Source organism: Sorghum bicolor, chromosome 8 (genome assembly GCF_000003195.3).
Source record: "Sorghum bicolor cultivar BTx623 chromosome 8, Sorghum_bicolor_NCBIv3, whole genome shotgun sequence".
Lineage (NCBI taxonomy): Eukaryota > Viridiplantae > Streptophyta > Magnoliopsida > Poales > Poaceae > Sorghum > Sorghum bicolor.
The window spans coordinates 19142728-19214816 of NC_012877.2; positions in this window are offsets into that span (position 1 = coordinate 19142728).

Consider the following 72089-nt stretch of genomic DNA (forward strand, 5'->3'; position numbering starts at 1 on the left):
AACTGGCTTCGCGTGACTGTTGGCCTCCAGAGCAGTTTCCAATAAACTGACCATAACTTTTTATTGGGAAGTCCAAATGACGAACCGTTTCTTGGGTGTGAAACTAGACTCGAAGAGCTTTCCAGCAATGTATGCCATGTACCTCGAAACATTGTAGATTGGTACAGTTTTGCACGGCAAGTTGCACCAACATTCTGTCACGGCAGACTGTTGACCTTCTGATCAGTCTGTACTAATTCTGGTCTGCAGGCAATATGGAGTATCAAACCTGGTCGCCACTAGATTCATTGGAAAGTAGACTCGACAAGCTTTCCAACAAGTCCTCATGGGCCTTCATAGCTTTTGTGATGAAAAAGTTATGAAGATTTCTTTGCACTGGTCCGTTTTTGACTTCCACTGGTCCGTTTTTGACGTGTCTTCTAGGACTTGCACTGGTTCGTTCTTCAGGGTCTGATTCATCCTTCTCTTCTTCTATATACCTGAGTACAATCAAGGTAGAACACTTAGGTAGTATATAATTTTCATTAATGTTAAAATGAATCTCACAAAGTAGCGCGTGGACCTCTTGTTGTAGCTTCTTTGCACGATTACGTGTAACCGGTCCATCGATGACTTTGGCTGGTGTCGGTGTAGGTAAAACTTGAGTGGTTGTAGCTTGACTTGGAGCTTGTGATATCTTGCTTGCTGGCATGGTCATATCACATACTCATTTCTTAAATTATGCATATATAATACCAATTTAGCTGGACTTGTCAATTTGATGAACTCTATGCTCAAACTCTTTATACATATACTATATGTCCATACTCATTAATTTAAGCTATGGATATTACTGCTTTAAGCTATGAATTCAAACTAACAAATAAATTTGAGCTCATAAATCACTACTAAACATATATTAATTTAAATACATCGTAAAAAGTCTTAAATAGTTAATTATTACATAATATCTTTACAACCCACTATCGAGTGGGCAGAACAGTGAACTGCTTTTTGATATGTCATTACAATTCTTTGAATATTACCTCACATGTCCTTAATTTTGGCGCCATTGGCATTGTTGATGTTTAGCAGCAGGAACAACTTCCTGATATTGTCATGCAACGCCAGCAGGAGAAACAGTGAGCTCCTTTGTAGGGTCATCGTGATGGCCTCGAGGTAGGCGACAGAGGAGACCTCATGGGCGTGCTCATCCATGACGTGCTCGTATAGACCCATGCTCATGCCACGGTAGCTGCAGCCATCGATGAGGCATCAATGACGACTACAGCTACCATGGCATGAACATGTGTCTATACGAGCACGTCATGGACGAGCACGCCTGTAACACCCTAGGTGTTAAGCATGCACTTAGCCTTACCAAAGCAATGCATAAGCATTCTCATCAAGCATAGCATCATGAGCATGTCATTCATCCCAAAATATGATTTTATGTGTTTTATTCCATGTGCTTTAAATATGTTAAAAATATGATGCTTGCTTCTAAAATTGTGGAATATCCAAACTAGGTTGATTTATGTGTAAGAAGGTTTAAAACTATTTTTGTGCAATTTTTGGAGCAATAGAATTTGAGAAATGGAATTTATACAAAATCCCCAAAATGAATTTATTTGAAAACCTAGAACTAGTTTTAATTGGTAATTAAAATTCTACTTGGAATTTGGCCTTGCTTATTAAAACAAAGTTGTAGGGTTTTTGTTTTGGAACAACTTTGCTTTAGGGAGAAAGAGGTGAAAATGATTTTAAATTGGTCCAAATGAATTTAGAAAATAATTTGAGAAAAGAAATTCAAAAAAAATGGAAAAGGGGCAGGCACTGCTGGGCCAACCCCGCCTCCCTTTCGGCCCAGACAGCGGTCCGGCCTGCCTCCCCCTACCCCTCTCTTCCGCGCGCGGACGCCCGCCTCGTCCCAGCCAGCGTCGGCCACGTGGCGGCCGTACGCCGGCGAGGAGCGCGCCGCGGCCGACCGGCTTCACCTGGTCGGGACGCCGGCCCGGGCTCCCAGGCCACTCCATTCGCTCTGTCGCCCGCGCCTCTCTCCCTCCTCCCTCTACTCGTGAGCGCAACCGCAGCCGTAGGAGCTCCGCCGCAGCGCCATCGCCGGAGCAGCTCCGCTGCTCACCGCCGGCCACTCCAGTGCCCCAATCTCGACGCCGAAACCACCGGTGCACTCGCCGTCGTCGCGGTAAGCTCCTGCGAACGCTCTACCGAGGTGAGAGCCCGTCGAACGCCGTGAATCGCTCGTCGGAGTTGCTCCGACCTCGCCGGAGAGCTCCGCCGCGTCGAACCTCGCTCGTTTCTGCCCCGTTTCGCTTGCTTCCTGGCACGTTAGATCCGTAGTGCGACGGGGAAGCTCGGAGGAGCCCTTGCGCATGTTCTACCGCACCGGAGCAGCCTGGCCACGGCGAGCAGCGCCACCGTGCCGCCATGCATGCTCGTTGGAGGTACTCCGGCCATCCTCCGGCCAACCCGAGGGTACCGCTGGGTGCGCCTCGCTGCGGGGAGCACGATGGTGCCCACCCCGTGGCCGGGAACCTCACCGCCGGCGAGATCTGCTCGTCGGAGGTGCTCTCCCTCTTGGTCTCGCTGACCAGTGGGGTCAGAGGCCCACTGTCAATCGCAGGGGGACCGCGTTGGGTGTAGATCTGGGTGTCTTTAAAGTTTTTTATCCCGTTTTCGAATTGATTTTCTGAAAAGGTTTTCCAGAAATCGATTTAAAACTTGTAAAATCCATATCTTGAGTTCTACAGCTCCAAATTTGATGAAATAAATTTTGGTGTGCTCTATATTTTCAGAACTACAGTTTGATGTAATTGCATGTCATGTTTGAACACTTTTTCTAGACAGAAATAATTAATCCATGCTTTTGCTAAACTTAGAAAATGCATAGTAATTAAAATATAGCTCAGAAAAATGTGAAACTTGATTTGTTGGCTCTACATGTATGTTAACTCACTGGGAAAATATTGCTACACATTATTTGGTGTATAAATGAATTTATAGTGATTTAAATGCTTGCATGGCAGTGGTTTATGATTTTTAATAAAGATTTGGATCATGCAATCAGTCGGGAAATTTTTGTGGATGTTTCATATGATATTAGACAAATTGTAAAAATATGAAATCTGCTGTTTGACACTTATACCACAGTAGAGTAATTGTACTTGCCTTTATGTAATAATCTTGTGATTTTTGTAGCTCAAAATAAGTATCCAAAAATTATGAAAAATTTATAGTAGACTTTATGCTTGACTGGAAGTCTCCTGTAATTTTTGTTGAAATTATAGATGAACAGAACTGCATGCAAATTTTGATGGGCCTAGAAATGAATAAAGAAAATTATGAATTGTTATATATGGGTTAAATAGAATAAAAAGGGGTTTGGTGTATTTTTGAAGCATCATGTGGGTTGCTGGTTACACTTGAAAACAATTGGTAGAAGAGAATGCAATAGATGTTTAATTCAATTGTCTGTTCCAGGATGATGTTGACTACCTTGTAATGAGCATGACCAAGTGAATCACCTATGCATCATGTCATGATCATTTGGTACCTTCTCATACAAGCATCCACTCGGGCATCTCGCACTCCACTCATGAGCACACATGCATCATACAGGCTCGCAGGAGAACGAGGTGGGACCCGAGGGGCCAGAGGAGATTCAGGAGCAGGAACCTCCGGAAGCACCGGAACCCGGAGAGGAGCTACAGGAGTGTCCGGATCACCGGCCCAGCACGTTTGAGAAAGGCAAGGCCCGGAGCATTCTAAGTCTCTCTATTCTCGCTAACTTACATGATATACTATGCTTGTTCTACTATACTGCATTTAAGTGATAGGAATTGCTTGATACCGTTGATGCATATGTACTCCTTGTTATCCCTACTCGTTTATCTACCTTGTCCTATGTAGATAGGCGCGGAGTTTATGCTTAGCTTGCTTAGTCTGCTAGAAGTCGGGTGATTCCCTGTCACCTGCGAGATATAGGTGGATACCTGCCTGATTAAGCAGTGGTTGCTTTGGGGAAAAGAATAACCAAGAGCGGAATAGAATTGGAGACCGGGCAGGGTCTTATGGTGGGTTGACCATAGTGCCCCTGCCTGTGTCGATTAAGGACCGATCGTTGACGGCCCTCTTGTCATGTTGAACGCATGCCCCACATTTAGCTGGAAGGATAAGTCGTTCCGATCGCGAAGCCTGAGCACTATCCGGGCCGGGAATCGGCCCGATGTACGCGCTGTATTGGTGATGGTTGAGGAGAACGACGAGGGCGCGGCGCGCAACCTTGGTAGACCTTGGATACCTCAGTCGCCGGAACGGTCCTCGGGTACGGGAGGTGCCTGTCGAACCCGCGAATTGGTCCTGGATAGTGCAATACAGTGATCTGTAGCTCACTTGATCAGTGAGTGTGGTTTGTGTGGGGAATAAACTCGCCAGCTGGTTAGAAATCGATTCGAATCGCCATCGCTCCTGGATAGTGAGCACTTGACATGAGCTTCGTCCTCGTAGTAAGGACTATGGAACACTTGGATTATAATGATAAATGGTTTTAAGAATGCTATGATGAGGTACTATCATATCACTATACTTGCTTGTAATAGTGCAGGGGCAAACCAAGATCGTAGGTAATGATACTTTCAACTTGAGCAAATTACAAGAAGAAAGATTTATGTAGGTTATGGTAATAAAATCCTGCGGTTATGCAAAATAGTTGTCAGCTACCCCAATATATAGCCTTCATGATCCTTGAAGAGTCTTTATTTTAAGTTTATGACGGGTAAGTCTAGCTGAGTACATTCTCGTACTCAGGGTTCTACTCCCATGTTGTTTTGCAGATGGTCAAATGTACTATGGTTATTGCATCCTCTGTCTGTTCCCAGCCATGGGTGATGACTAGACCAAGGGCGATGGTCACTCCATCTTCTCTTCTGCTTTTGTGGGAATGACCGAACTATGGCACTGTATCAGACTAAGTGTGTGTGTTGTATTTTCGAACTATGAAGCTTCCGCTACTTGAAGAACTTGGTTTGTAATAATTTTAAGAACTCCGATGTATTTTATGAATGTGGTAATCTGGATGTATTTGTGGATGGCGACCGCTAAACTTATTACGATCTTGGCTGTCTGTACGATATGTGGTTTGAAATCCTTCGAGATTTCACGGACTACCGGGATTATATGGGCTTAAGCTCGATGGTTTGACTATGCAAATGGTCACTGTTAGGCTTAATCTCTTATAATTTGGTCGGTTCTGTTACAGCTGGCATCGGAGCAAGGTTTAGCGAGTTACTGTTCATAAGTACGTTCTAAACTAAATCTAAACCGGTTTAATAAAAGATTTTTTTTTAATTAATAATGATCAAGGTGTTAAACTAAGTTTTGGAAAACTATCTAGTGTGCCATGGTCATATCCTTTATGCCCAGTTAAGGACTCTAAGGTGGCTAGTTAAGTACTGACTTGGGGGTTAATGCATCATATTTCTATTTCGTCGCTCATACGGCGTGCAATGGTATGAGTACCATTCATTTGAGTGGTAATGTATGGATCCATTTTTCCTCTACGCCACGGTAAGTGGGAGCTGTGAGAGCATGATCGGATACACTGCCGGTATAGGGGTGTTGTTAGGTGCTGTGTCATGCACACATGTTTCGGTGTGTTTTGGGAACAGTATCGCATGTTGGGAATTCCGTCCTGAGAGGAGATGCCATCATTAGGGCGATGATGTGCGTAGTGACACGTCATATGCATGGACGGGTGTCTGTGTATGTGGGGTGTATAGTTTTAAAATTCTTGTTCTGCATGAGCATACTGTGGGTGGGCTGAAATGAGTTTTCTGCAGGTACGCTAACCACGTTCTCGCTTAGAGTGCTAGTTACGTTATGAGAGAACGCTGTGTGCCACCGCATATATCGCTTAGTGCTAACTTCTGTTCCTTAAGTTTGTGAGATCGTAAGTTCGTGCATGCATCATGTTCATTTCATATCATTGCTCACTTTCCCCCTTAATTTAATCTGTCCCAATTCTAAATAAAATAATTAAAGATAATCCTCGCTCTTACCCAAGGTATTCCATTTGCAGCAGATGGCGCGCACTAGGCTCACCGCTCGCAAGTGCACTGGTGGGCGGGCCCCTCACCATCTGTTGGTAGCTAGGAGCTCGCGACATAAGAGCAAGTTCCTGGAGGAGTTTGGGATGCCCACTTTGCTTTGGAGAGTGCTCAGCTCGATGGGGTATCCTGAAGGAAGGGAGCCTCGCTACTATTGGGATAAGGAGCCGCTTGGTGACGAGACCCTGGTGGGGATCGAGGCAGTTGTTCCTACTAGTGGAGGTGACCCCGCCTGGGGCGGCTGGGTGTACGAGTCCCGAGGTGCCACGCCTTTCCACGGTGCCAGCAGGGCAGCTTTCGCAGTTCTGAGGGACCTCATGGAGAGGTTTCCACAGGAGCTGGCCCAGGCCTTCGCTGGAGTGTTTCCCCGGGGTGACCCCTACACTTCGGTGTGGGATCAGTCCGAGGTGAGCGCTCTAGAGAGGAGTGCGGATGAGGACCAGCACAGTGACAGCGCAACTATGAGTGCTATGTACGCTTTGATGAAGACCTATGGAGGCTTGGAGCGTTGTTTGGGTCACTTGTCCAGGTCTCTTCTCACCGTCCAGGATGAGAAGCGCCAGTTGCAGCGTGAGTTTGACTCTGAGGTTGAGAGGCTACAGGCGAAGTTGGCCCGCGTGACCCGAGAGAGAGACCAGGCAGTCCAGCAGAACAGTGAGCTGAGCCAGGACCTGCTTGCAGTGCGAGAGCAGAGAGATAGGGTGACCACTGCTCACAGGAACTGCGAGCGCATGCTAGTCCATGTGCTTGGTCAGAGGAATGAAGCCTGGCACGAGGAGGACACTCTGAGGGCCCGACAACTGGAGCTAGAGCAGCAGCTAGCTAATGCTGAGGAGTACAATGAGAACTTGCATGAGGAGATCCACCAGCTGCATAACCAGCTCCACCCTCACCACCTGCCTGGAGCAGCTGAGCTAGACTCTGAGGATGAGATGGATGAGGATCCCGAGATAGGAGCAGTTGCTAGTGGAGATGAGGACGAGGATGGCTCCGGCATGGACTGTGACCATAGCGAGTAGATGCTAGGGCTCTAGAGCTAGTCCTTCTTCTTTTGTGTTGTATGTTGCATGGCATGTCTTGTACTTTTGGATCTGGGCTATGTAAGACTTATGAGATGATGCTGAAAGTCCAGTGTATGTATGCTGGCAAATTTGGATGTACGCGAACCTTGTTGCTTGAATGTTAAGTAATCTGTTAGTGATGTTGTGCGTAGATGATGAATTGTTGTGCCTCTGTTTATTGTGCGAATTTATTCCCTCAGTAAATTCAGTACGACATGATTCTACACATTTCTACCGTTGATGGCAACTCCTAACGATTGCTTATCATTGACGTATGCAGATGGTGCAAACACGTGGCGGGGGTAACAGCAACCCGGGTCTTGGAGCAGGTACGTCTGGAGGTGGGGCTCAACGGGATGAGGACAGAGCACCAACACCACCACCACCGCCTCCTCCGTACACTGCGGACGTGTTTTTCGCGCAGTTTCTGGGGAGCCAACGCAACATGGAACAGATGCAGCGCAACATGGAAGAGGCTCTGCGTAAAATAGCTGACAACACCCGTCATGGGGATAACCAGGGCGGCCGTGAAGTCAATCAGTACAGCTCTTTCAAGGACTTCATGGATACCAAGCCACCAGTCTTCAAGGAGGCTTTGGAACTGCTTGAAGCTGATGAGTGGATTAACACTATGGAGCAGAAGTTTTGTCTTCTTCGGATGACAGAAGAACTCAAGGCTGAGTATACGGCACATCAGTTGCAAGGACCCGCTGGAATTTGGTGGAACCATCATCGTACTACCTACCCAGAGGGGACCCCAATCACCTGGAACCGCTTCACCACCGCTTTCCAGGGAAATTACATTCCTCCGGGTGTGGTTGAAATGAAGGTTGGGGAATTCATGAGGCTGTCCCAGGGGACGAAATCTGTGAAGGAGTATCTACACGCTTTCAACAATCTCGCTCGCTACGCCCCTGAGTTTGTGAACACGGAGGCCAAGAAGATTGCTAGTTTCCAGAGAGGATTGAATCCAAAGATGCTAAAGACCATGGGAACAGGAGCCAGGGCTACCTTCAATGCCTATATCAGTGACTGCCTGACCCAGGAGAACAATAACGACAACTACAGTGCATCCAAGTCACGTAAGAGGGCTTTTGAAGCCGGATCATCCCAGCCTAGGGCACCAGTGGCGGGGCGACAGCAGTATCGTCCTCCTGCCCCAGGTGCTAGGTTCCGACCGCCGCAGAGAAGGAACACCGGGCATCCAACGCAGCAGAAGCCGTACAAGGTGGCGATAGCTCCTGCCAAGCCAAAGGCAATTCAAGCTGCGGCACCTGCCGCCAACAATGCGCCCAAGGGTCCATGCTATAACTGCCACAAGATGGGGCACTTTGCTAAGGAATGTCCCTACCCCAAGAGGCAGCAGCCAACCTATCCAGCTCGTGTGCACCATACCTCGATCGAGGAGATCCCGGAAGGAGAATCGGTAACAGCTGGTATGTTTCCTGTCAACCAACATCTTGCAGTTGTTTTGTTTGATTCTGGATCATCGCATTCATTCATGAGCCAAGCATTTGCACAAAAGCATGACCAGCTAGTTACTGAGTTGGGTTATGGTATCGCATCAGCTCAGCCGGAGCTGATGTGTTGACTAATAAAACAGTAACAGGAGTTGCCTTGGATATCAGTGGCCGGAGGTTTCGCGTAAACCTTGTGGTCATGCCAGGGCTGGTTTTGGATGTCATCATTGGAATGAACAAGATGACTGATTGGGGCGCGGTTATAGATGTCGGGAATAGAACTCTTTCCCTCAGAGACCGGCAAGGGAAGGGTGTGCTTCAGGTCAAGCTACCCCGACGGTTAGACTTCGCCAGTCTTTCGTGTGCAGTACAGGTGGTTCCACTAGAACACATACCCATGGTATGTGAGTTCCCTGATGTTTTTCTCGAGGAATTGCCAGGACTTCCTCCGGATAGGGAAGTAGAGTTTGCAATCGAGTTGATACCAGGTACAACACCAATATCAAGAAGGCCGTACCGGATGCCACCAAACGAACTCGCTGAGTTGAAGAATCAACTAAAGGAGTTACTGGATAAAGGGTTCATCCGGCCAAGTTCGTCAGAATGGGGTTGTCCAGCGTTGTTCGTGAAAAAGAAGGATCAGTCTTTGCGCATGTGCGTGGACTATCGTCCGCTCAATGCAGTGACCATCAAAAATAAGTATCCTTTGGCGAGGATTGATATCTTGTTTGATCAGTTGTCCAAGGCAAAAGTGTTTTCCAAGACAGATTTGAGGTCTGGGTATCACCAAATCAAGATTCGTCCGCAGGATATCCCGAAGACTGCTTTTTCCACCAGATATGGGTTGTATGAGTATCTTGTCATGTCCTTTGGGTTGACAAATGCTCCTGCATACTTTATGTATCTGATGAATTCAGTCTTTATGCCAGAATTAGATAAGTTTGTTGTGGTGTTTATCGATGATATTCTGGTTTATTCAGAAAATGAGCAAGATCACGCCGAGCATCTGAGAATCGTGTTAACACGATTACGAGAGCATCAGTTATATGCCAAGTTCAGCAAGTGTGAGTTCTGGTTGAAGAAAGTTCCTTTCCTGAGGCACATTCTGTCTGAAGAAGGGATTGCTGTGGATCCGTCAAAAGTGCAGGAAGTCATGGACTGGAAGGCACCAACTTCTGTCTCGGAAGTTAGAAGTTTTCTTGGTCTGGCCGGGTATTATCGTCGTTTCATACCTGACTTCTCCAAGATTGCTAAGCCAATGACCAGTTTGCTACAAAAGGATCATAAGTTTGTCTGGACGGAGGGGTGTGAGCTAGCCTTCCGTGTTGGGTATTCTTAACATCATTACCAAAAGTAGACTAAGTTCTCTAAATCTAGTAATGGTGCCAAAAATGCCAAACCTATCCCTTACACCACTTAAGCCAAGTTGTCATCTCCAGCATGATATAAGACACGCGGTATTGAAATATGCAATTGCTCTTCTAAATAAATAATGAATGGGATCTGCAAGCGCACAGATTAATAACGATGCAGCATTTTAACCGGGAAGTATTCCAGGTATCGTTATTTATATTTTTACCACTAGGAAGGGATTAATCAATCATAAATATTGATTACAGAATAGCATATGAGATTGAGCATCTATCATTGCATGTATAATTGAGAACATTATATCTAACTCTTCATACAGGGATAAGTGTCACATAAAAGATATATGAAATAATAATAGTGACAAGGATAACTAATCTGATCTAGCCACATAATAAATATGATAAGCACCTCAATTAGATACTCTAGAAAGTCATTAGCATTGTATTAGAACGAACTACAAGAATATTCCCTAAGTTATTCTCAACTATATAGTCTAGCATTATCATAGTTAGTGCAAGCATACTTAGCAATCATTGCGAGACAAGACTACGCCCATGCATAGTGATATTAGCAAGGAATATGAGAAACATAGCAATCACTCCCCTGTAATAATGTTGCTCTGCTAGCCCAATACACGAGAGGGGGACTATATAAGAATCAATGAAGCTGTCACTATCACGAACTACCCCACGATTTGGCATATTGGGTACAATCGCAGATAAATACGGTATAAGCACCACGCCTACACAATATCTATCATTTACCCATGGATCCGATGGATAAATGCTATACGATCCTAAGCATGTATATAGATCCAATCTAACTAAGCCAAGTACATAACTATGATAAACTAAGAACAATATAATCTTGAATATAAGCAAGTAGAGCAAAGTCATAAGCAATATATTGAAGTAGAACAAAGTCATATTCATAATATTGAAGAACAAAGATAATTAGAAAGTAATTAGAAGCACAATTAGAAGATTACCAAGAATCCTCCTGACAGATCCGGAAACCAATCGAAGATTGACTCCTTCTAGTTCTAATCCTATGTAGCTATGCCAATCTAGATATCTAATTGATGTGGTGGCTCTAATCTTGATCAGAGGCTTCTTCTCCCTTGATGGAACAATGAATTAGGGTTGAGAGGCTCTCTCCTCCAGGGGCCAGGGGGTCTGGTTTTATAGTCCCTTCAAGTGAATATGGGCCCTTGGATCAAACCGACATAGATTGTATGGTTTAGATTCATCCTTTAGGTCGGTGGAGATCTCCCGCAAAGCAGAGTCCTGATTGGACTCAGGGGCAGGGCGGGCGCCCTGACCAACTGGGCGGCCGCCCAGGGTCTGGCCCCGTTTCGCCTCCGCTTCGGTCTCGTGGCTTCTGGAGTCTTCTAGATGTAAGATAATTGCGCAGCACGTTAATATCTTTACGTAATCCCGACATGTGGGCCTTTCTTCCATATTTTCTGATAACCCCCTGCAGAAATAGACAAACACCAAAACTCGTGGAATTCTGTCAGATAAAACCCTAAGTATGGATGTTGATTTCATTTGGATCCTTTTCTTTGTTGATTTGATAATTAAATTTGATACTTAAGGACCGTCAACAAACTCCCCCAAGCTTACCTCTTGCTCGTCCCTGAGCAAGGATAGACTCAGCTATGGATCAAAAGTTGTTGCAATATATTTTTAAAAATTGACGGTACACATGTTTTTTAAATAAGATCTCATCTCTGAGTTAGAGTAAACTGTCAAGACTTAAAACTTACTTTACCTTCACCATGGGACTTGTAACTGTCACTTCTGTCTTGAGTGGTTAAAAGATAGAACAGTCTAGCCAAGTGCTATGTCTCTTATTCTTGATCAGCTATAGCTCTGGGGTTTTTTGCAGATTTTCAAATAAAACTCAGAGATTTCTTGTATGATTCTCTCAGGTCTCTCTTTTGTGGTATTTCTGGATCCTTACCAAGGCAGTGATGGTATATGCCTTCTCTCAAGATATGTAGTATTTGTGGTATAAGGCATAGTAACATTGCCTTCTCTCTCACCCTACTCTAATAAGGCTTTAATATCTGGAGCTCATAGGTGGGAGATAAAGTATACATACTTACAAGACATTTATTGCATAGTCAAACCATGGATCCAAAGAAACAAATCAATAAGCCAAATCAAGATGTGCATGTGTGGCGGATGAATGATGTATGGTGATGATAGTGATAACAATGATGAAAACAATGGTGGTGGAAGTCTAATTCTACTTTTGCTCTTTGAGGGGATACATACCTTCCTTGCTTTTGAAACTTTATGAGGAGAATGAGATGCTCTTCTTTTTCTTTTCTCTCAGGTGGGTATCTTGTACCCCTAATTCTACTGTCGGACACTTGTCCATTTTTACCTCTCGTCTCACTTTTTCTTTTCTTTTGAGGTTCCGAGCACTTGCTCCTTTTTATTTCCTCGTATCTCTTTTTTTTTAATTAGAGCATTCATCTCTTGAGATAATATAGCAAGTGGTAGTAACAAGATAACTTGAGCATTTATTTCACAAGGGGAAACAGAAATATTTTTGGTTATTCTCTCCCGGATTAGGAGTAGAATATTTTTTAGGTGGCTCTGGAGATGGAATGGGTGGATGTATGTGGATGGTACTTCCGGAGTAGAAGTAGCATATATGAGTGAACGTGCAAGTGAAATCTTGATTTAACCACATGACAAGCTCCTAAGGGTCTACACAGCTTGACCACACTCAATGCTCATAAGCAGTAAATAGTAAATGTGTGGCTCAAAGTCTAGCAAGCATGTATATATGGCTATGGTAGGAATTTAAACTCTCAACATACAGGAACTCATCATGCAACATTTTAAAGATTTTCAAAGATAAAATTCTCCAGAATTCTAGCAACTCTAGGAACAGATAAACAGCAGCTCAACCTTCCCATATCATATCCGTTAACAACTTAGACTTTAGATCAAGTTTTCATCCCACAAGTTTAGGTCTAGAGCAAGCTTTAAATTATAACAGTTATATCTAAACTTGAGAGAGAACTTAAAATATGCACATTAGGCAGAGCAACTATTCATCATATCCATGCTTAAGTTTTATTTAGATACAGATTAGCATAGCCACTTTATTTATTTATTAGACACACTAAGAAAAAGATATATATATAAGCATAAAATCTTTATTTGGTTTTCCATAGTTTATGTGTATTTATATTCTAAAATAATATAAGTATAAAGATAGATAGAAATAATTATCGATATAAATGGGGGTGGTCTCCCCCAAGCTGAATTTTGACGTAATTTCCCTTGATGTAGCTAGCAGGTGGCAGAGGTGTATTTGAAAGTCAGCAGCATTCTGACAGCGATTAGAATGTCCTCCGTCTGCTAGTCTTCTTAAATTCTGTGGAGCTCAAATAGACAACAAAGCTTGTGGAACTGGTTAAGTGTTAGCATAAATATCTAGCCTTTATCATGTTGAGAGTCCTTAATAATTGTTACTCCCTGTTTTTATATTTTCATTGTTATAAAGCGGAAAAATATTTATTTTATTTTTATGCCACCACAGTGAATATACTTATGGGTTTTATGCCACTCGTCTACTCACATGGGGCTTACTATTTTTCACATTTTTATTTTCTTTTTAAGATAGTATGAATATGATTAACTAAGTAAAATAATTGAAATAATTGAAAGGGAAAGGATAACTACCAAGTTTACCTCTTGGCAAGGCGTTCGATGTTTTTAAGTCCTCCGAACGGGACTCTCCATCTTCTTAATCGTCCTGAGGTTTGTTGGGTGGCGTAGTCGGTACTTCCGGCAATGCCTCCTCTTCTTGTATAGTTATCTTCATTTTCCATACCTGACTCGGAGCTTCCGTCTCCTCTGGATAATTCTGTTTAAACTCAACGTCTTCTTATCTTACAACTTCTCCTTCATAGTCTGCCCATCCGTCCTTGATGATCTGCCTCCTCTGGTTGCGGTTGCGTCTCTTTCTGACCTGCTTAGATTCTTCAACGATATAGTTAGGGTCAGTAAAGTAACGGCGTACCTTCTCTAAGGGGAAGTGCATATGGACTTCTCCGGTTCCAATATAGATAATTGCTTTAACGGTGCTGAGGAACGGTCTTCCAATGATGATGGGTGGATCATATTCGTCTTCTCCCATGTCAACAACTTGAAAGTCTGAGTAGACAAAGTGATCATTTATTTTGGCTGGGACATCAGTTACTGTTCCTTTAACTTCTCGAAATGTCTGATCTGCCATCTGGAGCTGAATGTATGTTGGTCTTAGTGGCATGGTCCCGAACAAGAGCCGATAGGTGACTGCGGCCATTATGTTGACGCCTGATCCGGTGTCGCAAATTGTCTTGTAGAAGTTGTATCCATTTATTGAGCAATAGATGCTTGGCATTCCTGGGTCGTCCTTCTTGGTTAAAAATGGTGACTTAAGTTGATGATCTTGACCTCCATGAACTACAGTGACCATCTTCGCTGACTCGGTCCGCACTTGCTTGTTCCTGTTTCTCCTGTTGGTCCTCTTCCTTGATTCACGTCTGGATTGATCTTGAATTTGTGTAGTCTTGTTCTTGAAGAAAAATGTCTTCTTCTTCCCTTTGACGTAGAAACTGATCTTGGCAGCACTGGCGTAGATGATAGCTCCCGTGGTGTTCAAGAATGGCCTCCCTAGGATGATGGGTGCTCTCTCATCATTACCGGTCTCTACCACTACGAAGTCTGCTGGGGCATATAAGGTACCAACTCGGACACAAAGGTTCTTCACTATTCCTTTTGGGAAAGTTATCGTCTGATCTGCAAACTGCAAACACATGATTGTTTCTAATAAAGGATATGTAAAGAATTTTTCATAGAGTACCCTGGGTATAATGTTGACACTGGAGCCAAAGTCACAGAGTGCTTCTGGGACATCCACCATGCCGATGGAAATCGGGATGACGGGGCGTCCTGGATCTCCTCTCTTGACCGGCAGAAGGTCAGTAGAGAATTCATTGACAGGGTTACTCCAATTACCTGCATCAGACATGTCTACAAGATTTGCAGATTCTAATCCTTCCGGTTGTGATGGTATACCGGGGTTAGTAGTAGGAACAGCAGCAGCTATTTGATTTAACTGAGATTCAATCATTTTATTAAAGCTAATTTGATTCTTGATGGCAGTTGAGAAATTATCCATTCTATTATTTATATTTTCTAGCATTTTATCATTAGATGCCAATTTCTTAGATAGATTATCTATTAGCTTTCCTTGATTAGACACTAACTCTCTCAAAGGTGGAATATTATTATTATTGTTGTAAGAATTGTTACCTTGATAATTACCTGAGTAGTTAGGCCTCTGTTGATTCCAACCTTGATTTTGTTGAGGACGGTTGTAGTAGTTGTTGTTGTTGTTGTTGATGTAGTTCACATCCTCAAGTATCTCAGGGCAGTGGTTGCCTGAGTGTCCAGTGTCTCCACACTCCTCACAAGTCATGTGAGAGTCGTAGATGTGCATAACTTCTTTCTTATCTCCAGCTCTATCGTCTAGCTTCTTCATGAGCAGGTCTAGCTTTGCAGACAGCATGTCTACCTCTTTCAGCTGATGCATACCTCCACTTCTCTTGCGTGTCTGAGTCCGCTCTTCATTCCAGCTCTGATTGGACGCCATCTTCTCCACAAGAGCTGTGGCTTGTGGTATAGTAAGTGATAAGAATGCTCCTCCAGCTGCAGCATCCAAGGTCTCTCGGGCACTATTGCTGAGCCCATGATAGAATGTCTGCATCAATAGCCAACTCTCCATTCTATGATGGGGACATTCTAGGATGTAGTCTTGAAAGCGCTCCCATGCTTCTGGAACAGATTCATCATTTTGTTGCTGAAAACTTGTAATCTTCCCACGAAGAGCATTGGTCTTGCCCATGGGAAAGAACTTAGCCAGGAAGTTAGTTGAGCAGAGTGCCCACGTAGTATTCTTCTCCTTTGTAGCGTAAAACCACTGCTTCGCTCTTCCTAACAGTGAGAATGGGAAGAGGCGAAGTAGTATAGCATCTTTGGAAACTCCTGATATGGTGAATGTGTTGCAAATCTCCAGGAAGTGTTGTAAATGAGCACTAGCATCTTCGTGTGCCTTCCCACAGAACTGGTTGGATTGCACCATGTTGATAAGTCCAGGCTTGAGCTCAAAGTTGCCATCGATCTCTACAGCAGGTCCAGTGCGGATGTTGTCTGTAGTGGGGGCTGAGAACTCGCGGATTGATTTGTTCGCCATGGCTTCGAACTCTGAAGACAAGTTCCGGTGATCTTCTTGATTGGATGAAGCTTCTTCGTGAAGTGTTGATGATCTCTTCTTGAGCTTGGCTCTCGTCTTCTTGAATAATGCTTCGGGATTGTCAACAAAATTTCCTGGAAGATGTCTTCTATTCATACATTCCCCTGCATAAGATAAAATAGAAAAATATCGGGGTAAAACTGTATAAGAGAATAGATAAGCTCAATCATATTAGTGATGCGAATGATAACTCAAAATCTTTTATTCTATTCCTGATTGGTAATGAACCTTCCCCGGCAACGGCGCCAAAAATGCTTGTTGGGCATTCTTAACATCATTGCCAAAAGTAGACTAAGTTCTCTAAATCTAGTAATGGTGCCAAAAATGCCAAACCTATCCCTTACACCACTTAAGCCAAATTGTCATCCCCAGCATGATATAAGAGACGCGGTATTGAAATATGCAATTCCTCTTCTAAATAAATAATGAATGGGATCTGCAAGCGCACAGATTAATACCGATGCAGCATTTTAACCGGGAAGTATTCCAGGTATCGTTATTTATATTTTTACCACTAGGAAGGGATTAATCAATCATCAATATTGATTACAGAATAGCATATGAGATTGAGCATCTATCATTGCATGTATAATTGAGAACATTATATCTAACTCTTCATACAGGGATAAGTGTCACATAAAAGATATATGAAATAATAATAGTGACAAGGATAACTAATCTGATCTAGCCACATAATAAATATGATAAGCACCTCAATTAGATACTCTAGAAAGTCATTAGCATTGTATTAGAACGAACTACAAGAATATTCCCTAAGTTATTCTCAACTATATAGTCTAGCATTATCATAGTTAGTGCAAGCATACTTAGCAATCATTGCGAGACAAGACTACGCCCATGCATAGTGATATTAGCAAGGAATATGAGAAACATAGCAATCACTCCCCTGTAATAATGTTGCTCTGCCAGTCCAATACACGAGAGGGGGACTATATAAGAATCAATGAAGCTGTCACTATCACGAACTACCCCACGATTTGGCATATTGGGTACAATCGCAGATAAATACGGTATAAGCACCACGCCTACACAATATCTATCATTTACCCATGGATCCGATGGATAAATGCTATACGATCCTAAGCATGTATATAGATCCAATCTAACTAAGCCAAGTACATAACTATGATAAACTAAGAATAATATAATCTTGAATATAAGCAAGTAGAGCAAAGTCATAAGCAATATATTGAAGTAGAACAAAGTCATATTCATAATATTGAAGAACAAAGATAATTAGAAAGTAATTAGAAGCACAATTAGAAGATTACCAAGAATCCTCCTGACAGATCCGGAAACCAATCGAAGATTGACTCCTTCTAGTTCTAATCCTATGTAGCTATGCTAATCTAGATATCTAATTGATGTGGTGGCTCTAATCTTGATCAGAGGCTTCTTCTCCCTTGATGGAACAATGAATTAGGGTTGAGAGGCTCTCTCCTCCAGGGGCCAGGGGGTCTGGTTTTATAGTCCCTTCAAGTGAATATGGGCCCTTGGATCAAACCGACATAGATTGTATGGTTTAGATTCATCCTTTAGGTCGGTGGAGATCTCCCGCAAAGCAGAGTCCTGATTGGACTCAGGGGCAGGGCGGGCGCCCTGACCAACTGGGCGGCCGCCCAGGGTCTGGCCCCGTTTCACCTCCGCTTCGGTCTCGTGGCTTCTGGAGTCTTCTAGATGTAAGATAATTGCGCAGCACGTTAATATCTTTACGTAATCCCGACATGTGGGCCTTTCTTCCGTATTTCCTGATAACCCCCTGCAGAAATAGACAAACACCAAAACTCGTGGAATTCTGTCAGATAAAACCCTAAGTCTGGATGTTGATTTCATTTGGATCCTTTTCTTTGTTTATTTGATAATTAAATTTGATACTTAAGGACCGTCAACATTCCGCACCTTGCGAAAGTTGCTAACCACTGCTCCCGTTCTGGCGCAACCCAATATCAAGAAGCCTTTTGATGTGTTTTGCGACGCGTCGAAAAGTGGCTTAGGGTGTGTGTTGATGCAAGATGGCAGAGTTATAGCTTATGCTTCACGACAGTTGAGAAAGCACGAAGTCAACTACCCAACTCACGACCTCGAGTTAGCAGCAGTAGTGCACGCTTTGAAGATTTGGAGACACTATTTGCTGGGAAATAAGTGTCATATCTATACCGATCATAAGAGCTTGAAGTACATCTTCACTCAGTCCGAGCTGAATATGAGGCAACGACGATGGTTAGAGTTAATCAAGGACTATGATCTGGAAGTTCACTATCATCCAGGCAAAGCTAATGTAGTAGCAGACGCTTTGAGTCGTAAACCGCACTATCAGGTGGTTCAACCGTTGTTTGAAGATGGTTTTAACCTCATGCATCCTGAAGTCTTATGTCACATACAACATAGTTGTTCGCTCGAGAGTCAAGTCATTGAAGGTTAGAAAACAAACAAGGGTATTTTCCACATCAAAGAGAAGATCAAAGATGACCCAAAAACTCAGTTTCGAGTTGATGAAAAAGGGGTACTGTGGTTTCAACATCGGTTAGTAGTCCCGAAGGATCGGGAATTGATGAATCGTATCATGGATGAGGCCCATCTCTCTAAGCTTTCTATTCATCCTGGTAGTAGTAAAATGTATCAAGACCTAAGACCCCACTTTTGGTGGACCAAGATGAAGAAAGAAATAGCCGCATATGTGGCCCGTTGTGACACGTGTTGCATAGTTAAGGCCATCCATATGAAACCTGCAGGTCTGTTGCAACCGTTATCTGTTCCAGAGTGGAAATGGGAAGAGGTCAGCATGGACTTTAACACAGGTTTACCAACCACGAGGAAGGGGAATGACTCGATTTGGGTAATCATAGATCGATTAACCAAGTCGGCTCATTTCATCCCAGTTAAGAACACATACAGACCTCCCGAGTATGCCGATATATATATGGCTAAGATTGTCAAGTTGCATGGTATTCCCAAGACCATCATATCAGATAGAGGACCACAGTTCACCGCTCACTTTTGGGAGCGAATGCATAAGAGTTTGGGGACCAGTCTAATAAGAAGCATCGCGTATCATCCCCAAACCTCAGGTCAAACTGAGAGGCTAAATCAAGTGTTAGAAGATATGCTGAGGGCCTGTGTGCTATCGTCCAAGGGATCACGGGAGTCATGGTTACCTCTGGCTGAATTCTCATACAATAACAGCTACCAAGAGAGTTTCAAGATGGCTCCGTTCGAAGCTTTGTATGGTCGAAGGTGTAGAACTCCGTTAAATTGCGTTGAACCTGGTGAAAGGAGATACTACGGTATTGACTTCGTGAATGAAGCAGAGAAAAAGGTGTAAATCATACAGCAGCATATGCAAGCGGCACAATCGTGACAAAAGAGCTATGCTGATAAGAGGAGAAGGAGAAGGCCACTTGAATTCAAAGTAGGTGACTATGTGTACCTCAAGGTTACGCCAATGAAGAAAGTTCAACGTTTCCGAGTTCGAAGCAAGCTTGCACCCAGATATGTGGGACTGTATCAAATAATGGAGAGGAAAGGCCCCGTGGCCTACAAGGTTCAGTTGCCTAAAGAATTGAGTTCAATCTTTCCGGTCTTCCATGTGTCGCAACTACGGAAATGTTTGAAAGTGCCTGAACAGAGGATTGAACCTCGAGGGATCAAAATAAAAACAGACTTAGAGTATAAAGAGCAGCCAGTGGAAATTGTGGATACCAAAGAACGAGTAACCCGAAACAGAGTTGTCAGAACATACAAGGTGGAGTGGAGTCATCATGACGATCGGGATGCCACCTGGGAAACTGAGGATTATCTAAAAACAGTTTATCCAAAATTTCATAAGAAATGGTTAGTAACCCAAATCTCGGGACGAGATTTCCCTAAGGGGGAAGGGCTGTAACACCCTAGGTGTTAAGCATGCACTTAGCCTTACCAAAGCAATGCATAAGCATTCTCGTCAAGCATAGCATCATGAGCATGTCATTCATCCCAAAATATGATTTTATGTGTTTTATTCCATGTGCTTTAAATATGTTAAAAATATGATGCTTGCTTCTAAAATTGTGGAATATTCAAACTAGGTTGATTTATGTGTAAGAAGGTTTAAAAATATTTTTGTGCAATTTTTGGAGCAATAGAATTTGAGAAATGGAATTTATACAAAATCCCCAAAATGAATTTATTTGAAAACCTAGAACTAGTTTTAATTGGTAATTCAAATTCTACTTGGAATTTGGCCTTGCTTATTAAAATAAAGTTGTAGGGTTTTTATTTTGGAACAACTTTGCTTTAGGGAGAAAGAGGTGAAAATGATTTTAAATTGGTCCAAATGAATTTAGAAAAGAATTTGAGAAAAGAAATTCAAAAAAAATGGAAAAGGGGCAGGCGCTGCTGGGCCAACCCCGCCTCCCTTTCGGCCCAGACAGCGGCCCGGCCTACCTCCCCCTCCCCCTCTCTCCCACGCGCGGACGCCCGCCTCGTCCCAGCCAGCATCGGCCACGTGGCGGCCGTACGCCGGCGAGGAGCGTGCCGCGGCCGACCGGCTTCACCTGATCGGGACGCCGGCCCGGGCTCCCAGGCCACTCCATTCGCTCTGTCGCCCGCGTCTCTCTCCCTCCTCTCTCCACTTGCGAGCGCAACCGCAGCCGTAGGAGCTCCGCCACAGCGCCATCGCCGGAGCAGCTCCGCTGCTCACCGCCGGCCACTCCAGTGCCCCAATCTCGATGCCGAAACCACCAGCGCACTCGCCGTCGTCGCGGTAAGCTCCTGCGAACGCTCTACCGAGGTGAGAGCCCGTCGAACGCCGTGAATCGCTCGTCGGACTTGCTCCGACCTCGCCGGAGAGCTCCGCCTCATCGAACCTCGCTCGTTTCTGCCCCGTTTCGCTTGCTTCTTGGCGCGTTAGATCCGTAGTGCGACGGGGAAGCTCGGAGGAGCCCTTGCGCATGTTCTACCGCACCGGAGCAGCCTGGCCACGGCGAGCAGCACCGCCGTGCCGCCATGCATGCTCGTCGGAGGTACTCCGGCCATCCTCCGGCCAACCCGAGGGTACCGCTGGGTGCGCCTCGCTGCGGGGAGCACGATGGTGCTCACCCCGTGGCCGGGAACCTCACCGCCGGCGACATCTGCTCGTCGGAGGTGCTCTCCCTCTCGGTCTCGCTGACCAGTGGGGTCAGAGGCCCACTGTCAGTCGCAGGGGGACCGTGTTGGGTGTAGATCTAGGTGTCTTTAGCGTTTTTGATCCCGTTTTCCAATTGATTTTCAGAAAAGGTTTTCCAGAAATCAATTTAAAACTTGTAAAATCCATATCTTGAGTTCTACAGCTTCAAATTTGATGAAATAAATTTTGGTGTGCTCTATATTTTTAGATCTACAGTTTGATGTAATTGCATGTCATGTTTGAACACTTTTTCTGGACAGAAATAATTAATCCATGCTTTTGCTAAACTTAGAAAATGCATAGTAATTAAAATATGGCTCAGAAAAATGTGAAACTTGATTTGTTGGCTCTGCATGTATGTTAACTCACTGGAAAAATATTGCTACACATTATTTGGTGTATAAATGAATTTATAGTGATTTAAATGCTTGTATGGCAGTGGTTTATGATTTTTAATAAAGATTTGGATCATGCAATCAGTCTGGAAATTTTTGTGGATGTTTCTTATGATATTAGACAAATTATAAAAATATGAAATCTGCTCTTTGACACTTATACCACAGTAGATTAATTGTACTTGCCTTTATGTAATAATCTTGTGATTTTTGTAGCTCAAAATAAGTATCGAAAAATTATGAAAAATTTATAGTAGACTTTATGCTTGACTTGAAGTCTCCTGTAATTTTTGTGGAAATTATAGATGAACAGAACTGCATGCAAATTTTGATGGGCCTAGAAATGAATAAAGAAAATTATGAATTGTTATATATGGGTTAAATAGAATAAAAAAGGGTTTGGTGTATTTTTGAAGCATCATGTGGGTTGCTGGTTACACTTGAAAACAATTGGTAGAAGAGAATGCAATAGATGTTTAATTCAATTGTCTGTTCTAGGATGATGTTGACTACCTTGTAATGAGCATGACCAAGTGAATCACCTATGCATCATGTCATGATCATTTGGTACCTTCTCATATAAGCATCCACTCGGGCATCTCGCACTCCACTCATGAGCACACATGCATCATACAGGCTCGCAGGAGAACGAGGTGGGACCCGAGGGGCCAGAGGAGATTCAGGAGCAGGAACCTCCGGAAGCACCGGAACCCGGAGAGGAGCTACAGGAGTGTCCGGATCACCGGCCCAGCACGTTTGAGAAAGGCAAGGCCCGGAGCATTCTAAGTCTCCCTATTCTCGCTAACTTACATGATATACTATGCTTGTTCTACTATACTGCATTTAAGTGATAGGAATTGCTTGATACCGTTGATGCATATGCACTCCTTGTTATCCCTACTCGTTTATCTACCTTGTCCTATGTAGATAGGCGCGGAGTCTATGCTTAGCTTGCTTAGTCCGGTAGAAGTCGGGTGATTCCCTGTCACCTGCGAGATATAGGTGGATACCTGCCTGATTAAGCAGTGGTTGCTTTGGGGAAAAGAATAACCAAGTACAGAATGGAATTGGAGACCGGGCAGGGTCTTATGGTGGGTTGACCATAGTGCCCCTACCTGTGTCGATTAAGGACTGATCGTTGACGGCCCTCTTGTCATGTTGAACGCATGCCCCACATTTAGCTAGAAGGATAAGTCGTTCCGACCGCGAAGCCTGAGCACTATCTGGGCCGGGAATCGGCCCGATGTACGCGCTGTATTGGTGATGGTTGAGGAGAACGACGAGGGCGCGGCGCGCAACCTTGGTATACCTTGAATACCTCGGTCGCCGGAACGGTCCTCGGGTACGGGCGGTGCCTGTCGAACCCGCGAATTGGTCCTGGATAGTGCAATACGGTGATCTGTAGCTCACTTGATTAGTGAGTGTGGTTTGTGTGGGGAATAAACTCGCCAGCTGGTTAGAAATCGATTCGAATCGCCATCGCTCCTGGATAGTGAGCACTTGACATGAGCTTCGTCCTCGTAGTAAGGACTATGGAACACTTGGGTTATAATGATAAATGGTTTTAAGAATGCTATGATGAGGTACTATCATATCACTATACTTGCTTGTAATAGTGCAGGGGCAAACCTAGATCATAGGTAATGATACTTTCAACTTGAGCAAATTACAAGAAGAAAGATTTATGTAGGTTAATAAAATCTTGTGGTTATGCAAAATGGTTGTCAGCTACCCCACTATATAGCCTTCATGATCCTTGAAGAGTCTTTATTTTAAGTTTATGACGGGTAAGTCTAGCTGAGTACATTCTCGTACTCAGGGTTCTACTCCCATGTTGTTTTGCAGATGGTCAAATGTACTATGGTTATTGCATCCTCTGTCTGTACCCAGCCATGGGTGATCACTAGACCAAGGGCGATGGTCACTCCATCTTCTCTTCTGCTTTTATGGGAATGACCGAACTATGGCACTGTATCAGACTAAGTGTGTGTGTGTTGTATTTTCGAACTATGAAGCTTCCGCTACTTGAAGAACTTGGTTTGTAATAATTTTAAGAACTCTGATGTATTTTATGAATGTGGTAATCTGGATGTATTTGTGGATGGCGACCGCTAAACTTATTACGATCTTGGCTGTCTGTACGATATGTGGTTTGAAATCCTTCGAGATTTCACGAACTACCGGGATTATATGGGCTTAAGCTCGATGGTTTGACTATGTAAATGGTCACTGTTAGGCTTAATCTCTTATAATTTGGTCGGTTCTGTTACAACGCCCACGAGGTCTCCTCTATCGCCTACCTCGAGGCCATCATGATTACGCTACAAAGGAGCTTCCTGTTTCTCCTGCTGGCGCTGCAAGACAACATCAGAAAGCTGTTCCTGCTGCTCAACATCAACAATGCCAATGGCACCAAAATTGAGGACATGTGAGGTGATTATTAAAAGGATTGTAATGACATGTCAAAAAGCGGTTCACTGTTGTGCCTACTTGATAGTGGGTTGTAAAGATATTATGTAATAATTAATTATTTGAGACTTTTTTACATTAGAGGATGAAGCTAGTTACCTATAAACATGAAGAGTCGATGGCGAAGTCGAAGAAGATCACCAATGGGCGCCCGTGACGTCGATTCAAACTATATCCATTAAATTTGAGCTCAAAACAATGACAGCGATATCACAAAGACAAAAACAACATGAAAATGACAAGGGAGGATGAAGTTAGTTACCCCTAGACCAAGGGAAACAATGGCAGCGTCAAAGATGATCACCAATGGGCGCCAGAGATGAAGAACAAGCAAGAACAAGCAAGAACTAGCAATGGTAAGAGCAAGTACAGCTCACTGAAATTTGAATGGGCTCGGTCTCGACCAAGAAGAAGTGACCATGTTTTATAGCGTGGGCTTTTAGTCCCGCGCTAAAGAAAGAACAAGGACTAAAAGGGGTCCTCTTAGTCTAGAGACAAGCCACCAACCGGGGCCAAATCTTTAGTCCCGACTGGTGGCTTGCCTCAGAACTAAAGGGACACCTTTAGTCCCAGACCGTAACACGAGCCGGGACTAAAGGGTCCCTGCCCCGACAGCCCTGTCAGGTAGTTGTTAGGCAGCCGTTGGGCAGGACCCTTTAGTCCTGGCGCATGTGATGAGCCGGGACTAAAGGTCTTTTTAATCCTAGGGCGCAAAGAAGCCGAGACAATTGTAGATTTCGGGCATCGTCCAAAGCCCTATTCTGTAGTAGTGTTGGTTGTACATAGGAATATATTTAAAGAGGAGGAAAAGACACTGCTACAGAATGGTGACATCAGAAAAGCAACACACCTGAAGGTTCGGACGTCCGAAAGTGACCCCATGAATGTTCAGATTAGGTTCGGTCATCAAAAAGAAGTAATTATAACTCTCAACTCCGTGAAGGTTTGGAGGCCCATAAGGACATTTTTGAAAGCTCATAAAGTCCACTTTCCAATGTCTTAATCCCCACATCATTTGGACATCGCAATCAAGAGTTATGTTTGGATTAGTCAACTCTACTTAGAAGGTCAATAGTTTGTCGTGATAGAATGTTGGTTCAACTTGCAATGCATAACTGTACCAATCTATAATGTTTCATGGTTCATGGAATATATTACTAGAAATCTCTTAGAGTCTAGTTTCACATCCAAGAAACGGTTCATCATTTGGACTTTCCAATAAGGAGTTATGGTCTGTTTATTGGAAACTGCTCTGGAGGCCAACAGTCACGTGAAACAACTTCGGGAATCCATTCCGAGGGGGCCTTTCACATTGCCTTCCCTCAGAAACTCCATTTTGTTTTCATATGTTTCTAGGAGGGTTGTTCCTAGTATAAATATTCCCTGCCTCTAAGCTATTAGGAACCTTTGATTATTTGATAAACTATATGATATTGTAGCCACACTGCTGAGTGTCTTACTCAACCTTTGTTCTTCCTTGTTCTTCTTGGACTTGTGAAGTGAATCCTCTGGGTTTCCCTACTTTGTGCTCTATGGCTTCCATTTGGCTGCACCATATTGTGTGGATTAGTTTTGGATTGTGGTTCTGTGATCGTTTGGAGATCGAGTCGAAGTCTTCAGGGTTTCGGTGCCTCTCTCCCTATCGCTTGGTAGCATCCAACCTTTGTCAGGTATAAAGCAAGTTACCCGTTGTTCACAGCATGTTATCTTTGTTCTTTTGATCTACTATCGTGAAGATTGGGCCACCTATAATATCCAGGCCTAGGGCTTAATAGAATTAATACGATACTCATACCAACAAGTTACAACTTTTTTTCCGGACGCCCATCTCCAAAGAACTCTAAAGTTAAGCGTGTTTGGCCTAGAGAAATTTAGGGATGGGTGATCGACCGAAAAGTACTTCTCGAATGCACATGAGTGAGGACAAAGTATGCAGAGAAGACTCGTGTTGGTATGTGAGGGCTGACTATGTCCTAGAAAAGCTACCAGATATAAGTGGGCTTGGCCTCATGGAGGCAGGACATTACAAAATGGTATCAGAGCCGACCCTTGTGATTTCATGGGCGCGTGTGTCACAGTTATACAGGCATGGTGTGCATGGCTGGTGTGGACCTAGAATGGTCACACAGCATGGCACATGCGCAGGCACTGGATGCACGGACATGGCCAAGAGGGGACGTTCCTAGCTTGGGGTTGATCGATGAGGACGTCGATCTCTTAAGGCGGTGAGGATGTAACATCCCCGCCCAGGGCTTAATAGGATTAATTAGATACTCATACCAATAAGTTGCAACTTTTTTTCAGAAGCCCATCTCCAAAGAACTATAAAGTTAAGCATACTTGGCCTAGAGAAATTTAGGGATGGGTGACCGACCGGAAAGTACTTCCCGGGTGCACATGAGCGAGGACAAAGTGTGTAGAGAAGACTCGTGTTGGTATGTGAGGGCTAACTATGTCCTAGAAAAGCTGCCAAATGTAAGCGGGCCTGGCCTCATGGAGGCGGGATGTTACACCACCCTCGTGCCGATTCATACCTATCAACTAGTCTCAAAGCTTTCGTTGTCACGGTAGGTCTCACAATAATCCACATTTTTACCTCTAGTTTATCTATCGTTTGTTACTCATTTGTTCATCACCTATAGTCCACTAAAAAAGCCACAAAAAATTTCTATAGCCCTTTGTCGGTACTATTATCTTGTGTTTTTGTGTTCATCAAGTTGCTAGTCACCATCTTTATATATATTATGTCATGTTTTATTTGTTATCCACACCCCTCTTAGTATAAAGAGAGTTAAAAAATCAGAGAAAAAAGTTTAAAGAAAAGAAAAGAGAGAGAACAGAAAGATCCAAAGAAAAGTAAAAGAAGAGGAAAGGGGTTGTATTGTGGTTTGTTCACTAAAATTTTCAGTTTACATATTCAGATTCTTGGTGATTTATATACCAGCAACATTGTTGGTATAAATTAACTGCACCCTATATAATAATTATAATTAGATTATCCACAAGCACACAGATATATACTGATCAACACTTCACCAAGATCAACCCAGTTTTAATATCGAACCTAGAGGAAAAGTAGGTGATTTATGACCTAGCCTATAACTCTTAATCTAAGGGGGGTACAGATAATCTAGAAAACTATTGAGAATGAGGAGATAAATAATGTACTCTAGTTGTAATAATCGGTAAACTTTGTATAATATCGTCTTATCACACAAGTAACCCGAATAGGAGAAGAAACAGAGTAATCTCCTACCAGGCACCTATAAGCCTATCAGTCCTATCAATGGGAAGTGGACTACACAGAATTCAATGTAGCTATAAAGTCACCTACGTGAGCTACCACTGTCCAGCTAATCAGGGGGCATCTACAAGCAACCATAGCCTAGACACCACGTCTATGCTACAAATCACTACTCTGACCTAGGAGCTACCCAAATCAAAGTACTCAATATAACATGAGTTGCAAACCAAAGAATGAATAAAAACAAATTACTAACTTGAATCAGAATGGTAAATACAAAAGTACCACAGAATGTAGCTCCGGGCGAGGGAGCCGAATCCAGATGAATACAGCTCCTAAGGAAGCTCCGACAGGCCGAGACTCCTCCGAATCTCTACTCCTCTACTCTATCTCTCTAATATCTATCTTGATTGCTAGCCTAGATCTAGCGGATCTCTATCTAATGCTCTGACTCTTCATCTCTTGATCTGGCCTCCTCCCATGGTGTCTGGCTCTTTATTTATAGCCTGGTGGGATGGATACACGCTGTTGGATCAAACCGACGTAGCAAGCGGCCAAGATGGCTCCTCGGAGGCGGTGGAGGAAGACTCCAGAAGGGGGCGGCCAACCCTAACCCTAGGGGCCGCCCGATGCAGGGGTGGGGCCGGCCGGCCCCACTTGGTGGTTGCTAGCCCCCCTGTTGCTTCGGGTGTCTTCTGGAGTATTCTTGATCCCTCTGGTGACATCCTTTTGTCGTGGATAAGTTTCATGGTAGATTAGCACTTAAATCCCTCTTTTAGGCTTTTCTGGATAATTCCCTGAAAAATACACAAATCACCAAACCTCTGGAAATTGTTGTTGACACTTGCTAACACCACTTGAATACTAGGTTGTCATCCCCAGCATGGCACTAGAGTGTACTATGGCATTTATACGCACACAGATAATCCGCAAGCGCACGGATACCGTTATAGCTTTTTCCTGGTTAAAGGTTTTATCGTATCCACAGAGAAACGGGAGAACCAACTACGCTCTAACTTAACCAGGATAGATAGATAAGTGTAAATAGGAAAGATGGTAGAATCGAATAAGAACAATATTAAAGGTAAGATAACAGTGAGTGATAATATGGGAATAGAGAATAGAGCAATTCTAGTATATGGGCGATGGTAGCAGAATAGAGAGTATAACTATGGTTTCTCTACTTCAAAGGTGTATGTCTATGTCTAGGACGAACCACGTGATAAGAGTACACCACAAAGGATGCTTATCCTTAGGCCGATAAACCCTACCCGTCCTACTAACAAGAGGTGGACTACAGGGGACCAACGTAACTGTCACCTACGCGGCCTACCACACGATCCAGCTAGACAGGGGATATCCACAAGTAATCTAGATCTAAGCACCTCACTTACACCTATACTACAACTCTCACCTATAGCGTCTTATAGATTAAAGTACTCAAAAGAGTTGTGAACCAGAACATACATAATTAGTAATTGCATAATGAATTAGAAGTAGATTACCAGAGTCATCCCATGAGCAAGCTTGATTAGAGCTTGATCATGACGAAGTACAACCGGAGGAAGAACCGACAGGCCGGCCTCTCCTCTAATCCTCCTTCGCTCTCCATCTTGCTACTATCTAGATCTACTCTAGTTTAGAGAAGAGAGGAGAGCTCTCATCTCTAAACCCTAGCTTTTGCTCTGTCTATGAATAATGAATAATGATCAAGGGGGTGCCTCCTCCAAGGGCCAGGGGGTCTGGTTATATAGTCTTTTCAGATGAATCTGGCCATCGGATCAAACCGACATTGATCGTGTGGTTTTCCTTGAAGTATTAGGTCGGTGGACCATGATCCGCGAAGTTGAAGCTGATTGGTTACTGTAGCTAGGCGGGCACCCAAGGGACTTGGGCGGGCGCCCTGCCCCCGGGCCCGATCGGCCTCCCGTTCGTTCCCGTGGCTTCTGGAGTCTTCTAGATGGTAGAAAATTGCGCGGCACGTTAATATCTCTATGTAAACCTGACGTGTGGGCCTTTCTTTCATATTTCCTGATAACCCCCTGCAGAAATAGACAAACACCAAAACTCGTGGAATTCTGTCAGATAAAACCCAAAGTCTAGATGTTGATTTCATTTGGATCCTTTTCTTTGTTCATTTGGTAATTAAATTTGATAATTAAGGACCGTCAACAAACTCCCCCAAGCTTACCTCTTGCTTGTCCCTGAGCAAGGATAGACTCAGCAATGGATCAGAAGTTGTTGCAATATCTTAAAAATTTGACGGTACACATGCTTTTAAATAAGATCTCATCTCTGAGTTAGAGTAAACTGTCAAGAACTAAAACTTACTTACTTTACCTTTCACCATGGGACTTGTAACCGTCACATCTGTCTTGAGTAGTTAAAAGATAGAACAGTCTAGCCAAGTGCCATGTCTCTTATTCTTGATCAGCTATAGCTCTGGAGTTTTTGCAGATTTTCAAATAAAACTCAGAGATTCCTTGTATGACTCTCTAAATCTCTCTTTTGTGGTATTTCTGGATCCTTACCAAGGCAGTGATGGTATATGCCTTCTCTCAAGATATGTGGTATTTGTGGTATAAGGCATAGTGACATTGCCTTCTCTCTCACCCTACTCTAATAAGGCTTTAATATCTGGAGCTCATAGGTGGGAGATAAAGTATACATACTTACAAGACATTTATTGTATAGTCAAACCATGGATCCAGAGAAACAAGTCAATAAGTCAAATCAAGATGTGCATGTGTGGCGAATGAATGGTGTATGGTGATGATGGTGATAACAATGGTGGAAGTCTAATTCTACTTTTGCTCTTTTGAGGCGATACATACCTTCCTTGCTTTTTGAAACTTTATGAGGAGAATGAGATGCTCTTCTTTTTCTTTCCTCACAGGTGGGTATCTTGTACCCCTAATTCTACTGTCGGACACTTGTCCATTTTTACCTCACGTCTCACTTTTTCTTTCTTTCGAGGTTCTGGGCACTTGCCCCTTTTTATTTCCTCGTTTATTTATATATATTTTTTTCTTTTCTTCTCTTTTCTTTTTTTTCAGAGCACTCATCTCTTGAGATAATATAGCAAGTGGTAGTAGCAAGATAACTTGAGCATTTATTTCACAAGGGAAAACAGAAATATTTTTGGCTATTCTCTCCCGGATTAGGAGTAGAATATTTTTGGGTGGTTCTGGAGATGGACATGGATGGATATATGTGGATGGTACTTTCGGAGTAGAAGTTGCATATATGAGTGAACGTGCAAGTGAATCTTGATTTAACCACATGACAAGCTCCTAAGGGTCTACACAGCTTGACCACACTCAATGCTCATAAGCAGTAAATAGTAAATGTGTGGCTCAAAGTCTAGCAAGCATGTATATATGGCTGTGGTAGGAATTTAAACTCTAATCATACATTAACTCATCATGCAATATTTTAAAGATTTTTCAAAGATAAAATTCTCCAGAATTCTAGCATCTCTAGGAACAGATAAACAGCAGCTCAACCTTCCCATATCATATCCGTTAACAACTTAGATTTCAGATCAAGTTTTCATCCCACAAGTTTAGATCTCCAGCAAGCTTTAAATTATAACAGTTATGTCTAAACTTGAGAGAGAACTTCAAATTTGCAAATTAGGCAGAGCAACTATTCATCATATCCATGCTAGAGTTTTATTATTAAGATTCAGATTAACATAGCCACTTTATTTATTAAACACACTAAGCAAAAGATATATATATATATAAGCACAAAATCTTTATTTGGTTTTTCATAGTTTATGTATTTTAATATTCTAATATAAGTATAAAGATAGGTAGAAATACTTAGCGAGATAAATGGGGGTGCTCTCCCCCAAGCTGAATTTTGACGTAATTTCTCTTGATGTAGCTAGCAGGTGGCAGAGGTGTATTTAAAAGTCAACAGCATTCTGACAGCGATTAGAATGTCCTCCGTCTGCTAGTCTTCTTGATTCTTAAATTCTGTGGAGCTCAAATAGACAACAAAGCTTGTGGAACTAATTAAATGTTAGCATAAATATCTAGCCTTCATCATGTTGAGCTTCCTCAATAAATATTACTCCCTGTTTTTATATTTTTATTTTATAAAGCAGAAAAGAAATATTTATTTTATTTTCATGCCACCATAGTGAAGGTACTTATGGGTTTTATGCCACTCGTATACTCACATAGGGCTTAGTATTTTTTTAACATTTTTATTTTCTTTTCAAGATAGCATGATTAACTAATAATCTATTTAAGAAAAGTAAATAATTAAAGGGAAAAGGGAATGCAGAAAGGATAAATATGGATAACTACCGATCTTACCTTTCGGCGAGGGTTCAATGTTTTAAGTCTTCTTAACAAGACTTCTCACCGTGTTCATTCTTCAGGTGCGTCATTTGATTCAGGTGCGGACCTTGACATTTGCACCTCTTCGTTTGCCCAGCAGTTCGAAGCGCGGCGTTGGCAGTATCCTGCTCAATGTGTTTGTGCTCGTAGATCGAGGTCCTTCACTTGGTAGAGTCTGAGAGTTATAAAACTCCTCCATGTTTTGCTCAAAGTGTACCTGCTCATAGAGACAAGGCAGAGATCAAGTGCATGGGTCCTGTTGGTGGAAAACACCAACAGAACCAAAAGTGTATTTGTTCTTCTCTAACCCTAAGCATAGTGAGCAAGACAAAGTTGATGGATGAAAAGTTCATGAGTCTAGCACTTATAACATTTGTCAGATCAGATCGCTCAACCTTATGGAAAGATAATCTATCTATGTATATGTCTTTTTCTTTATATCTTTCAATGATTGAATGTGTAACATTTTAGCTCATATGATTAGGAGTGTGGGATCATGGAGGTAGTACTAAGAACAAGGATTAAAGGACTAAACATGTTGAATCAGTTGGGTTGGTTAATCTAGAGTTGTAAATCATACATGTTTGTCTCTTTTATTTATATGAACGCCAGAACCAAGGAGAAGCTTATAAAAGTGATAGTCAAGCACCTTAAGATGTTACCTTGCTTGAAGAGTGATGGTACAGTATCACCTTGTGGAAGCTTTCCTTTCTTAGCGGTGGTGCATCGTGTTTGTGGCACCCTCCATGGATCATCTCTCTATGATGAATGAGCTATGTCCTTCTTGTGCAAATTGTTAAACTTCATATGTCACTCTCTTCGTCTCTGATGTGAGTTTATCTCAGGACTTCCCAAATCGATATTGAAAGTTTTTCTGCAGGGGTTAGTCCGACAAAAATATACCAATGTCTACACAAGCAGTTTTTAGTTCAATAACCGAACTAGACTCCATGTCTGTGGGGGTATAAACCCCTATACCCTTACGGCTAGACTTCAGCTAGGAAGCTTGGTCCACTACGAGACGAGTTCAAGGCTTGATCAGACAGCCCGAGTTTCGCGCAAGGAAACAAGACGTGGAGATCAAGCAGAATTCTAGTCGGTTAGAATAGGAATTGATATCGAATTATCTATGGCAATTGTAACCGACTAGGATTAGTTTCTAGATCTGTAACCCTGCCCTCCAGACTATATAAGGAGGGGCAAGGGACCCCCCTAGGACATCATATTCTCTCAGCACAAATCAATACAACCAGACGCAGGACGTAGGTATTACGCCAACTCGGCGGCCGAACCTGGATAAAAAGCTTGTCCGTGTCTTGCGTCACCATCGAGTTCGTAGTTCGCGCACCGTCTACCGACAAACTACTACCGTGGGTATACCCCAAGGTAGACTGCCGACTAGCTTTCGTCGACAGTGGCGCGCCAGGTAGGGGGTGTGCGTGCAACTTTTCCGGCGAACAAGATGGTCACGATCCCAGCTTCCGCGACCGTGCCCGAAGGCCTCACGTTCACCGTCGGCCAAATCACGTGGACGACGTGCAGCGGCGGCTTCGCGACCACGGTTCCGAAAGAGGTCCAGATCCAATCTGAGATCACGCCGTCTCCGACCACACGCATGACGGCACCAAGCTCCCGACCACCGTTCCCACTCTACAAGGGAAAGGAGATCGACTGCTCGGACCTCCTCCAAGCGCTCGATCGCGCTGACTCCAAGCTACTCGAAGTCTCCCAACTAATAGATGGAGTTCTGCGCCGGCCCGACCAAGCTGCTCGAGCGGATTTTTCGAAATCCCGCCGGCCAACTCGTGTCGCCACACACGAATGGCTGGGAACGTCCCTGACGATAACCTCAACCCCCTCACGACGATCCGTCGAGCTCAAAAAGGAAGACTATCCTCGCGGCCTGAACAACTCGGCCTCTGTTTACTCACGGCATGTCCAATCCGTTTTCAGCAAAGCGGGCTGGTCGCCGACAAGGAACAATCGCCACCATGTCAACATGGTGACAATCCGAGAGCTACGGGACGGCCAGGTTTCCAGCACCAACTCAAGCACCGGCTCCGTCCCCACCGAGGTTATAAACACCGAAGACGAGGGCTACGACCTGGATTTTCCTTCACACCCTCCGGGTTTTCGACCAATTCCCGATATTGCCCCCCCGGCGAGGGGATATCGTGTTCAATGTCAGCGCCGACGAACCAGCTGTTGACGGAGAAACAGATGACCAGAGGCAACTCCGCGAACAGCGTAACGCCGATCGCGCCCGACGGCGTGCGGACGAGCAACAACAGATGCCACCAAGTAACCTCAACGATGCCTTTGACATGGTCGGGGACCAGCCGGTCTACAAAACGCCAAGCGCCAACGTGGCTGTCGCCATGGCCAACCTGGATCGGCTTCCTGACACCCCCGAGTGCTAGGGAGTCCGGACCAGCATCCGAGCACACCTGATCGCCGCAATGGGACAGACAGCCACTCTGCTCAAGAGAGTCCAGGACGTCTCTTATACGGAAGCCGCCTCCGACCAGACTAATCGTAGCCGGGCCTCACCCAGCAGGCGTCACCGCAGCCGCTCCCCCGACAACCGTCGAGGAGACTCACGGCGCGACGATGGTGGTCGGGACGCCGATGGCCGCCGCCAGCAGAACCGCGTACGCGGCCAAGAAGAAGAAGACCAACACAGGGATCTCCGCCACAACATCCCTCCCAAAGATGCCCGGGACCGCATCAACAGGCGCGCCGTAGAGAGAGCAGTCCACGAAAACCTGCGCCGCATCGAGTACGATGCGACCCACAGTCCTCCGGGCCTAAGGCAGTTCTCCTCACACCTCCGCCAGGTCGTGTGGCCCCGCAATTTCAAGCTCGAAAAACTTAAAAAATACGACGGCAAGGATCACTCTTGGGAAATCGCCGTCCGATCAGCGGCAGGAGATGAGCACGTCATGGCTAACTACTTCCCCGTAGTCCTCGACCAGGCTGGTCATCAGTGGCTTCTCGGCTTGCCCGAGGACTTCTTCGACTCTTGGGAAGAGTTACGACAGGCTTTCATCGACAACTTCATCGCCACATGCGAGCAGCCCGGAAACAAGTATGACCTTGAAAGGATAAGAGACAGGAAGAATGAACCTCTGCGCGATTACATCCGACGATTCTCGGATATGCGCCTCAAAATCCCGAAGATTTCTCATGACGAGGCCATATCAGCCTTTATCAAGGGCTTGCGTTTCCATGAAGCGCTGAGGAACAAGCTGTTGCGTAAGCGCCCATCAACGGTAGCAGAGCTCCTCGCCACGGCTAAAAATTACGCCGATGCTGATGACGCAGAAAAACTAATCCGAGACGACGCGAGAGGCCCCGACCAGCCTTCTCGGCGAGACGACGGTCGTGGTCGCTACGAAAACAGAAATCACCGCCGCTCCGACAACCGCGATCACCGAGAGGGTTGGGATCGGCGGCGCGACAGCCGCAACGACTTCAGAGGAAAGCGCCCTCGTGAATACGACCACGAAGTAAATACGGTCAAACGTCCCAACGGACGACGGGACTACCAAGACGACTACAACAAAACGTTGAAGGGACCGTGCCAGCTACACCCAAAGTCTAACCATACCATGGAAGAGTGCCGCGTCCTCAAAAGTATCTATACACGGCGGGCCGCCCAAGAGGACTCCGCCAAGAAAAATAACAAACGCGACGGGCACGACCACGAAGATGAGGATGAGGACCAAGACAGGGACCCCCGACACCAATACGTTAGCCCCACCGACGTGGTCCACTCCATTTTCGGGGGCAAGGTCTCCACTGAGTCCAAGCGAGAAAGAAAGCTGTTAAAGAGAGCCTGCCTCAACATAGACAGCACGGACGGGCTGATCGCAGATCCGAAGTTTCCCGCCTGGTCCCACAGGGAGATCTCGTTCAGTAGGAAGGACCAGTGGGCCGCTATCCCAGAGCCGGGACGTTTCCCACTGATTCTTGATCCCTGCATCAATAGCATTAGATTCGAGCGCGTGCTCGTGGACGGGGGAAGCTCCATCGACATCCTTTTCCGCAACAGCCTGCCCGCCCTCAAGATATCACCGGCACAACTAAAACCTTACGACGCCCAATTCTGGGGGGTTTTGCCAGGTCAAAGTTCGGTGCCCCTCGGACAGATAACATTGCCTGTCCAATTCGGCACACCCGATCACTTCCGGACGGAGTTCATCAACTTCGTGGTCGCGGATTTCGACGGGACCTACCACGCTATACTGGGCCGCCCATCGCTGACAAAGTTCATGGCAGTCCCGCACTACTCATACCTAGTCCTTAAGATGCCCACGGAGAAGGGTGTCCTAACCATCAGAGGCAACGTCTACACTGCGTACACCTGCGAAGAAGAAAGCTTCAAGATCACCGAGGCAATTGACCTCTCAATCCGCATGGCGGAAACAGCAAACCAAGCCGCACAGCTGCCCCCCGACCAGCTCCGATTACCTGAGCAGGAGACAGCCAGAAAGAATTCGAAATCCAAGGAGCACAAAGAAGTGCAGCTGGTCGAAGGCGACCCCGAGAAAACAGCCCTCATCGGGGCTAACCTGGATCCAAAATAGGAAGACGCGCTCGTCAGGTTTCTAAGGGACAACGTGAGCGTTTTCGCATAGAAACCCGCAGACATGCCCGGTGTCCCACGAAACCTGATCGAGCACTCCTTAAACGTCTCGAAGACCGCAAGACCAATCAAGCAAAAACTGCGACGGTTCGCTCGTGACAAAAAGGAGGCTATTAGGACAGAAATAACACGGCTTCTAGCAGCCGGATTCATAAAAGAAGTGTATCATCCCGATTGGCTCGCCAATCCGGTTCTTGTACGCAAAAAGAATAATGAATGGAGAATGTGCGTTGATTACACCGATCTCAACAAACACTGTCCTAAAGATCCTTTTGGTCTTCCTCGCATCGACGAGGTGGTCGACTCAACGGCCGGATGCGAACTCCTCTCCTTTCTAGATTGCTACTCTGGTTATCACCAGATCTCGTTAAAGGAAGAAGATCAGATCAAAACATCCTTCATCACACCCTTCGGCGCATACTGTTACACTACCATGTCTTTCGGACTTAAAAACGCCGGGGCCACTTATCAAAGGGCCATCCAGCAATGCCTCCACGACGAGATTCGCGATGACCTCGTCGAGGCCTATGTGGACGACGTGGTCGTAAAAACAAGGGACGCGAGCACCCTAATCGACAACTTAGACCGAACCTTCAAAGCACTCAATAGGTACAAGTGGAAGCTCAACCCCAAGAAATGCATTTTCGGCGTTCCTTCCGGCCTACTGCTCGGCAACGTCGTCAGTCGCGACGGCATACGACCAAACCCTTCAAAAGTCAAAGCCGTACTCGACATGCGACCACCGAAGAACGTCAAGGATATTCAGAAGCTAACCGGATGGATGGCCGCCCTCAGTCGTTTCATCTCAAGGCTGGGAGAAAAAGGCCTCCCTTTCTTCAAACTACTGAAAGCGTCAGAAAAATTCTCTTGGACAGAGGAAGCCGACGCTGCGTTCACTCAGCTTAAGACCTTCCTCACTTCACCGCCTGTCCTCACAGCGCCTCAGCCCAATGAAGACCTACTCCTTTACATTGCTGCAACCGACAGGGTTGTTTCCACGGCAATAGTGGTCGAGCGAGATGAACCAGGTCATGTCTTCAAGGTCCAGAGACCCGTTTACTTCATAAGCGAAGTTTTAAACGAATCCAAGGCCACGTACCCACAAATACAGAAGCTTATATACGCCATCCTGATAACGTCAAGAAAGCTGAAGCACTACTTCGACGGCCATCGAGTCCTGGTGACAACCAGCTTTCCTCTCGGGGACATCCTGCGCAATAAAGACGCCAATGGCAGAATCGTGAAATGGGCAATGGAATTATGTCCATTTTCCCTAGAGTTCCAGAGTCGCACCACTGTCAAGTCTCAAGCCCTGGTCGATTTCATTGCCGAATGGACGGATCTCAACGAGCCTTCCGTTCCAGATGTCTCAGACCACTGGTCAATGTTCTTTGATGGGTCCTTGAACATCAACGGTGCAGGCGCTGGGATATTGTTCGTATCACCCAACAAGGACAAACTCCGCTACGTCCTTCGGATCCTTTTTCCGGCGTCAAACAATGTCGCCGAATACGAAGCATGCTTACATGGCGTACGACTAGCCGTCGAACTGGGGGTCAAGCGCCTCTATGTCTACGGCGACTCCGCTTTGGTCATCAACCAGCTCAACAAGGAGTGGGACGCAACCCACGAGAAGATGGATCTCTACTGCAAAGAAATTCGCAAATGGGAAACTAACTTCTATGGCATAGAGTACATCCACGTGGTCCGGGATAAGAACCAAGCAGCAGATGCGTTGTCAAAGTTAGGCTCGTCTCGGGCCCAAATCCCGCGGGGTATTTTCGTCCAGGACATCCACGAGCCGAGCGTAGGCTCCCCCCTGGTCGACAAACGACCCACCGAGGCAATGCTCATAGATGACGCCACTCCGACAACTGGTGGGCGTGACTGGCGTACCCCGTTCATCAAATACATATCAGACGGGACAGGCTTTCAGGACAAAACAGAGAACGAGCGTCTCATCCGACGATCAAAGAACTACATCCTGGTCGACGGAAAACTCATGCGGAAAAACGCAAGCTCCGAAGTACTGCTCAAGTGCATACCCCAAGATGATGGTATCAAGCTCTTGGAAGACATACACGCCGGATCCTGCGGCAACCACGCCGCATCCAGAACGCTGGTCGGAAAGGCTTTCCGAGCAGGTTTTTATTGGCCAACCGCGGTCAGCGACGCAGAAAAACTGGTTCGGCATTGCGAAGGATGTCAGTTTTTCGCTAAGAGGACCCACGTACCTGCCCATGAAATTCAAACCATCCCGTCGTCTTGGCCCTTTGCTTGCTGGGGGCTTGACATGATCGGACCATTCAAACCAGCCCCAGGCAATTTCAAGTTTGTCTTCGTGTTAATCGACAAGTTCTCCAAGTGGATTGAATACATGCCCCTGGTCAAAGCAACCTCCGAGAAGGCTGTGGAGTTCCTCAATCAAATCATACACAGATTCGGCATTCCGAACAGCATAATCACCGACCTGGGCACTCAGTTTACTGGCACCACTTTTTGGGATTTCTGCGATGACAGAGGCATAGTCATAAAATATGTGTCAGTGGCACATCCACGTGCCAACGGTCAAGTTGAACGTGCTAACGGAATGATCGTTGACGCCCTAAAGAAAAGGTTGTACACCGAAAACGACAGAGCACCCGGTCGATGGATGAAAGAATTGCCGGCTGTGGTCTGGGGCCTCCGAACTCAGACCAGTCGAAACACAGGGGTGTCTCCCTACTTCATGGTGTACGGTGCAGAGGCGGTCTTGCCGTCCGACATACACTTCGGATCTCCTAGAATCGAGCACTTCGACCAAGCGACCGCCGACAACGCCAGAGGACTCGAAATCGATTGCATGGAGGAAAAGCGTTTAGTGTCGTGTCTCCGAACAGCAAAGTATCTCGCAGCAGTCAGGCGATACTACAACAGGAATGTCAAGGACCGTTCGTTCGTGGTCGGCGATCTGGAGCTTCGATGGAAAACAAGCCAGGAGGGAATGCACAAGCTATCCACTCCCTGGGAAGGACCCTTCGTGGTGACCGAGGTCACACGACCTACGTCCTACAGATTGGCATACCCAGACGGAACACGAGTGCCTAACTCTTGGCACATCGACAAACTGCGACGTTTCTATCCATAAAGTTTTAATGACTTTCTTCTGTAAGTATCTCATAATTTTTGATAATGAAATTCTCTATTTTTGGCCCATACCTTGTCACACACAGCACTCGGCAAAACTCCTGCAACGGACGCTCTTAGCGACAACAAAGACAAATACGGTGACACGTCACTCAGATATTCTTGCAGCGCTCAAAACAACAGTCATGACAAAAAGCAAACTTTATTACAAACTTTACATACAAAGTTTACAATAAATACCCTGACGGGCAAACACTAGTCTATTCCTACAGACTACTTTATTGGCCTGGCTGCTCGGGCTGATCACCCGCCTGGCCCTGCTGCCCGGACGAAGGGGTCGGGGCCACCGGCGCCTGGCTGGTCGAGACCGCAGGCGTCGACCGCCCATCTCCCGCAACGGACGCGCCCGACAACTCCCTGGCCGACCTATCTGAGCTCGGCTGGTCTGGAGGAGTGGCCGTTCCGCACAGATTGATGTCGCCGATCACTGTCGACGACAAGTCCAGCAGATTACCTCGAAGTTCGTCCGCTTCCTGTGGGCCGACTTCCTTCGGGTACCCCTTCTCCAGCCTGCTCAAGTCGACCAGGGGGTAGTGGGCGCGCACCATGCTGAGGACGTGCGCGCCGGCAAACTCCCCGGCGTCCTTCACAAACTGCTGGAGCCAATCCCACGCCCGTTGCGCCTTCTCGACCGGGGTCAACTGCGGCGCGCGGGGCTGGCTCTCCGGGAGCTCGGGACTGATCAGGTCTAGGACCGGGGACACTCCCTTCCAGATCCTGCAACAGTTGACCTTCCAGGAGTCCCGGTCCTTGATCAGCTCATCCAGGTGCTTTTTGGTGTTCACCTTGAGCACTGCAAACGAAACGAAACGTTACTTTCGGCATACCAGACAAATAAAGGGGCAGGCAGCAACCAACAAGGCGGCACTCATTACCAGATAGCTCCCGGTGTTTTCGACCCAATTCCTCTTCTGCTCGCCGCCCGGACTCCAGCGCACCGGCGAGCTGTTGGCTGAGCTGCTCCTTCTCTTGTTGGAGGCTCGCCACCTCCTCCTCCAAGTCTGCGTGAATCCTAAACTGGTCAGCAAAGCAAACTATACAAGTACACGAAGCTGCTCGGAGCGTGTGACTAACCTTCCTGCAGCCGGTACTGGTCGGCCAGACGACGAGCGAGGTCGAGACGACGCTCCTTTTCGGCACTCATCTCGACCACCTTCTCCCCGACCTCCGCGCGCAACCGGTCTACCTCCGCGGCAAGGGCCTTGTTCTCGGCCATGACGCCTTCTATCTGGTCAAAGCACCGTTTCCGGTACTTCGCCGTTTTCATTACGTCCTACAAAGCAAGGATATAACGACCATGCAAGACAAGGCAAAAGAATGCGCAGCAGTACAAAGAGCCGCTTACCTTGACTTCGTCGACAAGGCGCTTGGCCGCGCGCTCCACCCTGGCGGCCTCTTCGGTCTCGGCGAGCTCCTCATGACCGATAAAGTGATCCCCGCGTTGGCGCCACACATACACGTGTTGGCGGCCATCACGGGGACGACCCTCGATCTCTTCCACCTCGTCATCGGAGGCCGCCCGGGTTTCCTCCTCCTGTGCTACGTCACCCCCGGTGGTGGTCCCAGGCATTACTGGCCCTTGGACCAGACCTGGGGAGCCCGCAGCCGAAGAGGCTCCTGCTCGGGGCGGCGGGGGGACTTCACTCCCCCCGGCAGGAGGAGCGGTCGGAGATCTTCCCTTCTCTGCGGAGTCAGTTGGGGGAGCCTCTCCAGCCCTGGTCGGGCTGCTTGTTGTAGTCGGCGCCGCGCTTGGGAGCCCCTCGGTGCTCCCAGGCGCGCTCGCAGCTGTTGGCTGCTCTGTGGTCTGGGGGGCCGCATCCCCAGAACCGCGGGCAGGCTCGCCCGTTCCCTGGCTGGCAGTTTGGCCAGGGTCGACATCCGATGCCGCACTACAGGAACAAAAGTTAAAAAAAAAAGATGAGTCCAAAATACGTAAGTCGAACACTTACAGGTCTGACCGACGGTGGGTCGCGGTGAACCTCCTCCTCGCCCGGCCGGTCGGCACCTGTGCCCCCATCTCAGCAACTTGCGGGGCAGCGGCGCCGCTGGCCACTCGATCAGTGGCGACCGGCGCAGTGTCTGGGCGGCTCCGAGGCCGTCGAACCAACGACGGCGCAGCCTCCTCGTCGTCGTCGTCGTCGACGATCCGCACGAGCCGACGACGCTTCGGTGCTTGGCTGCTCTCCGCCGGGAGATCTGCCGGCAGCCCCGGTGTCGGCAAGGGATCTGCCGGCAATGGCCTTTTCCCCGCAACCCTCTCCTCGGAGGTCGGGACGGGGCGGGCTCGGTCTTCCTCACTGCTGGTGTAATGAGTACACCGAGCAGCGTCCTCCTCTGGCGGGACCTCTCCCACCGGATTTTCCATCCCCGGTGCCAGTGATACATACACTGCGCACCGGTCGACATCACCGACCTGCAAAAGCAACAGAGATGAGTCAACTGCAGACGATATATGAATGATCAAACAGAATCTGCTACATACCTTTGGTGCTGGTCGTCCTAACTTGAAGGCTTGCACCCGATCACTGCCACGGATGAAGCCCCCATCCGCGAAGTTAAACAGCTCGTTCAACAGCTGTTGTACCTCCGCTTTCTCCAAGATCTCCGACCGCATCCTGGTCGGGTCTGCGCTTCCGGCATACTCGTACGCCGAGTGCACCCTCTTCTGGCAGGGCATCACCCGGCGGCAAATGAAGTTGCCGACCACGCCAAGCCCGTCTAGGCGCGACCAGTCGATCAGCTTCATGAGATCCGCCACTGGTCCGTCGAACTCCGGTCGGTCGGTCCAGCTCGCCCTCTTCTCGGGAATGTATCCAACGTCGCAGAACGTGGAGCTGCCCGGTTCCTCCCTGATGTAGAACCACTTCCTGTACCATTCGGTCAAGGAAGTGTTCCATGGGCAATGCAGGTAGCGATTCTTCATCCCATCACGAAGGTTGAGGTATACTCCACCTGCAACCTTGGAGCCTCCAACTGCTCCCTTCTTCCTCAAGCAGAAAAGATACCGGAAAAGATCAAAGTGCGGCTCTATGCCAACATAGGCCTCGCACAGGTGGATGAAGGTGGAAATAAGGAGAATAGAGTTCGGGTGCAGATTGCAAATCCCGATCTCATAGTACAAAAGAAGACCTTGAAGAAAAGGATGAACAGGAACACCAAAGCCTCTCTTAACGAAATCTTCAAAAACGACGATCTCACCGGCGCGAGGGTCGGGGTAGCTCTCCCCCTCCGGTGCCCTCCAGCCGCCGAGCTCTGCGCCGTGCAGAAGCCCCATATCGACGAGGTCACCAAGAGATTTTGTGGTGCTGCGAGATTTCTTCCACTCCTTGGCCATCAGTTCGGCCCTCTTCCTGCAGTCGCTCTTCGCCATTAGAGGTGCGAATGTGGGCTGGAGTTAGGGAGATGCAGGAGACTGGAGAAGATGAGAGCGGAAGGTTTGAAGGCAATGGCAGGCGAAGCGGTACAGGAGGTCCTATTAGGCCCTTATAAACCCGCGACCCCACCTCTCCCACTTCCTGTATTCTCGGGAAGTGGGCAGGCCATGCGGCGGACGCGGCGTTTCGGTTTACAATGATTACAGACAATTAAGGCCGCGGAGTTTTCGTACCAATTGATGGTTTCCTTTTCTCAAACCATGCAAAGAGCGGTTGTACAGTTGCCAGGTGCAGCTTTTCATGCATCTGTCTGACATATCATCAGGAGACCGCGTCACGTCAACTTTAACTAGAAAGATCTTTTCAAAAGTAAGAAGACACATACGCCAGTGAGTCAACAATCCGAGGACTGCACCGACCACCGAGCACTCGACGCTCGGGGACTGGTCGCCCAGTCTATCAGCTCGGAACTTCAAGGACTGCACCGACCACCGAGCACTCGACGCTCGGGGACTGGTCGCCCAGTCTATCAGCTCGGAACTCCAAGGACTGCACCGACCACCGAGCACCCGACGCTCGGGGACTGGTTGCCCAGTCTATCAGCACGGAACTTCAAGGACTGCACCGACCACCGAGCACTCGACGCTCGGGGACTGGTCGCTCAGTCTATCAGCTCAAAGCTTTAAAGCATGCACCGACCACTGAGCATTCGACGCTCGGGGACTGGTCGTACAGTATAGCAACATATAATTCCAAGAAGCACACTAAGTGCTTGGGGACTGGTCGATTGGTCTTTTCAATTGCAGACGAGCATGACATGCTCGGGGACTGGTAAGTTCAATTTTTTAGACCTTGCTACAAGGCTCATACTTCGCCTTCCAGCAAGCTCGGGGACTACATCGGTACGATGCATCTAGCGATGCATCTCAGTCTCAAAACTACTTTGGGGAATTTTCTTTTGACCCTGGCACCACGTGCCTACGCCACCTACTACCAGGCTCGGGGACTAAGTGGGCACACTTCACCTAGCGGTGAATTTGCTTGCTTTTTTGATGCTTCTACATTTCAAAAAGGCAAAGTGGGCACACTTCACCAGGAAAGAAATTTTTTTTTAGAGCACCATGCATTCTTCGAACAACCTGCTTCTTCGATGTCAATGTTGGTCAACTGTCTTTCGAGTTGGTCAAGGAACCGTTGCAACTGTTTGGGCGATTTTCCCGCTTATTGAAGACGACAGGCCTCGCTGATCGAAGAAGCTCAAGACGGCGTGTTGCATCACAATACATGGCGCTCGGGGACTAGCTGTGGGGGTATAAACCCCTATACCCTTACGGCTAGACTTCAGCCAGGAAGCTTGGTCCACTACGAGACGAGTTCAAGGCTTGATCAGACAGCCCGAGTTTCGCGCAAGGAAACAAGACGTGGAGATCAAGCAGAATTCTAGTCGGTTAGAATAGGAATTGATATCGAATTATCTATGGCAATTGTAACCGACTAGGATTAGTTTCTAGATCTGTAACCCTGCCCTCCAGACTATATAAGGAGGGGCAAGGGACCCCCTAGGACATCATATTCTCTCAGCACAAATCAATACAACCAGACGCAGGACGTAGGTATTACGCCAACTCGGCGGCCGAACCTGGATAAAAAGCTTGTCCGTGTCTTGCGTCACCATCGAGTTCGTAGTTCGCGCACCGTCTACCGACAAACTACTACCGTGGGTATACCCCAAGGTAGACTGCCGACTAGCTTTCGTCGACAATGTCTAATCAGATTAAAGAAGGCAGTTTAACCTAAGCACCATGCTTAATTTTAAAGCCAATAGAAGTATGTGCAGTACTTCCAAACTAACACTTACTAGTAAATAGACAAAGGTAACATGACAGCATTTATAGAGATCTACTCAAGTGGAGATGAAGTAGTGTGATTAGTATTTAACAAATTGAGCATGTCTCAAAGGTAGGGACAACCAACATAGCAACATGGCAAAGGATGTTTTTATGTAAAGTACTCCCCCAAGCTTGAATTTTGCAGAATTCAAGTTTGGATGAATTTAATTCAGTGTTGCATGATGATTGGTTGGACATACCTTGTACTTGCTTGTCATTCATCCGATCTTCTTGTTCCAATCCTGGAAAGGTTAGTGACAAGAATACCCGAAGGAATATTTTTACAATTATCCTTATATGCTCAATACACAAGGTAATGTTGCAAATAATTAAAAACTCATGTTATGATCTGATCAGTGCTTATTTTAGGACACTAAGCTTGTCCTTGGGAAACCATCAATTTATGTCGGCGAAGTGGTTTCCCTTCAAACGCTGACCTATATCAAGATCAACTCAACGAGATCTGCAATATTTATTATAGACATATGCATCGACAACCGCCCTTTTAAAGTTTTTATAAATAGAAAGGAAGAGGGGGTTGGAGATCTCAAATGTGGTGATGTTGGAGAGACCAATAGATTGGGAAGATGTTTCATATGAGCATGGAGTAAATGAAGTGGTTATGAAATAAATTCCATGCTCATTAATGTTATCTTCGTCTCTAATCTGAATGTTTGGAGTTTCTCCTGGATTGGTCTCACTTATGTCCTCTTCTATATTTGGATGAATCCCATCTTCAAGGGAGTCAAGAACTCACCATTTGAAATTGAACCAAAGTCAGAATTCATTAAGGCTTCTTCCTTATCCATCCATTCTACACATTCTAGCCATTTAGAACTTGTGATGAGGAAAGGGGAGGTGTTAGAATTTTCAATATGGCTTAGCTCTCCTTCACTTGATATGTCATCCTCGACTTCCTCATAATAGGAACCAGGACATTCTCTAAGAGAACCATTATTGCGAGGATTTGAATTATCCCTGCTTGAAGGACTCTTATGGAACCAGAAGTCTAAACCATCAGCATCTGAAAGATTTAAGGTCGGAATTCCTTCCTCCCTTGGAGAATTTTGGGGTATTGATGGTTTAGGATCGATAGCTAAAGTTTGGAATTGAAGTGGTTGTGATCTGGCTATCGAAACTTCTTCTTCTTGTCTAGGAACTAGTTCTGTCTCTTTCTCAGGGATATAAAAGCTAGGAGACTTTCCACTTAATAAATCAATCAAATTCCAAGCTTCACTAGCAGGTAGGTGATAGAAGGATCCTCTAGAGGCTGTATTCAAGGTTTGCTTATTTTCCCCACTAAGGCCCTCAAAAAAGTGAATTAGAAGAACTTCTTCTGGAATAGAAAGCTTTGGGCAGTGAGAGTAAGGTTAATAAAGCGGTCCCATGATTTCCTAAGAGATTCTTCTTCCAGTTGCCTAAAAGAAATAATCTCACGCCGAAGTTCCGCCACTTTGGAGATTGGAAAATATTTTAAAATAAAACTATTATGTAACTCCTTCCAATCTCCATGAACACTCCCTACTTTGAGTTTATACCAATGTCTAGCTTTTCCCGTTAAAGAGAACGGAAAGAGCTTCCATTTATGGGTCTCATCAGACATGCCTTCAATGCGAAGGAGGTCACAGACTCGATAAAACTCTCTTAGGTGTGTGTATGGGTTTTCCTCACCTTCTCCTGAGAAAGGTTGTTTTTGAACAAATTCTATGTATTCGGGGTCTATCTCAAAACTAGATGCTATGATAGGCTTTGAAGATTTTGGTGGTTCGAGATGTGTGCCCGTAGGTCTATGAAATTCATAGATAGACGTGTTTGAATTCATGATAGACCAGAGATCAAGGATTAGATAAGAAGAAAGATTAGCAGAGATGAGGCAAAGGATAAAAGGAAAAAAAAAATTTATTTTTTTTAGAAAATGATTAAGCTAGTTCGTAGTCAACTCAGCAACCGTTTCCCTGGCAACGGCGCCAAAAAATGCTTGTTGACACTTGCTAACACCACTTGAATACTAGGTTGTCATCCCCAGCATGGCACTAGAGTGTACTATGGTATTTATACGCACAGAGATAATCCGCAAGCGCACGGATACCGTTATAGCTTTTTCCCGGTTAAAGGTTTTATCGTATCCACAGGGAAAAGGGAGAACCAACTACGCTCTAACTTAACCAGGATAGATAGATAAGTGTAAATAGGAAAGATGGTAGAATCGAATAAGAACAATATTAAAGGTAAGATAACAATGAGTGATAATATGGGAATAGAGAATAGAGCAATTCTAGTATATGGGCGATGGTAGCAGAATAGAGAGTATAACTATGGTTTCTCTACTTCAAAGGGGTATGTCTATGTCTGGGACGAACCACGTGATAAGAGTACACCACAAAGGATGCTTATCCTTAGGCCGATAAACCCTACCCGTCCTGCTAACAAGAGGTGGACTACAGGGGACCAACGTAACTGCCACCTACGCGGCCTACCACACGATCCAGCTAGACAGGGGATATCCACAAGTAATCTAGATCTAAGCACCTCGCTTACACCTATACTACAACTCTCACCTATAGTGTCCTATAGATTAAAGTACTCAAAAGAGTTGTGAACCAGAACATACATAATTAGTAATTGCATAATGAATTAGAAGTAGATTACCAGAGTCATCCCATGAGCAAGCTTGATTAGAGCTTGATCATGACGAAGTACAACCGGAGGAAGAACCGACAGGCCGGCCTCTCCTCTAATCCTCCTTCGCTCTCCATCTTGCTACTATCTAGATCTACTCTAGTTTAGAGAAGAGTGGAGAGCTCTCATCTCTAAACCCTAGCTTTTGCTCTGTCTATGAATAATGAATAATGATCAAGGGGGTGCCTCCTCCAGGGGCCAGGGGGTGTGGTTATATAGTCTTTTCAGATGAATCTGGGCCGTCAGATCAAACCGACATTGATCGTGTGGTTTTCCTTGAAGTATTAGGCCGGTGGAGCATGATCCGCGAAGTTGAAGCTGATTGGTTACTGTAGCTGGGCGGGCGCCCAAGGGACTTGGGCGGGCGCCCTGCCCCCGGGCCCGATCGGCCTCCCGTTCGTTCCCGTGGTTCTGGAGTCTTCTAGATGGTAGAAAATTGCGCGGCACGTTAATATCTCTATGTAAACCCGACGTGTGGGCCTTTCTTTCATATTTCCTGATAACCCCCTGCAGAAATAGACAAACACCAAAACTCGTGGAATTCTGTCAGATAAAACCCTAAGTCTAGATGTTGATTTCATTTGGATCCTTTTCTTTGTTTATTTGATAATTAAATTTGATACTTAAGGACCGTCAACAATTGTCAGTGATAACCCTATTCTAGTAGATATTCATGTATGGTGGAGAGTTAATAGATAACAAATATTGTGGGTTAAGAGGTGTCAACAATTACCCCACACTTAGGCTTTTACTCGTCTCGAGAAAAAGATGGGTTCTATTATAAAGAATAAACATTCAATGCATAACTTGGAAATTAAATTATATAAAACTAGCCTAGCTACCATGCATTGTGGAATTTTAAAGTGTTTTATCATGAATTCTGTAGTGATTGTGGAGTAGGATAGCTTAAAACAGATTACTCTCTTTCTTTAATTATGTCTATTGGAGAGTAAGTGGAGTTTGCAAATAACACATAGCTTTGACCTTCTCTTATTTGTAGTGACATCAACGGTTGTTATATTAATTTGATATTCATAACCGGGGAGAGAAATATCATATTCCTAGATTAGAAAAATCATCCACTCCTTGGCATATTATGTTGGAGGAACCATGAGCTCTTTTTTAACTAATTCTACTTATGAGCACATGTTCATATTTCTTTTCTTATTGAATCAAGGTTCTGGACACTTGTCCCTTTTTATTTCCTCGTGATCTATCTTTTTGAGGTTTCAGACACTTGTCCCTTTTTATTTCCTCGAATTTCTTTATGAATAGCTCATGCCTCCTTCATAATAATGCTTTTGTTGGTGCAAAAGCTGATCTGCAAACACAAAGGGCTAATACCCGATTCAAACATTAAGGCGTGCCAGCCAATTTGACCTTACTATCGGCAAAGGTGGTAACTCGAATACTTTGGTCCTGACAACAGCAATGCGCCTGGATGTCACGGCCAAGAGGTACTCACGCGGAACTCAAGAATACGCCGAGCTTAAGTCAACGAATTACTAAGAACTCGTAGTAAAAAGGAAAATATGACGAAGTTGTCGAAAAAGTAGATGCTGGAATATGAGTAAAAAATTATGTTTGATTGATTGATAGATATCTCATTACAAGGCCCTAGGGTCTACATTTATACCCTGCTCAAAGATCTACAATCAGACACGACTAGGACTCGAATTCCAAATTAAACAGAATCCGTGTACAAAACGAATTTAAATAACTAAGGAAAACATAAAACCACCCCCCTTGTAACCGACCGGGACACCGCCACAGATCAATCGGCAACCTCCACACTTTCCTTCAGAGTCATCGGCAGTCTTCCTGTTATGGCCATCGGCAAACACCAATATTAATCATCAGCAAGAACACGTCACCACCTCTGGACTTAGTCATATTCAATCGTCTCTTCATCGGCAACTACCCTCATCGGCAACTCTTTTGTAGGCTATTTACCGTTGCTCCACCTGCCGATCTATACTCTACTGGTCTCTGGGTACGCGTCCAAAAACGGTGTCAACACATGCCCCCCAATTTCGGAGTATGGAATCATTAATGCTCCGAAATTCTCTGCAGTAATGATGCCTTTCCGCAATTAATTCTCCCAATTTGGTAACCGACCGTTTAAATCTGAACAACCTCGGCCCGATTCTCCTGCAGGTTCCTCGAATTCCTCAACCTTCCGAACCGGATCTCTCCACTTTATGCGTCCATCGGCAATATTACCGTTAGAGGGAACTGCCGATGGACCGACCAAGAAATCCCGCACAGTGAAATATCTCCAGATCATGACCGCTTCCTGTCAAATCACCTGCGCAATCCCTTGATTACTGTGCGAACAGTTACCATATCCACCTGAGTATTGTAACACCCCAGTGTTATGGTTGCTTTAATCATGTGCATAGTATGAGCATCATCATCTACTCAAAGCATATCATGATCATCATCTATCTTGAGCCATGTCATTCTATGCAAATATGTAATCTAAATTGCTTAAATAGGCTTCCTATGCTTATGTTGGAGTGAACCATGCTTGTGTTTGTGCTCTATGCCTTGGTAATTAGTTTATTTATGTTTAACTTAACCTTGGGAACAATGTTCATGTTGATCACTTCTCCAAAATAATCATTTAAGTCATACTTGTGCTAATAGGCCCTAGAAACCTCTTTTGCTTAGGCTTTTAAAAAGTGTTTCATAAAATGTTTGCATGTCAAAACTTTCTACAGCAAAGTTGTAGTAAATTTTATAAGGAACAAAAGTTGTTTTATGGCCATCTCATGAAAATGACCACAAATAGCTCAAAAGTGACCCACAACGCAAATTTGGGGCTGTTTCCAACACTAGTTTGCTCGATCGATTTTGAAAACTTTATAACTCTCAATCCATGCCGATCTAGCTCTTGCTCCAGTTGAAAGAGTTGTAGATCTCGGCTAGTACTCCAACTTTGTCAACTACATCATCTCCTAACTCGCTCTGGTTTGGAAGTTATTCATCGTTGAAGTCGCTCTGTCAGACAGTCGCCGTTTTCTCTGAATCGAAGCCGAGCTCGCCGTCGTGGATGGCCAGAGCGCCACCTGTCCGCCAGATGGCGCCCATATGCCGGCGATGGCCCCGCTCGTCAGCTCCCAGCGCGCGCATGACGTCCACGGTGACGCCCCGAGCAGAGTGGACGCGTCCACTCTCGCTTCCTCGCCCTCTCGCGCCTGTAACCCGACCGCAGCGAGCTCACCGTCGCGAGCTCACTCCGGCGAGCTCGTGTGCGCTCCTCGCTGCGTCTCAGTCCACCAAATTCCACCCACAGCTCCGCCATGAGCCGCTCTTCACTTCCCACCCTCTAACTCGCCGCGAAACCCACCGGTGAGCCGCCATTTCCTTCTTCCCCCAACTCGGGTCGTCGTGACCATCTTTTCCGGCGAACTCAATGCCGGGCTCTGTGAAGCCGCTCGTCTTCTCTGGTTAGGTCCGAGAGGTAGAGTAGGTTCTCAGCGAGCGTTTGCGCCACTTGGTGGACGCTCTACCGAACTCTCCGTCAGCGGACACGATGCGCAGCGCCGCCGTGTTTCCGCCGGAGATGGGTGCTCTCGTGGCCAGCGTGCTCCACGAGGTTTCAAGCCAAGCCGCGTACAAAAGTTCCGCTTGCTTCGGTTGACTGAAGGTTTGAAGGCAGAGTATGTAGCTCATCAACTGCAGGGTCCAACAGGCATCTGGTGGAATCAGTATCGGGAAGCTCTTCCAGCCGACACTGTGCTTGACTGGAATCTTTTCCGTGATGCTTTTAAAGGGCATTTCATTCCTCCTGGTGTCATGGAGATGAAGCATACTGAGTTCATGCAATTAACCCAGGGTAACAAAACTTTGAAGGAGTATTTGCATGCTTTCAATCATTTGTCTAGGTATGCTCCAGAGTTTGTGAACACTGAGGCGAAAAAGATTGCTAGTTTCAAGCGGGGTTTGGGCCCCAAGTTGCTGAAGACTATGGGCCGCACTAAGTGTGCAACTTTCAATGAGTTTGTCAGTGATGCTCTCACTCAAGAGAACTATAACACTGTGTACACTGCTACCAAGACTCGCAAGAGGGCTTTTGAGGCCGGGACAGGGTCATCTCAGTCCAAGGCTCCAGTGGCAGCTAAGCCACCGTTCCGCGCTCCAACGCCTAACCAGCGGTACCGCCCTCCGGTGAAGAAGAATCAGGCGAAGACGGGTTTTCGCAAGGGGTACTCTATTGCTCTTCCTAAGGGCAACACGGGTCCCAACTATGCCAAGACTCCACCTGCCAACCGTCTGTGCTGGAACTGCAATCAGACCGGGCATTGGCAGAGCAACTGTCCTTACCCGCCAAAGAAGGTCAATCAAGGGAATGTCCGTCAGGGGCGTGTTCACTACACTACTGTAGAAGCAATCCCTGCTGGTGAGGTAGTTACGGCTGGTAAGTTTCTAGTCAATCAACATGACGCACTTGTGCTTTTTGATTCAGGAGCATCGCATTCTTTTGTGAGTTCTGAATTTGTGTCTAACAATAATATCAAGGCATTTACACTTGATAAGGGCAGTTATTGTATTAGTGCTGCGGGAAATGATATTTCCACCAATCAAGTGGTTTTGGGGGCAACTCTGGAAATAGGAGGCCGTCAGTTTCTTGCTGATTTGGTTGTTCTACCCGGTGTGGGCATAGATCTAATTCTGGGGATGAAGTGGATGAGTGGCAATGGAGTTCTTATCGACACCACCACTCATGTAGTGATGTTGAAAGACCCAAACACCAAGAAGGCATTTCTAGTGCAACTTCCTCGGGATATTCAAATCCCTAGCACTATGAATGCAGTTACATCTAAGGCTATTCAGGATATTCCGGTGGTGTGTGAGTTCCCGGATGTTTTTCTTGATGATTTGCCCGGGCTTCCTCCGGATCGGGATGTGGAGTTCAAAATTGAATTGATTCCCGGTACCGCTCCTATCTCTAGAAGACCTTATAGAATGCCACCCAATGAATTAGCTGAGCTTAAGACCCAGTTGAATGAGTTGTTGAAGAAGGGTCTTATCCGTCCTAGTTCATCTCCGTGGGGTTGTCCGGCTATCTTTGTGAAGAAGAAGGATCAATCCTTGTGCATGTGTGTGGACTATCGTCCCCTAAATGCGGTGACCATCAAGAATAAATACCCTCTTCCTCGCATTGATATCTTGTTTGATCAGTTGTCTAAAGCCAAGGTATTCTCCAAGATTGACTTGCGATCTGGGTACCATCAGATCAAGATCCGTCCTGAAGATGTACCTAAGACAGCTTTCTCGACAAGGTATGGGTTGTACGAGTATCTCGTCATGTCCTTCGGTCTTACAAATGCACCTGCTCACTTCATGTATCTCATGAATTTGGTGTTCATGCCCGAATTGAACAAGTTTGTGGTGGTCTTCATTGACGATATCTTGGTATACTCCTGCAATGAAGAGGAGCATGCAGAGCATCTGCGTATAATGTTGTCGCGTTTGCACGAACATCAGCTTTATGCCAAGTTTAGCAAATGCGAGTTTTGGCTGAAGAAAGTACCTTTCTTGGGCCATGTCTTATCTGAAGAAGGCATATCGGTGGACCCAACCAAGGTGCAAGAGGTGCTGGATTGGAAAGTTCCAACTTCGGTACACGAGGTTCGGAGTTTTCTTGGTCTGGCTGGATATTATTGTCGATTCATTCCTGAATTCTCAAAGATATCTAAGCCTATGACTTGTCTACTTCAGAAGGATGAGAAGTTTGTGTGGACGCCTGAGTGTGAAGAGGCATTCCACAAGTTGAGGACATTGCTGACATCAGCTCCTGTCCTAGCTCAACCTGATATCGAAAAGCCCTTCGATGTCTTTTGTGACGCGTCAGGCATTGGTTTAGGCTGTGTGTTGATGCAGGAAGGTCGCGTTATCGCGTATGCCTCGCACCAACTTCGAAAGCATAAGGTTAATTACCCTACTCATGACTTAGAATTGGCAGCAGTTGTTCTTGCTTTGAAAATCTGGAGGCATTATTTGCTGGGTAATCTGTGTAATATCTACACCGATCATAAAAGCCTCAAGTATATCTTCACTCAACCTGAACTGAACATGCGGCAGCGAAGGTGGCTTGAGTTGATTAAAGATTATAATCTACAAGTGCACTATCATCCGGGCAAGGCGAACGTGGTAGCGGATGCCTTGAGTCGGAAAGCGCACTGTCACTCAATCCAAGTCGAAGATCTGTTGTTATCACATCTTATGCATCCATTTGTGCTCCACCAGATTTCTTTAGAGAGTGCTCTTCGCAATCGAGTCATCGAATTGCAGCAATCAGATGTAGGCATCCACCATATAAAGAGGAAAATGAAGGAAGAGGAAACCAAGCATTTCCGGATCGATGAGAATGGGATTCTTTGGTTCAAAGATCGACTAGTGGTCCCAAAAGACCGCGAGCTGCGAAATCAGATATTGTCTGAAGCTCATTCATCCAAATTGTCTATCCATCCTGGTAGTAGCAAGATGTATCAGGATCTAAAACCTTTGTTTTGGTGGACAAAGATGAAAAAGGAGATCGCTGCTTTTGTCGCTCGATGTGACAATTGTTGTCGTGTGAAGGCTGTTCACATGAAAGCTGGTTTGCTTCAACCCTTGTCAATTCCTGGTTGGAAATGGGAAGAAGTCAGCATGGATTTCATCAGTGGGCTCCCAACTTCTGTTAAGGGCTACGACTCCATCTGGGTGATTGTAGATCGTTTGACCAAGGTTGCTCAATTTATTCCAGTCCGAACTGACTATCGTCCACATCAATATGCATAATTGTATTTCGAGCACATTGTTCGTCAGTATGGTGTGCCTCGAACTATTATATCAGATCGTGGACCACAGTTCACTGCTCGTTTTTGGGAATGTCTGCATGAGCAGATTGGTACTCATTTAGTCCGTAGCTCTGCTTATCATCCCCAAATGACTGGTCAAACTGAACGGGTTAACCAAATCTTAGAAGACATGTTGAGGGCATGTGCTCTCTCTTCGAAAGGTTCTTAGGTTAAGTGGCTGCCATTAGCTGAGTTCTCCTACAACAATAGTTATCAGGAGAGTATCAAGATGGCTCCATTTGAAGCCCTGTACGGTCGAAAGTGTCGAACCCCGTTGAATTGGGTAGAAGCCGGAGAACGAAGGTATTATGGCATCAATTTCGTGAACGAAGCAGAGCAGAAGGTCCGTACCATTCAGCAACATCTGGAAGCTGCTCAAGCTCGTCAGAAAAGTTATGTCGACAAAAGAAGGAAGCTGATTGAGTTTTCAGTTGGCGACCATGTGTATATCAAGGTGTCTCCGATGAAGGGTGTACAAAGGTTCGGGGTCAAGCGAAAGCTTGCGCCTCGTTATGTGGGACCTTATCGGATTCTCGAAAAGAAAGGGAATGTGGCGTACAAAGTTCAACTTCCAGTTGCGCTTCGAGCTATTTTCCCTGTCTTCCACGTATCACAATTAAAGAAGTGCCTTCGTGTACCGGAGGAACAAGTGGAAGTTCGAGATATCAAGTTGAAGTCAGACCTGGTGTATGAGGAGAAACCCGTAGCGATTCTTGATCGCAAGGAACGGGAGACTAGTAATCGTGTGGTTAAGCTCTACAAGGTGTTGTGGAGTAACCACGGGGAGGAAGATGCCACTTGGGAGACGGAGGATTATTTAAGAGAAGTTTACAAAACATTCTTCGAAAATCAGTAAGCTTTCAAATCTCGGGATGAGATTTTTGTAAGGGGGGAGGGCTGTAACACCCCAGTGTTATGGTTGCTTTAATCATGTGCATAGCATGAGCATCATCATCTACTCAAAGCATATCATGATCATCATCTATCTTGAGCCATGTCATTCTATGCAAATATGTAATCTAAATTGCTTAAATAGGCTTCCTATGCTTATGTTGGAGTGAACCATGCTTGTGTTTGTGCTCTATGCCTTGGTAATTAGTTTATTTATGTTTAACTTAACCTTGGGAACAATGTTCATGTTGATCACTTCTCCAAAATAATCATTTAAGTCATACTTGTGCTAATAGGCCCTAGAAACCTCTTTTGCTTAGGCTTTTAAAAAGTGTTTCATAAAATGTTTGCATGTCAAAACTTTCTACAGAAAAGTTGTAGCAAATTGTATAAGGAACAAAAGTTGTTTAATGGCCATCTCACGAAAATGATCACAAATAGCTCAAAAGTGACCCACAAGGCAAATTTGGGGCTGTTTCCAACACTTAGAAAATTTTCTAAGTCCTGGAACGAAACCAGTTTGCTCGATTGATTTTGAAAACTTTATAACTCTCAGTCCATGCCGATCTAGCTCTTGCTCCAGTTGACAAAGTTGTAGATCTCGGCTAGTACTCCAACTTTGTCAACTACATCATCTCCTAACTCACTCTGGTTTGGAAGTTATTCATCGTTGAAGTCACTCTGTCACACAGTCGCCGTTTTCTCTGAATTGAAGTCGAGCTCGCCGTCGTGGATGGCCAGAGCGCCACCTGTCCGCCAGATGGGGCCCGTACGCCGGCGATGGCCCCGCTCGTCAGCTCCCAGCACGCGCATGACGTCCACGGTGACGCCCCGAGCAGAGTGGACGCGTCCACTCTCGCTTCCTCGCCCTCTCGCGCCTGTAACCCGCCCGCAGCGAGCTCACCGTCGCGAGCTCACTCCGGCGAGCTCATGTGCGCTCCTCGCTGCGTCTCAATCCACCAAATTCCACCCACAGCTCCGCCGTGAGCCGCTCTTCACTTCCCACCCTCTAACTCGCTGCGAAACCCACCGGTGAGCCGCCATTTCCTTCTTCCCCCAACTCGGGTCGCCGTGACCATCTTTTCCGGCGAACTCAATGCCGGGCTCTGTGAAGCCGCTCGTCTTCTCTGGTTAGGTCCTAGAGGTAGAGTAGGTTCTCAGCGAGTGTTTGCGCCACTTGGTGGACGCTCTACCGAACTCTCCGTCGCCGGACACGATTCGCTGTGTTTATGTGGAACTATTACGATCTTGGTTTTTTGCGACTTGGTTTGAAGTCCTTCGTGATTTCAATTGACTACCGGGATTATATGGGCTCAAGTTTGGAAACTTGATTTCATTGTGGATCGTTTCTACACTTGAACTCTTATAATTTGGTCGGTTCTGTGACAAGTATCCTCAGATTTCACGGATACGGTGAAGAGATAAGTCAAATTTTCCCTTGCCCGTTTTGTCCTATAAATACTTCCTTCTCGGATACTCCTTCTCCATCGCATCATTCTACAGCCCCAACTCTACTTTCCTGGCGGTGGCACTGTTCGAGAGCTCCAAGAACTCCAACAAGAACTTCCTCCAACAACTCCCAAGTTTTCGATATTCTCCCCTGCAAGTAGATGGCCATCAACTTCGTCGTTCCTGAGGTCAGCGTACTGCCCTTTTTCCCGTACTTTTACTGTACCCCTGTTCATCTGCAATCTGTCTTACCGAATCCTTTTTCTTTTTGTTCTTCTTTTCACTCCCAAAAATTTCTAGGATTTGGCCGATAAAATCGTTATTCCTACCGATCAACCCCATCTCCAATTCCTTGGTCCACTAGGAAACTTGGATCCCACCGATCTTATAAACGCAAAGACAAACAGAATCCCTTTTAGAGCCGAGAATTTCTCTCTAGATCTATGGAAAGATGTTTTCTGTTCCTGGCCTAGTCCTACTAAGGGATGGAAGGATTGGTTCCTGAGAGTCAGTAACTCAAATGAGGTCCAATGGGGTGAACGGAAACTGGATCAGTGCATTAGATTGTCTCTTGCCGATATGGAGAGAAATGAGTCACTACTGATAGCTACCTCATACTTTTGGTCAGATACACTCAATGCTTTTGTGTTTGGCCATGGCCCTGCTTCTCCTACACTTGCCGATGTGCTTATGCTCACCGGCTTAAATATATCCACTGCCGATACCACCCACCTGTTTGATACCAAACCCAGTGCTAAGGTGGAAACTCGTTGTATCGGCGGTTGGTCAGGGTACATCCAGAAATACCGAAGAACATGCCCTGTCAATATAAAAGAACAGACCACTTTTCTGAACATGTGGCTGGATAAATTCGTATTCTGTGGCCGATCGGCAGGACCAACTTCTATTTACTTATCGGCAGCAGAAAGATTAGCCAATGGCGGCCGATTTCCTCTTGGCCGATACTTGCTTGGCTCGGCTTATCACCTCCTCCATCAGGTAGCCCAGAAACTATTGCTTGGTCAACCCATCGGCAACTTAGGGGGTCCCTGGTGGTTTATCAACATGTGGCTTAGTCTTCACATGCACAAACACCTTGAGTTCGACCTCTTTACACAGCGCTTCCCCAGGGATATAGTCGAGGATTATGAACTAGGTGAAGAAGAATCGGCGACTCGTTCCCCTCTGAACTTTGGCGAAGCCGCCATAGTTTTGCCTGGCACAGGTGGCAACGCAGACCAGGTTAGCCGATTCTTCCAAACCCTGTATGAGGGTTTGACCAGGGAACAGCGGGCATGGATGCCCTATGAAGATCCAGACACCAGATTCCCTCTGACTTTCCACCCCTTCAATGATGCTCTCCACAAGGATCGTGAGGTGATGATGGCAATTATCACCCCAGAGCTATACCGGTAAACTTCTTTGGCAGTGGGAAAGCTTCTAATGTGACTTATGAGTTCTACAATCCATCGGCACTAGCTCGTCAACTGGCTTTTGGCCAACTGCCGATTGCACTTTGCTACGCCGATGTGATAAAGCCGAGGGAGATTATCACCAGCCATCTGGAATGGATCAGGGTAGCCCAACTTCCACCAAACGCCGATACAGATGTCGATCTATCGGCTTGGATCCCAGCTCTCTTCATCACTCAGGCATACAAACAGTGGTGGGAAGAATGGAAAGAGCACCTGTTCTGTAGATCGGCTCTTACATACCGTGGCATAATCGACCCTCAATACAAAGTCCCTGATAACACTATAAGTACTTCTAAACCGATGTTTCAATCCTCTCATTTTCACTTTTCATCGGTATCTTACTTCCTTGTTATATGCAGGTCAATGACACACCCCCATTGGTCAGCAGGAGTGGCAAGCCGATTGAGCTCCTTCCATCGGGTACGATCTCTTTGATCGGCAACAACGCTCCAACTCTGGCTGCTATAATGCATCGTGGCGTGCGTCTCAAGAAAGTTACCACCAAGCGGGCGAAGATATCCCCATCGGTAGCTGCTTCTACCCTAGCACAAGCCTTCAAGGTAAATTTTTGACTTCTTTTACTCATACCGATTCTATCCTGATACTTATTACACTTGTACTCATGAACTTCTCACTGTTGTATCAGCACACCGGTACATCGGCAAAGACCAGAAGCATGACTGCCGATGCCCCCCAGTCCAGTCAACCGAAGAGAAAAGGTTCCAAGAGTACCAGATTACAAGCAAAGCGCCAGAGAACAGTAACGCCTTCTCCTCCCCCAGTATCTCCGATTCCAGTAGAATCATCCCCCTCTTCTCCAGAAATCCAGACACAGCAGATTCCATCTCCTCCTCAGTCACAAGAAGAACCCCAAGTGGAAGAGCCCCAGCCAAAAGTACCTCAGCCAGAAGAAATACCGGCTGATGTACACGAGCAGACTACCGATCCAGCAAGCCTAATCATAGCATCGGTAGTCTCCTCAATCCAGACAAGCACTGCACCCCCTCAAGGTAATATACTTTCCATTTACTGCCGATGAACCTATTTTTCCACTTTATTAATTGCTTCTGTCAATCTTTCAGCTGACATAGTTTCATCGGCAATTCTAGCCGATCAGCCCGTGGTTCCATCGGCGTCATCTAGTCAGAGGCGAGAGATGGCCCTGAAACAAGTAAGTTACCCAATCTCTATCTGTATTGTTTATCAGTGCTTGATCATCGAATAACTTATTTTATTTTCCTTTTCAGGAACAAGACTCTCCTGACAGCTTGTTCTCCTTTGCCATCGACATCTCTGAGGATGAAGGCGAGGAGGCAAGTTCTTCTCGAGCTATTGGAATCTCATCGGCAGAAATCAGAGCAAAGTTAGAAGAATTATCAGCCCTCCTTCATCAAGACACGGCCCAATTGGTCGACGACTCCGATCTGGCCAAGGCCTTGTTCAAGACTCTCAGAGGCCAAATTCCTGTCGATGCCGAGGAGATCCTCTTCAAGGCTGCTCACTTAGAAAGTCGGCAGCTTCAATATCAAAAGGCCGCTCAGCGCCTTGCCATAGGGCTAATCACGCCCAGCTCATAGAAGAGATGATAAAAGTGAAGCTCCTTGCCGATGAAAAGCACAAGAGCATCGGCATCTTGAAATCCTCAGGAGATGTGCTGAAGCACAAAATCTCTGACCTATCGGCAAAGAGAGAAGCCCTGTTGGCAGAACTCAAACAGGTAGAAGAAGCTTTGTCCCAAGCTCAACAAGAAGAAAGCCAGCTGCCTGAGGCGATCAAGATTCTTGAACAAGAGCGAAATGTCCAAGCCCGCAAAGCACTACAGATGAAGAAGAAGCTGAAGCCAGTGGAGGGCTCTGCCGATGATGACATGAAGGAGATTGAAGAAGCCAACCAGATCCATCTGCGCGCCATATCGACGATCCAGTCTTTGTTAAACATGTGAATCCTTCATCGGTGGCATACTTTGCTCTTTTCTTTTAAACAATCCTGATATTTTTGGTCTAGCCGATAGGACTGTTATCGGCACCTTTTAAAACATTGAGTTTGGCCCCAGATATACTTTGATCCAGCCGATAGGAATGTCATCGGCACTCTAAACTTTTATGCATCAACCCATATGCTAGGATAATATTTCTTTAGATACTTGCCGTTCAATGCCCTGGGAAATTCAACTCCTTCGAGAGTCTCTAAAACATAAGCGTTACCAGGAGCAGATCGATTTATCCGATAAGGACCCTCCCAATTGGGAGACCACTTCCCAAATTTTGAACTTTTAGTCCCAATCGGTAAGATTAGTTTCCATACTAAGTCTCCATCGGCAAACTCCTTAGCCTTTACCTTCTTATCATATCATCTGGCAACTCTCTTCTTATTCTCTTCTATACTTATCAAAGCCCTTAGCCGATGCCCTGCTAAATCATCCAACTCATCGGTCATCAAAGTAGCATAATCATCGGCAGCCAATTGATCTTGAAAAGATAATCGCCTAGACCCAGTTTTAATTTCCCAAGGTAACACTGCATCATGTCCATACACCAACTGATAAGGTGAAACTTTGGTCGACCCATGACAAGCCATCTGATATGACCATAAAGCTTCATTCAACAACGTATGCTACCTCCTAGGATTTTCTTCAATCTTTCGTTTAATAAGCTTGATAATTCCTTTGTTAGATGCCTCGGCCTGCCCATTAGCTTGAGCATAATAAGGAGAAGAATTTAATACTTTAATTCCCAAACCGATTGCAAACTCATCAAACTCTCCTGATGTGAACATAGTACCCTGATCGGTAGTAATTGTTTGAGGAATTCCAAATCGGTAAATAATATGCTCTTTCACAAAATCAATCATATTGGCCGATGTGACTTTCTTCAAAGGAATAGCTTCAACCCACTTGGTGAAATAATTGGTGGCAACCAAGATGAATTTATGTCCTTTACTCGATGGTGGGTAAATTTGGCCGATTAGATCAATAGCCCATCCCCAGAACGGCCAAGGTTTAATAATGGGATTCATGGCCGATGCGGGTGCCCTTTGAATATTGCCAAATTTCTGACATCCTTAACACCCCTTGAAGTATTTAAAACAATCTTCAAGTATGGTTGGCCAATAATACCCATTCCTCCTAATCATCCACTTCATCTTAAAAGCTGACTGATGTGCTCCACACACTCCTTCATGGATTTCTCCCATTAAACTTTTAGCCTCATCATCACCTAAGCATTTGAGAAGAATTCCATCAATTGTTCGATAATATAATTCATCTTCGAGGAGCACATACTTGGTGGCTTGAAACCGAACACGTCTCTCAACTTTCTTGGACAGATCTTTCAAATAATCAACGATTTCCCTTCTCCAATCATCAACACTGATTGCCGATATTGTGTTTAATATGGGCTGATATCCCGAGGCATGCTGAGCCAGCCGATTGGCCTCTTCATTATGCAATCGAGGAATATGCTCTAATCGGAAATCCTTGAATTCCTTTAACAGTTGCATACTCCTTTCATAATACGTTATTAAGACCTCACTTCGGCATTCATAACTTCCAGCCAATTGATTTATAACCAACATAGAATCTCTGAAGATTTCAACAGCATCAGCACGAACCTCTTTTAACAACTCCAACCCCTTAATTAAGGCTTGATATTCAGCTTGATTATTTGTCGACGTGGCAACAATCGGCAAGAACAATTCATACTTCCTTCCCCAAGGGGAAATTAACATTATGCCGATTCCTGCCCCCCGGTCACACGTGGATCCATCAAAGAAGAGCGTCCAAGACACAATTTCCAAAGTTTCAGCTGCACCACAATGTTGAGTTACAAAATCGGCCATAATCTGTCCTTTAACCGCCTTAGCCGATTCGTAACGCAAATCAAATTCCGATAGTGCCAAGATCCATTTACCGATTCTGCCACTCATTATCGGCATAGATAGCATATACCGGACCACATCATCTTTGCATATAACAGTGCATTCGGCCGATAGTAAATAGTGCCTCAATTTAATACATGAAAAATATAGGCATAAACATAACTTTTCAATGGCCGAATACCTGGTCTCAGCATCAACCAATCTCCTGCTTAAATAGTAAATCACACGCTCCTTCCCTTCAAATTCTTGAATCAAATGGAGCAACAAGGTGTCATAAGATCAAAGAAGCACAAAGATGGCAAAATGAATGAGTACAACAGAGGAGACAAGATGTTCATGAACAACTCAAGATGCAAGAGAAGGAAAGGACCACCAGTCATCTACCCTTCATCACTTAGTGTCATCACGCTCTAACAATGAAGGTAATATCCTTAGGTAAGTGGTCACTTCTCTTGTCTCGATCTTGGTGCATACATAAATGTAGACACAAATATGTTAGAGTTACAATTTAAATTGATTAACCTAATTAACTCAACATGATTTGTCATTTAAGATTGTTCATGGTGCCATTCTTTTAATCTCGGTCTTAACCAAATGAGATAAAACATTATATTCGATCTTTGGAAGATGATGGTCATACTCATGTGAAAATTTATATATTATAGATAGACAATCCTTCAATTGGTTAAGCAATTTGAATCTTTTCTATCATGTGAATTTAAATGCAACATTAAAATGCTTAATCTTCTTATCTTACCACTTATGTCATAAGTAAACAAATTATGCAATATTAACTTTGTCTTGTTTAATGTGCCTAAGGATAGAGAAAAAATAAATAAAGAGATATATTTGGTTTTGTTAGTGTTTGTCCAACAGTAGAGCCAATGTACTTGATCTCTACCTTAGTTTTGTAGATAGTATAACACTTCGAGCAAAATTGTTAATTCTACAAGTGAAAGTGCTATGAGCATACACACTAAGCAAGATGCTGCTAGCTGCTATTAAAGATCTACTTCAATCTGTTGGCCAAGCCAAAGAACAAAGTGACATCACCATTACTAGAGGATGCAATCATCAAAGACTTTTGTCTTTAAGATGGAGAGGTACACATGAGTGGAAGAAGAAGTTTTGTCGGTAAACTTTAAATTTTGTACCCTTGCCATGAGGTAATATGGTAGTTATCTTATTAAATTAGTATTCATTAGTAATTTTACTTCAACACATTTAGTAGCACATTCATTCTTCTTTGCACATTAAATATAAAACAACAACAAAAAATATTTACTGCTTATTTACTGCATCATAAAACATTAAAAGTCCCATGTGAACAAACTTATGGTTACCCTGTAGGAATATTTAATGTGGTGGCATAAAAATAATAATAGCTTTTGTATTTACTTTCTTGCATTATGAAAATCCTAAGCCCCATAAGAATAAATATTCTCTGTGGAGGCATAAAAATACAACTATATATCATGACTCATATTTAATTCTGCATAATTAAAACTAGAAAATCCTAAAAAAAGAATCCTGCTAGAATCTATCAATTAAAATCAACTTATAAGAATAATCAATTACTCTTTGGCTGACCACTAATCTCTTAATAAATTGAAGCCTCGAGTTTTGGTTTTCTTGTTGGAGTATAGTTATGGAGGAGAAATATTATGATGAGGAGAGGGTCTATCAGAGGCGCCCACAAGGACTATTGCTGGTTAGCTCACTCTGAAGATCATCAATACCAAGTATGGTAGAAATCTAGCTTGGGGGAGGAGCATCCCCTAATTATCCAAAAAGTCTACAGGAAAATAAGTGTGGGGGAAGCACCATGAAATTCTGAAACTCAATTCGATCGGAGAATCACATCATTCGGGAGATAGTCATTCTACGACCACACACGACGAAGCAGGGCCTGAGCATCCACATGGGCCCACCACCCTTTATGCGCTGGCCGGCGCCCCCTTCCTCTACTGCCGTCAGGTTTGAGCCCAATACGATATATTCGCATGTTTTGATTACCGTTCCGAACATTATATAACACTTTTCTGGAATTATAATTACTGCTAGGAATCCCATGATTGCTTAAGTTTTTGTGGAACATAAGATAGCCGAATAATGAAAACTCAATTCCTGATATTTGGGCTTTGAAGATTTTAATTCAAATATTTAAAAACACTTAGCTATACTTCTCCTTTGTGGTAAAAAAAATGTTTCCTATACACTATAAGTAATGATTAATTTGCCTTAGCTACTTGTTTTTTATTCTGAGTTCCCAAGATCAAGATCTTTTAAAGTTAAAAGTTATAAAAAATCCCTCTTGAGAAGTATTATTATGAAGGAGGCCTGAGCTATGCAAAAAATATCTGAGGAAATAAAAATGGACAAGTGTCCAAAACCTCAAAGAGATAGATCCCAAGAAAATAAAAATGGACAAGTGTCTGAAACCTCAAAGAGATAGATCCCGAGGAAATAAAAAGGGACAAGTGTCCGAAACCTCGATCTAGAAAAAAAGAGCACGTGCTCAACAGTAGAATTAGCCTCATAGCTTATGGTCCTCCCGACATAATATGCCAAGCAAGAGAGGATCGTTTTCAAAAAAGAAATAAGTATGTCCTGATCTAGGAGTATGATACTCCTCTCCCTGATTTTAAGTGTTGACTTGATCAAAAGCTTGTGTGCTAAAGAAGGAAATATAAAATAATGTTTCGACAAAGATACAGGAATTTATTAAATGCTACAAAAGGAGAAGGGCAAGCTAAGTTCTAGGAAATCAACCTACTCTCCAATAGACCTGATTAAGGAAAAGAGTGATCTGTTTCAAGCTGTTCTGTTCTTCAACTACTAAAAGATTCATGGTAGAAGCTTCGAATTCCACAGTAAGAGATATGACTAGATTTATCTTTATGCAAATATATATTATGCTCTGAATGCTAAAACCAACCTTTTTCTCGGGACGAGTAAAAGCCTAAGTGTGGGGGTAATTGTTGACACCTGTTGATGCCTAATTTTTATAATCAATTATCCCGACATAATATATAAACACCCAGTAGAATAGGGAGGTTACTAATAATTTCCATGAGTTTTGGTGAATTATATATTTTCAAGGATTATTCTGAGAAAGGCATAAAGAAGGACTACAGTGAGTATTTACCACGAAACTTAACCGCAAAGGAAACCAACAGTCATTGGAACGAGGGAAGGATCTGGAAGCTACCCGAAGAAGCGGGACCCCAGTTGACACTCGGTGGCGCTGGCCGGCCCCACTAGGGTGCCGGGCTACACCCCCTGGCACGGCTCGGGTCTAGCTTTTGGAATGTTCCTCCACCGCCTATGAGGAGTCATCTCGGCTGTTGCTTCCATCGATTTGATCCTCTGACGCTCGTTTTACCCTGACGGACCATATTCAAGACAGATTCGGCCCAAGTTTGGCCCAACAAGGCTTAGTTGCATTATTATGAGGTGGTTGGAGGATTTGTACCACATCGCTTGCTCAAGGAGGAGGAGGCCAGGCTCCCCCCATATAATACACCCCAGGGGTCCCTCCCAAGACGCACCATCTACAGAGCTTCAATTTAGATTTTCAATTAGGGTTAGATGTAGCAATCAAGATAGAGAGTAGAGGGAGAAAGTAGAAGAGTAGAGTCTTGGAGGAGCTCCGACCTGTCGGCGTCTCTCCACTGTTGTATTTGTCTCGAGTCGGCTCCCTAACCCAGAGTCGGGTTCTAAGGTACTTTTGTAGTTTACCTTTTGGTGCGTGTACGCGATTGTTCTGGCCATTCTTAAGTTTGCATCTTGTATTGAGTATTATTCTCTTTATGAGTACTTTGATCTTGGTAATTTCTAGATTAGAGTAGTATTCGTGACGTAGACGTGGTGTCTAGGTTGTGGGTGCTTTGTGAATGTCCCTTGTCTTGCCGGATGGTGGTAGTCCGCGTAGGTGACAGCTGCGTTGGTTCCTTTGTAGTCCATCTCCCACGGAAGGTTTGATAGGTGTATAGGTGCCGATGGGAGGAGTACTCTGGTATTGCTCTTCTTGCTTAGGTTAACCGCCCAGTTAGCATGGTCTTTTCAAAGCTTGCATAGTACCGGGATAGAGATAGTCATTTGATAACTCCTTTGTCTTGTTTTCTCTCTAGATTGATTGCATGCCCCATTAGATTAAGAATCATAAACCTAGTCTATTTCACCTACTGTTCCTTCGGGTTTGATATTAACCGGTATAATCTTGGAGAAGTGCTACATCGGTATTATATTTGTGCACTTGCCGGTAATCTTATTTACATATATTTAGGTGCAGTTAATTTATACCAACAATTATCATCAACTAGAAGTCAGGAAGGAGGAGGAGAAGCTCATATGGATGACCGACACCCGGAGAGTGGATGTCACTTTTTCTGATCTTGCAAAAGTTTGCAGAATGGACTACATTTTCATGAAGCAAGGGACAACATTATATAAAATTAAGGAGCCAGAGAATGAGGAGGTACAACATCTGCTTCACTACCAGGAAACTTCAAAGTATGGTACTAGTGGAGGCCTGAGGATGTTCCTGTTGACATTTCTTAGCATCGCTACTAATATGGAGTTCTAAATCTATCCCTAGTAACAATGCCAAAAATATTGGTTGGTATAAATTAAGGTAGCACTTGTTAACAATAATAGTCACTAGAAAACTCTACACACCCAACTGTAAACCATGTTGTCATCCCCAACAATAGAGTTAGAGAGTGGATCACATACTTTGGTTTTTAAGTCAGTTGAGAAAGAGAGAGAGTGGGTCACATACTTTGGTTTCTATTAAGATACTTGTGTGTGATTGCATTGTGGGCCATCCATCCAGATGGCTCTTTGTTAATTCAGTTTTATTTGTCTATGTTGTTGCACTTTGGGCCATCCATCATTATGGCACCTTGTTAATTCGGTTTCTTAGATGTCTCTCTGTAAATTTGACTGAATTAATCTATGTTTTTGCATTGTGGGTCATCCATCGAGATGACTATTGTTAATAAGAGAACAGAAATGTCTCCATGATAAAATTTGTCTAGCTTGTGCGTTTTTTAATTGCTGAACAGTCCCTTGAACTGTACTAGCTAAAAAAATTAAAAAAAAACTATTTTCCCCAAACTGGCTTCGAAATCGGGGTGATGGCGAGAGAGGGAACAAGATTAACAGCTATGCTATGCTAGGATGGTGATTTTGATTTAATGGCTCTCTTTTTCTATTTGAGTCGCTGCTTGCTCCGGTATGCAATAAGAAATTTAAAAATTAAAAGTTTCCCCCGCGAGGGCTTCAAACCAGAGCTAATGTGCGTACAAATAAACCAAATATAACATAACTAACTTCCATACAAATATAATCAAAATATCTATATAAATAAACCTGATAAAGTATATAACCATTTGAATAAACCTTACATAAGAAGACGAACACATGGATCCTACAAACTGGATGCAACCCTTACCTATCTCCACTCCAAGTAGCGTACGTCTTGAATGGTGTAACCACGGTCATTGTCTATGTAATGCGAGGCCTGCACTAGAATCCATTGCCTCACAATGACGACGACATGCAATCCCATAGATATACCCTACTAATGGATTATCGATTGCCTGGTTCTATTTAAATCTCATGCAATACTGGATGCTAGCTGTTGTCATTTCGCCCATCGCTTCCATGATGCCCTAGTGGTACCCTATGAAAGGTCCTAATATGGCTAGAGGGGGGGTGAATAGCCTATTTAGAAATTCTACAAACTCACTAGAGCAAGAGGTTAGTAAATAACAAAGCGAAGCTTTTTGCTCTAGCTCTAAAGGGGTGTTTGCAAGCCACCTATCCCACAATTCTAGTTGATATAATCACTAGGCACACAAGAGCTATGTCACTACTTGCACTAGAAGGCTACCTAAAGTTTCTATACAAGTAAGTAAGCTACTCTAGTTTGCAGGAATGTAAAAGAGTGGATGAGATATTTATACAACCAAGTAGGGGATGAACCAATCACCAATATAAATAATCAAGCACCCGGAGAATGCCAATCAAACACAATTGAGACACCAATTTTTCTCCCGAGGTTCACGTGCTTGCCGGCACGCTACGTCCCCGTTGTGTCGACCAACACTTGGTGGTTCGGTGGCTAAGAGGTGTAACACGAACCTCGTCCTCACTAGGACACCACAAGAACCTACCCAAAAGTGAGGTAGCTCAATGACACGAGCAATCCACTAATGTTGCCTTTGGCTCTCTGCCGAGGTAGGCACAAACCTCTCACAATCACCGAGAGATGGCCACGAAAAATCACCAACTCGTGCCAATCCTCCTCCACTGCTCCAAGCCATCTAGGTGGCGGCAACCACCAAGAGTAACAAGAAAACCGCAGCCAAATCGATCCCCAAGTGCCACTAGATGCAATCACTCAAGCAAATGCACTTGGAATCACTCCCAATCTCACAAAGATGTATAATCTATGAAGGAGATGAGTGGGAGGTGTTTGCTTAGGCTCACAAGGATGTCTAGTAGTCAAGAATGCCAAGAGAGTAAGCCATAAGCCAGCCAAAAACTATTTATAAGCCCCTCAAACAAATAGAGCTGTTGGCTCTTTTACTTGGCAGAACTCGGGGTCACCGGACGCTCTTAAAGGGGCACCGGACGCTCAACACTAGCGTCCGGTGCTCCAAAGTTAGCCACGTGTCAGCTTTTTGAAACTCAGTGTCAGAGTCTAACGGTAACCTGCAAAGCACCGAACGCTGAGCAAGATAGCACCGGACGCGTCCGCAGAGACCTCCGCAAACTCGCAGGGTCACCGGATGCAAGCCACCGGACACACCCTGAGCGTCCGGTGCTCACCGGACTCATGCGCAGAGAGGGTCACCAAAACGCCCGCACACCGGACGCTGAGCACCGGACTCACTATGGTGCATCCGGTGCACTCTGCTACACTTGACAGTACACCGGACCCTCCCACTGGCGCAATAGAAAATATGCACTTCATTTTCTCGAAAAGCGCTGAATCCCACCTCGCAAGCTCGGCGGGAGGGAGAGAGGAACCCATCCTCTCTCTACCCTTCAAACTTCAACTCCCTTCTCAAAGTGTGCCAACACCACAATGTGAATGTTGACGGTCCTTAATGCTCACATTTAACCCTCAAATAATCATGGAAAAGGATCCAAATGAAACTAACACCTAGACTTAGGGTTTTATCTGACAGAATTCCACGAGTTTTGGTGTTTGTCTATTTCTGCAGGGGGTTATCAGGAAATACGGAAGAAAGGCCCACACGTCGAGTTTACATAGAGATATTAACGTGCCGCACAATTTTCTATCATCTAGAGGACTACAGAAGCCACGGGAACGAAGCGGAGGCCGAGAGGGCTCAGGGACAGGGCACCCGCCCAAGTCCTTAGGGCGCCCGCCCAGCTACTGTGTCCAATTCGGACCCGTTTCGCGTATTATGCTCCACCGACCTAAAGGATCAAGGAAAACCGTGCGATCAATGTCGGTTTGATCCAACGACCTAGATTCATCTGAAAAGACTATATAAGCAAGGCCCCCTGGCCCCTGGAGATCATACCTCTTCTACAGAATCAAAGCTAGGGTTTCAATTCTTCATCCAAGTAGAGAGGATCCCTCTAGTTCTTCTAGTTCTACCTCTAGTTCATCTAGATCTAGTTCTAGTTCATCTAGTTCTAGTTCTAGTTAGTTCTAGTTGTAGTCTAGAAAATAGGGAGAGAGAAGAGGAGAGCGGAGGAGGAGCAGGACCTGTCGGATCTTCCTCAACATTGTACTTTTGCAGCAACTGGTTCGTTCTTCATCGTTCTCCAGGTTCTTCAATTCATAATTCGTGAGTTCTTTAATTACTTTTATTTACATTCAAGTTATTTATTGGATTTCCGCTTGCATCAAGTGCTCTAATCTTTGAAACATTAGAGTAGTAATTAATAGATTAGACGTGGTGTTTAGTCTTGCAATTACCTGGAATTGCACTCAAACCTACGGATTGTTGTGGTAGCCCTAGGGTAGTGACAGCCCTAACGGTCGACGTATTCCACCTCGTTTGGATCGGTGTTTGTAGGACCGTAGTTAGACCTTCCTAGCCCCCTTCTCATCTCTTTCTGTGGTTAGTGCTCTGATGTCCCGAAATAAATAATCTTTGAAGTAATTCTTGATTCTTAGATCAACTAGAGAACTCTCAGGAAACTTCCTCTCTTCCCACCAAAAATAATTATATAGTTATCCTTGGGCGATCTTGGATCTTAATTAGTACACTCACGTTCCCTGTGGAAAATCGATACTCTCGAATACTCCCGGGTGAAGGCTACATCGGTATCCGTGCGCTTGCGGATTTTCCTATTTGCGCTTAAAATACCCAACAGTGTAAACCAACATGTGCACGTGTGTTAGCATTATCACAATCATTTTCTTCGAAGGAGTTAAGTTAGCTCACTAGGTTCTAAATGCATGCACATGAACAATGACACCTAGTGGCACTTGATAACCGCTTAGCCAAAGAATTCCCCTCTTTGTAGTACGGCTATCTATCCTAAATGTGATCACACCCTCTATGCTGTCTTGATCACCAAAACCAAAACCCTAAGCAATACCTTTGCCTTGATCTCCGTAGGGTTTTGTTTTTCTCTTTCTTCTTTTCCAAGTTGAGCACTTGATCATCTTGTGGTCATCACCATCATCACCATGATCATCGCTTGCTCCATCACTTGGCATGTACCAACCTCATTAAGTCTACACACACTTAGTATAGAGGTTAGTACTAGGGTTTCATCAATTATCCAAAACCAAACTAGGGCTTTCAATCTCCCCCTTTTTAGTAATTGATGACAATCCTTTTTACAAAGATTTTCAATAAAATTTTCTTGAATCCATGTTGCTTGTCCAAGCATTTTACCATGTGCAAATATTATGGACAAGTTTCATAAACCCAAATTGGTAGCAATTGCTCCCCCTACATATGTGCTAAGAGTTTGGATTGAAAGCTTGCACATATGCTTGAATAGGAAATATAGGAGTCAATTTCTACCAAATGATGCTAAGGTGTAAAGAATGGACCTTTGAAGCGTGATACCAATCGGAGTTGCCAATATACACCATCCTTAGCACCATTAGTAACTAGCTATTCACAAAACTAGAACACCTCGTGAGATCAACATTATAAACAAGGTTCTAGTACCACTTGTGAAACAACTAAAAGTCTAGTTACACTACCTATGCCTGCTAGTTCTTCATTTCATCAATCAAACTCACAACTAGCATACACCACACAAGCAAGGTATCAGAGAGAAAAACTTCTAAAACTAATGCAAATGCAAGCAAACATATGTGATGCACATACAAATGCAACATACAAGTTTATGAGCTTACTCCCCCTACTTGTGTGCTTCAAAATTTTAATTGATCCCCTTCTTTTATCATGTTACTCCCCTATCTTAAATCTTTTGTAATTTCTCTCCCCCTTAAGCAAATCTTTGGGAAATTCTCTCCCCCTTTGTCATCAAAGACCACAAAAGGTGAGCTCAAATTTTAGATAGGTTAGTGTGAAACCATGTGAAGTGAGATCATTTTCCCAAATTGGTTCAATCTAGATTACTTGCCTAAGATATTTAACTCGGTTTGATCCAAGGACAAGCTTCTTCACACCTCCAAATAAGGGTTATCTTGTACCATGTTGAGTTAAACACTTATAGCTCATATTCTAGATCAAACACTAGGATTGCAAGCCCACAAACATGTCATATGCTACCACTAGATCAAGTCAAGCATAGAAGCAATAGTGGTACCATATAAGCATCAAATTCATTTGATTTTCATGAATGAGCCTAAG